At 40.0% G+C, this 70,992-nt stretch overlaps 6 protein-coding genes and 7 pseudogenes across 7 annotated transcripts; all 13 read right to left on the bottom strand.

The window, feature by feature from the left end:
* Positions 1-31,237: 31,237 nt before the first annotated feature.
* On the bottom strand, positions 31,238-33,209 carry LOC145820902 (dof zinc finger protein DOF3.6-like; annotated as a pseudogene).
* Positions 33,210-34,324: 1,115 nt separating this feature from the next.
* Positions 34,325-35,528, bottom strand: LOC145820903 (dof zinc finger protein DOF2.4-like; annotated as a pseudogene).
* A 1,370-nt stretch (positions 35,529-36,898) lies between these two features.
* On the bottom strand, positions 36,899-38,047 carry LOC145820875 (uncharacterized). Its single transcript, XM_082917519.1, has 2 exons — positions 37,984-38,047; positions 36,899-37,783 (listed from the first exon to the last, which is right to left on the bottom strand). The coding sequence occupies exons 1-2, from the start codon at positions 38,032-38,034 to the stop codon at positions 36,899-36,901; spliced, it is 936 nt and encodes a 311-aa protein (XP_082773645.1). The 5' UTR covers positions 38,035-38,047.
* A 1,286-nt stretch (positions 38,048-39,333) lies between these two features.
* On the bottom strand, positions 39,334-40,562 carry LOC145820901 (dof zinc finger protein DOF3.6-like). The gene is made up of 2 exons (XM_082917585.1): positions 40,512-40,562; positions 39,334-40,311 (listed from the first exon to the last, which is right to left on the bottom strand). Exons 1-2 carry the CDS (start codon positions 40,560-40,562, stop codon positions 39,334-39,336), a joined length of 1,029 nt encoding a protein of 342 aa, XP_082773711.1.
* A 1,286-nt stretch (positions 40,563-41,848) lies between these two features.
* LOC145820900 (uncharacterized) lies at positions 41,849-43,077 on the bottom strand (annotated as a pseudogene).
* Positions 43,078-44,381: 1,304 nt separating this feature from the next.
* On the bottom strand, positions 44,382-45,610 carry LOC145820899 (uncharacterized; annotated as a pseudogene).
* A 1,303-nt stretch (positions 45,611-46,913) lies between these two features.
* LOC114287847 (dof zinc finger protein DOF2.4-like) lies at positions 46,914-48,142 on the bottom strand. The gene is made up of 2 exons (XM_082917584.1): positions 48,092-48,142; positions 46,914-47,891 (listed from the first exon to the last, which is right to left on the bottom strand). The coding sequence occupies exons 1-2, from the start codon at positions 48,140-48,142 to the stop codon at positions 46,914-46,916; spliced, it is 1,029 nt and encodes a 342-aa protein (XP_082773710.1).
* Positions 48,143-49,428: 1,286 nt separating this feature from the next.
* On the bottom strand, positions 49,429-50,656 carry LOC114287857 (uncharacterized; annotated as a pseudogene).
* Positions 50,657-51,908: 1,252 nt separating this feature from the next.
* Positions 51,909-53,136, bottom strand: LOC145820898 (dof zinc finger protein DOF2.4-like). Its single transcript, XM_082917583.1, has 2 exons — positions 53,086-53,136; positions 51,909-52,886 (listed from the first exon to the last, which is right to left on the bottom strand). Exons 1-2 carry the CDS (start codon positions 53,134-53,136, stop codon positions 51,909-51,911), a joined length of 1,029 nt encoding a protein of 342 aa, XP_082773709.1.
* Positions 53,137-54,394: 1,258 nt separating this feature from the next.
* Positions 54,395-55,713, bottom strand: LOC114287846 (dof zinc finger protein DOF2.4-like). 2 transcript variants are annotated; one of them, XM_082917581.1, is made up of 2 exons: positions 55,572-55,713; positions 54,395-55,372 (listed from the first exon to the last, which is right to left on the bottom strand). In XM_082917581.1, the coding sequence occupies exons 1-2, from the start codon at positions 55,620-55,622 to the stop codon at positions 54,395-54,397; spliced, it is 1,029 nt and encodes a 342-aa protein (XP_082773707.1). In that variant the 5' UTR covers positions 55,623-55,713. The 2 variants fall into 2 exon arrangements, with proteins under 2 accessions (XP_082773707.1, XP_082773708.1); XM_082917582.1 differs by having other exon boundaries at positions 54,395-55,369.
* Positions 55,714-56,989: 1,276 nt separating this feature from the next.
* On the bottom strand, positions 56,990-58,175 carry LOC114316129 (uncharacterized; annotated as a pseudogene).
* Positions 58,176-59,526: 1,351 nt separating this feature from the next.
* On the bottom strand, positions 59,527-60,680 carry LOC145820897 (dof zinc finger protein DOF2.4-like). The gene is made up of 2 exons (XM_082917580.1): positions 60,624-60,680; positions 59,527-60,429 (listed from the first exon to the last, which is right to left on the bottom strand). The coding sequence occupies exons 1-2, from the start codon at positions 60,678-60,680 to the stop codon at positions 59,527-59,529; spliced, it is 960 nt and encodes a 319-aa protein (XP_082773706.1).
* A 1,131-nt stretch (positions 60,681-61,811) lies between these two features.
* On the bottom strand, positions 61,812-63,226 carry LOC114287845 (uncharacterized; annotated as a pseudogene).
* Between the last annotated feature and the right edge of the window lie 7,766 nt (positions 63,227-70,992).

Raw genomic sequence — 70,992 nt, 5'->3', positions numbered from 1 at the left:
AGGGCTGCGTAAAACATTTGTTTTTTGAAAGTTTTTAAGAAAGCGACAAATCGCTCGCGCCGAAGATAGTGTGGAACCAATCTGGAACAAGCCAGGGTCCTTCTCAGTACTCACACCGACAAGCATGATTTCATTCATTAAAAGGCTTAGCATGCTTCTCTTTCTCTCAAAATGATTAAAGTTTTGCAAAACCCAAGGAGTTCCTTCCTCTTCGTTTTTATCACCGCAGTGTTCAGAAAGGGTTTTTGAAAAACTTAGGTTAATGCAATGAGTTTGGCGCGCAGGAGAGTAGGCGAGATGTACTGTCAGCCCATTCAAATCCTCTGGCACAACTAACTCACACCGAAAGCAAGCATGAAAATGGGATAGCCACAGCTATTTCATTCAGATTTGTTGGTGTAACTGGCCCCTCGGCAGAAACAGACTCAAAAACAAAAACGGGTAATTACAAGACAAAACGGTGTTCGAGGCAACAACCCCGGAATCACCTGGTATTCTATACAAAGGGGACTGACTCGCTACAACAAGACGGACCCTTAAGCAAAAAGACTGACTCAAGACGAAGAGACAGACTCAGAACAAAAGACTGACTCGATACCCAAGCCAGAATTTACGAAGCTAGCATTCACAGATGCTCAAAAATGCGTGCCAGACGCCACATCCAAAATATACCAAATGCCGCCCGTAGGTGGTTCACTTTCTGATTACATACTTGCAGTATCTGTGTCCTCAAAATTCAATAACTGGGTGGTAACGGACTTGGCTGAGGTGGGCGGGAGGATAACTTCGTTGTCAATCAAATCTTGCACCTCACGACGGAGGCGGAAACAATTGTCGGTAGCATGGCCTGTCTGCTGGTGGTACGCGCAGTACTGAACAGCATCATGTGTAGCGGGGAGATTCTTCGGGAGAGGCCGAGACTCCAAGGGTTTAAGGTGTCCCCTCTCGGCAAGGATCTGAAGTGCCTTAGACAGAGGCATGTAGAGAGCATGAAAGACCTTGCGCCCTCGGGGCAGGTATTTTGAAGTCTGAGCGTTCTTACTAGACGGACAAGCAAAAGGGTCGGCAGGTACTGCCTTGGCTTTCTGATCTTTCCCAAGTACAGGGTTGGGAATAAGAGGAACTGTTCTGCCATGACGAGGCCTATCCCGATTTTCTGACTGACTTGAACTACCCTCAGGTGGAGTGGGGAAAGCATCCTCCACAGTTTTTGCCACAACTGCGGATATCTGTTGCTTGTTCATTCCTCCGGCTTTCAAAGCCTCGACTGCCCGCAGCAGTTGTTCAATGGGATCGGCATCTGCCTTCATTTTGTTTTTTCCTCTGGCCTCAGCCTGATTGAGGGTTTGGGTTGATGTTGATATGTCATTACCATAGCTGGAGGCCATCTCCGGTTGGCTAAGTTCAATCACAATTCGCCCCAACAATGGGGGCTCCTGGGGTACAAAACTCCCGGTATATGGTGCGGCTGGAGGTGAAGCTGACGTTCCGTAGGCGAGTTCCGCCATAGACCCCTAGAGATCACCTATCATCCCCATTAGTTCAAATGTAGTAGGCTCGCGAGCTTGGTATAGTTGGGGGGTCCAAACCGGGTGCGCAACAGGCGACCTGGGTGGATGTGACATATCAATGTTGGTCTCACTTTGCAGAGTGATCCCTTGATCTAATGCAGCTGTCATAACCACGATCTCTTCTGAATTCTGCGTCATCATAAGTCCTGCCTCAGCAAGGGGGAGCACTAGCTATTCTGTACCAGCTGTCCGAACTGAAAGAGACAACAAGCAGCATTTTAGCCCAAATGGATCAAACACGGGTGTAACGGAATAACTGTACTCTACTGCTGATCACTGTTCCCCAGAATCACTGTCCCCAAAATACTGAATCGAATACCCACAGATAACTGATTCTCATAACTGACACTAATGCCCTCAAGTCCGATACTCAAACTTGCAAACTGATATGTACGTTCCTGTAGAGATACATTCTAAAAGCACATAGCAGGTAAAGAGAGCCAAGACATCCCTATGTTGGGGTAGGGTTTCCCTGTCCTATTTTGTCAGGAGCTAGGGTTCTACTATGTACGCAGCAGTTTCCAAACAACCTAACATCGGGTAAGCAGCCTGTCCTAGCTTGGAATGGTCACTATGGATCTGAATATGCACTAGGTCGAATGGTCGAAAAGGGTGCCCTAGTAAAACCGGGGTTTATGTTCCCACACTGTCAGAGCCCATAACCGGTCAGCCTTATGGTCATGCCTAGACAAGACAAGCCTCCGGCAAACCGTTCAGGAATGGCAGATGGCAAACACGGTGTCCTAGGCGCACCAATGCACATGTAATGCAAAGAGACACATAAATGAGATCAAAACAGGATATCACGAGTTCGAGTCAAGCTCTCTAAATCCCCAACAGAGTCGCCAGAAACTATAGACGCGTCCGCATGGGGGGGCCCTCGCTACAGTTCGGACTCGATTTTGTTTGTCACGGTTCTTAATCTGAACCAAAGAGTCCAAATCCGACAAACCGTTTTGAGAAACAGATTTTTGAAAAGAAGTGCCAAACATGGACTGCTTTGCCAGATACAGAGTCGCCACCTAAATATTTTAAAATGGGGGAATTTAGGAAACCCTGACTCGGTGCCAAAGGCCACGTGTCTGTCATCACCAAAGTTGCCTCGGCTCGGGAACTTGGGTACGATTGGGGAAGGTCAGCTATGAGCACCCCCTCTCGCCCGATCAAAGATCGGCCTCTACTAACCGTGATATCTTGTTTTGAAAGCGTTTATGTGTTCTTATTCCATTTATTAGCCTAGAATTACTATGTTATGCGCACAACACACAAGTATAGACTAGATTGCCGAATTTGGAAGTAAGCATTGCATATCCGTTTATCTTGAAAAACACTTTGGAATTTGCTACTCGCAAGTAGGCTAAAATACGGATTTCAACGAGTTTTTCCAACTCAGACAATCCAACCTTCACCCACAGGCATCCAAACAGTTTATCACATAAGCATCTAGCCACATGGTAAGCATGTTGTCATGATAGCATTCATACGCATGCGATATGCTAAAGCATAAATGCTTACCGAGTACTCCAAGCCAAAACAATAAACTGGTTAGCCAACATGCGTGGTCCTAGTTCATGTCAAATTGACTAATGCAACACATACAGGATGCAATTAGAGTAGGCTCGGCTAACCTAAACATGGCATGTGAAATGTAATCAATTGATGCACGTATTCAATTTGGAATTGAAGTACAAATGCAGTTAGCATGATGTACCGAGCCCGGTGCATGCGAGACAAATGTATGGATGCACGTATGCATAGCATAAGGTATGCTAATTTAAACATGACCTATTACTACCATCAAAGCAGGTAAGTAAAAGGGAGAAAGAAGTGGGGGTTGGAAGGCATGCACACACTCACCCACACTTATTACGGATTCGCCCTCGCTTGGAGGGACCAAAAGAATAATACAATTCGAATAATGAATTAACTGTCCTAGCTAATTAATTATTACAAATTACCTAATTAGTTAACAAACTAACTAAGCTAGGAAAAACAGTAAACCGCCTCGGGAAGAGAGCTCAATGCAATGCATACTCGGTCCTGCTCGGAAGTGCACTGCCATGCGCAAGCTGCCTCTGTTTTCCCTGCTATACTCCTCTGAAGGCTGCCAAAGTCTCAGGGTTACTTCCCTGGACATTGGGAGACACCACCGGCTGAGTAGAATGGCCACCGGCAGTGGTATGTGATCACCGGCTGTTGGTGAAGCTATCGGCCCAGGAAGGATTGCCAGTCGGCACTGGACACTGCCGGTCGGTAGAAAGTTCCTGCAGAATCTGCAATTGACAGCAGCAGAAGGCAATGCACAGCATGGCAATGCAATTCAAGCCATATATGCACCAATCATGTCCCTTATCATGTTAGTGAGTCAAAGGGACATGCTCCTTGGTTCTCGGACCATCAATCGCGCATTTCCATGCATGATGGCCCAAGGGACCAAGTGTGCACATTTTGATGTTAAGTGCAATGCAAACCAACAAAACAAAGGGGCCCAATCCCTATCACTAAATCAAGGGACAAGGCATGCATGTTCAATGCAACCTAAGCACGTTAACTAACATGCAACATGGTGTAAAAGGGAGCATGCAAACATGCAATGCACATTAGGTACACAACCTAAGCAACAAGGCAAACAAGCATGACACAATTATGCAAACTACTTAGAGCATGCAAGATGTAATCTAATCGTGCAACATGCTAGTAATTTGGCCAAGGAAATGCATGCCAAATGCAAATGATTTCAAGCATTCGACACATGCCACTACAGCATGCAAACACGGGATAATGTAACAACACTTGAATGACATGCGAGGGATGGACTTACACTAATTGGACAGCTCTAAGTTAGGTCCAAGAACAGTGGCCAAAGCTTAAGAAGATGGGGCCAAACACACATACACACATGCACATGTTAAGGCCTAAACACTTGAGCATCAAAGGGCATCTTTTAAGCACACTTAAAAGGGAATAATCATGGACATGGGGCATGCATTAAGCTCTGAAAATCATGCAAGAACATGGCGTCAAACCAAGCAAACAAGATAGGCTAAATATACAACAAATGGCCCAAGCATTCAAGGCAAGCTAATGAAGTATTGAACTACACTTAGCAAGACCAAACATGGCATGAATTTAATGACCAAAAACAGAGTTTTAGCACATAAAACAAAGCCCAAAAGACCACTTAGATGGCATCTAAATGGCTTGAATTCAAAAGTATGCACAAATGCACTTTCAAGGAGCATACCACACAAGCTCATAAGTCATCAAAGAGGCATCCAAGGCAAGCATACAAGCATGCTAAGGGGACTGAAATGATGCTATAAACGGTGCCAAATCATTAAAACAAGGCAAGTAATGCATGCTACACACTCGCACACTTAAGGCCAACAAGCCGGAATGCAAAGGGGCTATACCAAACACATCATGGCCGACCAAAATGAATAAGGACAGACCATTAGCATGGCAAAATAAGCATAAAAGCTTCACAAAGCTAGACCTAAAACATGCTTGGACAATGGTTTACAACCTAAGGCATGTTAAGGCCTAAACATGGCATTACAAGGTAGATATGCTAAGCATGCATGGTGTACCAAAACCAACTAAAAACATAGGCATATTATGACATAATAAGCACAAAAATCAACTAAGGCATGGTCAACAAGAAGCTTAGCTAGGTGGTCCCTCAAGAGGCCAAAAATGGTCCTTTTCAAGGACAACAAGGAGAGGGGGTGACCCTCTCCTTCTTGGGACTTCAAAGCACCATCCTTACCACTTAAATCCCTCGAGATTTTAGTGGTGAGGAGGCCCAAACACCAAAGTCCCGGAGCTCACTCAAAATGGCACGAAATGGAGCCTCTCAAGGCTTAAGAGGGGTCAAACACCTCCAAACCACAAAACACTCTAAAAAACCTATTTAGAGGGCCTAAAAACAGAAATTTTTTATATTATAGACTAAGCTCAAAAATAGTTCGAAGATAGGCAAAAATAGTATGCAAAAATGGGGAATAAAGGAGTAAGATTGTTACCCTTGAAGACCCTCTTCACAAATGAAGCTCCAGTAGCTTCTTTGAGCTCAAAACAGCTCCAAAACTCTGAAAACAATCCCTTAGAACCTCAATAGCCAAGGGAAGGTGTAATGGTGGGTGTTTGTGTGCAACACTATGAACAAATACACCTAGAACACTCAAGGGAGGGAGAGATATAGAGATAGAATATGTATACGTTCTAACCCTAGAACCAGAGCTTCTAACAATGTCTTTCTCTCTAAAATGTCTAACCCTAAAACCAAGAGGGGAGGGCTCCTCTTATAGAGGAGCCAATCTTGTAAAGCTTACAAGGTAAGCTAACAAGAAGGCCATCCCTCCATACACGTGTATGGAGGGGAACAAAATGCCATACAGCTGTATTAAAATATCTACAAAAGTAGATGAACAGTAGTCGGCTGCTCAAAATTGCCATTTTGACAAAATGTACTGCCGACCGGCAACAAAGAATGCCGACCGACAATATACATTGCTGATGGAACAAAACACCAGCCGGTGGCCTCTGGCCATGGCCGGTGATGTGTGGGGATGCCTCACAAGGCATTCCCTGCCCCTCCAAGGCAAAGCACAAGTGTTTGGTGCAAAACCAGACACTAAACAGTCGAGTCGAGAGATCCTGAGGCAAAGCGCGCAAGCCGAGACCTCCGGGAACTCAAGACGAACACAAACATGGATGATCACCGAGTGTTCAAACGGTGACGTCCCAGTCTTGAGGACGGTCAAAAATGGGGTGTCTACAGCCGCATGGTATCAAAAAACTGCCGAATGTAGGGGAAAGACTCCCGAGCTCTCGGCCAGTATTGGCCCTCGAATACAAGCGAGTAAGGGATCATGAGAGGCACCTCCACCTCAAGCTCCGGGGCTAACGTCGGGAAATATACGAAAACCCATAGCTGTGGAAAATAGAGCAATAGCCATCAGAATATAGAATGCTGAGTGCATAATGTGAATACAGAATGCTGAGAGCAGAGTGCAAAGTACAGAATGTAAAGTGTGCCGTGTGTGCAGTGTACAGATAATGAAAAGCAGAAATGTAAATCAAGAGGGCAGAAAGTACCTCCCAGGCTCTCCAATAGCCGCCGACTGTGTTCCCCTGTCCGCGAGAGGTCGCGCTCATGTAGCAGTAAAGGGTAGCCAAGCCGGCGCCATCCTAGTCATATTGGCTAACTTGTGATAAGTCTACCAGAGCACTAAGCAGATAAAGTCCAACGGTGTTCCCCCTATCGGAGAACAGAGTGGTCCCGAAGAGGAACATCAGAAACCCTCGAGTGTACTACGCTATCTCCTCGGGAGTCTCGAGCTCCATCCTCCTGAAATATGTGCAAAAACCAGGTATATCGAACTCTACCTGAAGATCTGTCGACCGGTAGGTGAGCTCCCAATAGATAGATCCAGGCGGCCTCCCACTCGCCCATGTCCTCGTCATAAGGGATCACCCAGCCTCTCACGTTGAGGCCTGTCAGTACAGCAAAATCGAACGGGGTCATCGTCATGTCCCCGATAGCCGAGAAATGGAAGGAGTTGGTGGTGTCCCACTATCTCTCTACAAGGGCACCCATCAACGTCCTGCTAGCAGGATAGCGAGATATCCCTGTGCAGAAGGGTTCAAACCCTGCCTGGTCAACTATATCGCGAACAGCCTCTGGGAGCTCCATGTACCACTCCCTCGCAACGATGGAGCCATATCCTCATGTAACACAGGAAGATACCTGCATTCAGAATGAACACATGTATTCAGTTTAACAGGGAAATATGAGCTGCGTGCAAATCAAATCAATTACAATGTTGTAAGATGTATGTTCAACATGAAGTATATGAGCTGTGCTGTGTGTTCAACTCAAAAGTTTGGGTTACGTGTTCATATTTCAGAAATAATGGGTTGTGTGTTCGTCAAAGTTTGGACCGTGTGTTCATCATCAAGGTGGGTTGTGTGTTCATCTCAAAGTTTGAGCTGTGTGTTCAATGTCAAGTATTTGAACTGTGTGTTCAGATTTCAAAATCAGTGGGCTGTGTGTTCATCTCCAAGTTCGAGTTGTGTGTTCAACGTCAAGTATTTGAGCTGTGTGTTCAGACTTCAGAAATAGTGGGCAGCGTGTTCAACTCTCAACAAGTGTGTGTCGTGTGTTCACCTCAAAATTTGGGCTGCGTGTTCAGAAATTCAACAGTTTGGGCTGCGTGTTCAACTCTCAACAAGTGTGTTCTGTGTGTTCACCTCAAAATTTGTGCTGCGTGTTCAGAAATTCAACAAGCGTGTGCTGTGTGTTCACCTCAAAATTTGGGCTGCGTGTTCAGAAATTCAACAGTTTGGGCTGCATGTTCAACTTTCAACAAGTGTGTGCTGCGTGTTCACAATCAACATTGGGCCACGTGTTCAGAAATTCATAGTTTGGGCTGCGTGTTCAACTCTCAACAAGTGTGTGTTGCGTGTTCATAATCAAATATGGGCTATGGGTTCAGAAATTCAAGTGATTGAGCTGTGTGTTCAAGATGCAAACAGAATACTGGGTTACAGACTAAGTGTTCAGAACAAGCTGCATGCTAGAATGAGCAGACAAGCATAGCGAAAGCATGAAATGCGCGGAAAATGCGAGATACATGGTAGAAAATGTAAAGGTAAAGTACATACCTCTCATGCCAGATGAGAGAGGTAGGACTCTGGCTCCCGCAATAATAGATCTACAAGCGCTCGCTCATCGAAGTCAGTGAAGTGGTAGAAAACGACCCGAGGAAGGATCTGCGCCGGAGGGTCATACCTCTCGGGAATAAATGGACGAATCCTCGGAGGGAAAGACATAATGTCTGGCTCACCTCCGGCACCTGGAGGACCTCCGCCATGAGGGAGCTGACCTGCCATTTCGAGAAATCTGCAAAAAGGAGCAAAAAACGAGCAAAATGAGCTAAAATCGAAAAAAGTCAACAAAGGTCAACTCTCGGGAAATGAAAAAGTCAACAAAAGTCAACTCCTAAAAAAATCTTCCAAATGTTGATACAAACTTACCCCAAGTGGTGAAAATGGGGAAAGAAGCACCGAAATCAAAATTTAATCCGTCCAAAGTGAAGAAAACTAAAAGATTTCGCGAAACAACTTTGCGTGAGACATCGGAAAACGCGTTTAAAGAGCAGATCTGAGAGAGAAAGTGGTCTAGGAAGGAGGAGAAGATGATTTCGGACCTGAAGTTGTTAGGAAAAGTGTTTTGGTCAAACACATTTAAAGATCCGAAGGTGAAAAGACCAAACTGTCCCCTGTTTTGCCAAAGTGGTCGGCCGACCACCTTTTATGGTAGGCCGACCACCACCTTGCACTTGCCCTAGTTGGCATCTTTATTACCTGGTCGGTGGCCCTCCCCTTTGTTCTCCAATGCTTCTTTGAGCTCCCTGCAAAATTTGGTAGTGATCGGAGTCCCCGGCACCCGAGAAAGTACAAAGAAAGTGCACTTTTCGTCGCGAAATCCCTCTGCGAGAACTTCAACTCCAACTTTCGATGTGTGTTTCATTGTTACTCATCAAGAGCAAGATGTATCCTTTTTGAGTACATTGTGACCCTTCCGGGAGGTAAACCGGAGGCCGCGATTGAGTCACCCTCGTCGAAACTTGCATTTCTTTGATCGTTGTTTTGTGTCAAATATGCATTTGAGGTCGCACTTATCTCGCATTGTTAAGCATGCCACTCGCATTGTTATGAACATTGCTTGCATTGTTATGCACGTCACTTGCATTCTCATGCACACCACTTTCATTGGTATTGTCATGCCTCCACGCTTAACTTGCATTGTCACGTGCGTTTCTCTTGCATTGCGATACACTTTTCCATCGACACCATGTTTGTCTGCGTTCGATATAGCATTGGACATATGTTGCTAACTATGTTGTTCTTGTTAAGTTTGTCACGCCCCACTTTTTATTACTCAAAGTATTACCAATTTCATTTACTTAATTCCATTTCAGAGATAACATGCGGAAATAAACTCGTATATTCAACTTGTAGAAGTGAATAACATTGCTCTCATTCGTATGCAAGTAAATACAACATGAGTACACCAAATAAATTGCCCTTGGGCTTACATCATTAAAAGTCAAGAAGAACGGTATAACCCTTTTTACATAAATGGCATTCCGCCAACACAAAAGAGGCCCCGTGGCCAACAAATAAGAAGATCCAACCTTGTATAACATCCTGGCTAACACCTGAAAAAGATTCAACAACGTGGGATGAACATATAGTCCAGTAGGGATCTCAACATGATCTCCAACAATAACAACTTACAGATAGCTATGATCATGAATGTTCATTCTCATACTAGAATAGTAATGTGGCAGTTTATACAAAATATACATAAGTACGAACTTTTCTCGAAAACAGCCATTTCATTCGACGCTATAAGCGGTTCACCTTTTTTTCCTTTTTATTACCCATTTTTCCAAACTTTCATGACTATAACAGTTTTAGAAAAAAAACAATTTCACCAAGCCCATTACTCTTCCCCCATTTTCCGTACTTACAACAAAATGACCTTTTTTGAAAACATGTTCACAAATACCCCATTTTCCTTCACACTTTCCAAAATCTCAAAATGGCATTTTGGTTTGTTCCCAATACATTCATATCAATACATGCATGCCTTAAATAAAAGGGAAATAACAAATCATCAACATGTATATAATCCACAAATGAGGCAGCTCGGCCTTTCAAAACTGTAACCATCGCAACCCATAACATACTTAGATACACTGACGATAACAATTAAAACTCTGCTCTACCGACTATATGCACAGTAAGCTAAGGATACGCCAAGCGATAAGCAAAATAATAACTCACTTTAAACAATTCATACCTCATAATAGATACACATTTTAGTACTGTATCAATCTCAGATAAAAACACATCCATACTTCACAAATGATACACATTTTAGTGCTGTATCAATATCAAACAAAAACACTTCTATACTTCACAAATGATACACATTTTAGTGCTGTATCAATATCAAACAAAAACACTTCTAATATCAATAAGCACACATATAGTGGTGCTAATGGAGTCCATCCCCTATCTCCTCCCAAACAAAATCCGGTTTAGAGGTCCATCCCCTATCTTCCCCTAAACCGTGGAGTACATCCCCTATCTCCTCCCACACAAAACAATGTATATAAGCGATTATCATGTACAAATTCCTCAATACAACAAAGCATAAATAACAAGTGTAATACATACACATAAACTATTCAATAATATTTACCCAACACAAGTGTAACGCATACATCACAATTCAACACAACAATGTCATCCTCCACCGATGACCAAGGACAAAACCTCTAGATGCATGTATTCAGTACACCTAATAAAAGAGACTCAACTCTCAAGCAATCCTTAAACCCAACAACGACACTAGTACGATAGGTAAGGATAAAACCCCCAAATGTGTGTAATCAACACTCATGATACAATAGTTCAATTCTCAAAATTTATTTTCTGAGACTCACATAGAATTAACATTTCATTTACCATTTTCAAGATCAACTTTCATAATTTTTCAAGTCAACATGTTCCATCACTTATTCCAAAAACACTTTTCCCTTTTCACAAAACCAATTACATTCTCTTCATTTTACAAAATCAATTCCATGGATAATAAGCCATAACCCAACTTGATTCAATACGTTCATTTCAAAATAACTTCAATACCATAATTAATCCTTTAACTGTTAACACCTTCTACACAACTCATATTAACAATAGAAATTTACCAACATTGTTCAACCATAAACCCTTTTTATTTTACCAAATCAAAATATAATTTAGGGCTTTCTCTTCTTTCAATAATAACATGCTAATTTTATTCTCTAATTAGTCCAAACCACAGTCAATGATAACAAAACCATTCTCAAACAACCAACCCTAGGTTCCCCTCATGATTTTAAAACAAAATCCAACACAGATATGATTTTCATGCAATACAAAATTACCACATGTCTATCTATAGACGGAGTATTGAAAAAGAACAAAGAAATCCCTACCTCAAATGGAGAAGATGAAGGCCAAAAACCAAAGTGCTCCAAATCGCCAAACTTTCAGATTAAAATGAAGATCAAGGGAAGCTCCACACTCAATACAAAGGAACTAGGGTAGAAGATCACTAGAACTAGATGTATTTATAGAGAGAAGATGTAGTCTAGAGAGAGAAACTCTCATGTTATTCATTCATTGAACTTCATTAAATTGATTAATGTATCTCATACATTCATGATACATAATGCATCTTCTATATTAATGAATTCATTAGATAGATTAATGTATCTTACATATTCATAATAGAAACATAATGCATCTCTAAGATTCATTCATAATAAATCCATCACATTCAATGTATTAGCATTAGTCCTCTATACATTGTATAAATAGGTATCAATGATTAGTCACCATCTAATTGATGTACATGTATCTTACTAATGAGATGAATCTAGTATAATCATGCAAAATCTTTGAAAAGTTGTCATATATTGCAATTAAACAATGAAGGTAAAATCGGGATCGCTATAAAGTTTCTCTCTTTTACAAGCACGATATTGTATGTACGGTTCATTTGAGGCTGGTGCGACCAGACGAACCACACAGGTATTGTATCTTCTCCGTGTGAGACGTGTCAAGAATTGAATAATTCTCCGCATTTTTAAACTGCATGAAATGGAGTTTTGCTTTGCATTCTTGCTTAAAACTGTTGCATCTATTGTAAATATGTGCTTCATTACAGCTTACTGCTTTGCATGATCATGAGTTACGTTCAGCTTGGTGCTTATCGTTTTGCATTTTGCCCCCTGCCTGCGGGCACATCTTTGTTTATCTTGCCTGTTTGTCTAAGTCTTCGGCCTTGTAAAAAATGGGTCGTCTCTGGGCTTTGACATTCACTCCCGTCACATATGACTTTCGAGTTCTGTCAAAGAGGGGCAACTGTAGACACCCCATTTTGACCGACCATAAGACTCAGACGTCACCGATTGAGCGCTCGGTGATGACGCATATTGTGCTCGTTCTGAGGTTTCAGAGTCTCGGCTATGAGCCTTGCCTCTGGACTTCGGGGCTCTTTTGTGTTTTGCCTCGGTTTGCGAACCAGGTCTTGTTTTCTCTATTTTCTCTTCCCGATGGGAGGGAGAGGTCTCGTAGACCATCTCTCTGTGGCCGTAGGCTACGTTTCATGGTCGTAGGCCACTTCTCCCATTTGGAGACTAGTTTCCGATTTTCGAAGCCGTCGGTCGCGCACCTCAGTTCGGGACCGCTTAACTACCTCCGTTTGCTTCAGTTTTTGGCACACTCCTTGTTTCCTCTCCCTATAGGGACACTGTGGCCCGGGAGACCACTTTCGTGGTTGCACGCCACTTCCGATGCTTAACAGCCTGTTTTTGGGGGCCCGGACCGTGCATTTTGGCCCCCGAACCTTCGTTTTGCATCCGTCTTGTTCCATTTTTGGCAGGGACCCTATTTTCATTGCTAGGAAGGTGGTGGTATGGTGGGAGACCACCTTTTCTTCTTGGAGACCACTTTTCTCTTCGCCGCCCGATTTTCTTGGCAGGTAGGTGGTCTCTCTCACTTTCGGGCCATAATTTCTGGTCTCCCATACCACCATTGTGTTGTATTCATCTGGGAGGCCACCAATATGGGTAGGCCGACTAGTATTTCTTCTTGACCCTTTTGAACCTTGCTAAAAAGCTGGTTTTCCTCTCTATTGGGCCACAATTTCTGGTCTCCCACTATACAGCTATATTGTACTCATCTGAGAGGCCACCTTTCTGGTATGGCCGACCAACATTTCACCTTGACCTTTTTGAACCCTAGTCGGCCGACCAAGGCAAGTGGTCGGCTGTCCACTTGAACTGGTCGGCCTACCTTCTGCTTTTTCGCCTTCCTAAGTTGCATACAGCTGTGCCAGCTATGTAGCATTTGACCCACTCTCCGAGATTTCACCCTCTTGTTTGTCTTCTTATGGAGGTTTTGGCCCTTTTGCTTAGCTTCTAAGAGAAGCTTGACCCTTTTGTCAAACTTCTTGAGGAAGCTTGACCCTTTTGGTCTAGTTTCCTCAAGAAGCTTGACCCTTTTGCTTAGCTTCTTTTAGAAGCTTGACCTTTTAGCTTAAGGCTTCTCCATGAAGCCTTTGCCCTCTTCTTCTATAAAACAAACCCTCCTCTCCATTTGCAAGGGTTAGAAAGTTTTGGCTGAGATATATACACCTCTCCTTCCGTAGCTTTCTTCTTCAGGCTCCAAACCCTATTATTCTTGGCCATTTACACTACACCTCCAAGCACAACACCTCCGCCATCCATTCAAGCACCTTGGAACTAATTTTTAGAGGTTGAAGGCTCACTTTCTTGGTCCAGAACTTGCTGCATTGTTGTGCTACAAGGGTAAGCCTCTATTTTTCCTTTTTTTTGCATTATTTTGCTTCACATATTAGCCCTATTTGCAAGCATTTCTGGGTTTCGACATAAACTGAAAAAAGTTTTCTTTTGAGCTTATAAACATGTTTTCTTAAGGTTATTTTTCTGTTGGGGGTCATCTACCCCCCTTCATGCTTCATTTCCTCATGTTTTGAGCTATGCATTTGAGCATTTGCATTGGCCTTGGTTTGGCCTTTTAGCCACTGAAATCCAGTGGATTTTCAGTGGCCTAGATATGTCTTTGAGCTTCAAAATCAGAGAGGGGTGACCCGCTCACCCCTTGTTCTCTTTACTAGCTTTGTTGGCCTTCCAAAGGAGCTCCATTTTTCATGCTTTCAAGTCTTGTTTCAGGCCATTATTTGTGAGTTTTAAGGTCTGCATGAACTCTGTCCGGGGCCCCTTTGGCCATATTTTGTGTCTATCATGCACGTGTAGAGTAATCCTATTCAAGGCCTTTCAAAGGGGCTTTCATTTGCATGCTTCCGAGCCATATTCCAGGGCCTTTTGGGTGGGCTTTAGGACCCTTATAACCTCTGTCCAGAGGTGATTTTGCCATTTAGTGTGTCCATCATATATGTGTAGAACAACCCCTTGCATGGCCTTCCAAAGGAGCCTATCATTCTTGCATGCATTGACTGAGTTTTAGTGGTTATTTGGGCATATTTCGGCATAGCATACTTCTATTTTTGGCTGGTTTGCTGAGCTCTCATATGCTTCATATAGTTGTAGTACAACTCATGGTTCACTAGCTTTCTTTGCATGCTTTGTTGACCCTTGATTTTAGCACCTTTTGGCCATACCTTAAACTGATATTGTGCATATTTTGGACTTCCCTAGCTCTATTTTTGGGTTTCATGGTTGAATGATGCTTGTTTTGCATGCTTGTAGTTCAATGCACTTGCCTAGCTTTGAGTTTTGAGGTCCATTGCATGCATATACTGAGGTGTTTTCATGCTTTAGGGTCATTTTGCATCATATTTTAGAGCTTGTTTGAATTCCATATTGCCATGTTTTGTACTCTTCAAATGTGTTTGAGAGTCGGGCTTGAATGCCTTGTTTTCGGACCATTGAATGAGCTCCATTTTCTTGCATGTTGAGCCATCATTTTAGGCCATTTTCCCACTATTTTAGACCTGCCTAGGGTCTGTTTAGGGTTGGTTTTTCCACTGGTGCATTGCTTTGTGTACCTCTAGTGTAACGCACTTCACTAGTTTCGGTATTCGGACCATCTAGCTTGCATTGTGTGACATATTTGCATGATTCGAGACCATTGTTTATCATGTTTTAGAGCTGTACCATATGTCATTCTATGCCATACTCCATCCCCTGCCATGCTTAGTTAGAGTTGCATGTTGTGCCTTAGGATCTGTCCTTTGCATCCGTGCATGTTTGCATGTGTTTCGGTCATCTCATTTCCATCATATGGCCTCTAATTTGAGTGAGGCTGAGGTCCACTCATTTTAGTTTAAGTCCATGTTGCAATGTGTTGTGCATGTTATGTTGTTAGCATTGTGTATGCCATGTCATTCCTCGCATTGTGTATGCTAGGTTATTAGTCGCATTGAGTATGTCATAGTTCACGAGCATTGTGCATGCCATGTAGTGTTGGCGTTGAGTATGCTAGTTGCATGATTACTGATCATCCTTTGCATGCTTGCATTACTTAGTCGCATTGCATGTAGGATCGCATGCTAGTCACATTTGTACATACCATGCATTGCTTGTTCTATTGTGTTTGGAGTAGGGTTTAGTCCAAGCATAGGAAACGAGGGACGTTTCGTACTCCAAGTGACGAAATGTGCCTCGATTCTCAGTCCCCGACACTCCAGATTACCCATGATGGAGTTTAAGCCTTAAGCATGTATATGTGCATTAATGTCATATTAAGACGTGCAATTCGACTCCTCGGCCATCATGCATCAAGATACGTGATTAGTGACACAAGGATCGAGGACCACACTCCCTAGAGCTTGTGCAAGGACGGGAGGGAGTGGTCGCACACACACATGTTGAAAACCCCTTGCTTTCTCTCATTCTTTCCTTTGTTGCAGAAAAACCAGAATCCAGGGGCAAAAATTGGTCGGCCGACCAGGTTTTCTGGCAGGCCGACCACCTTTTTTGGTTTCCACCACAAAGGGTGGTCGGCAGGTGTTTCGCAAGCCAATATCTGGTCGACAACCTTCCCATGGTGGAGTTTCAGCCTCTTGGAGCTTTGTGCAAGTTTCTGAAATCAGTTGCAAACAAAGGCAAGGCGAGGCATCGCGATGGAATTTACCGACAAGACAATTCGAGCATACATGCATCCATCGTCATCCAAAACAGAGTTGAGGCAGTCACATTCATTTAATTTATTTGCTTACTTAGCTAATTTGTTAATTAGTTAGTGGTTGTGTAATAATTGGCTGTAATTCGTTATTTATTTGGATTGTATTATTTATTCGGACACTCCGAGCGAGGGCACAATTGTAATAAGTGTACGTGAGTGCGATGTATGTCTTCCAACCCCACTTCTTTCTCCCTTTTATTTACCAGCTTATGATGGTTAGATTAGGGCATGTTTCAATTAGTATACTTATGCTCGCATGTTTGCATTCATTCATCTGTATTGCATGCACCGGACTCGGCGCATCATGCTAGCTGCATTGTATTTCAATTCTGAGTTAAATACTTGTTAGTTTTAGCATTTCACATGCCACCTCTAGAATAGCTGAGCCTATCTTAGTTGCATTCATGTATGTGTTGCATTAGGAATTTCTGTATAGTTAGGTTCACGCATGATTTCTAATTGGCTTCTTTCTTTGGCTCGGAGTACTCGGTAAGTATTTATGCTTTAGCATCCTTGCATGGGTGTGAGTGACTGCCATGATAGCATGCTTACCATGAGGCTATTTGCTTATGTGATATAACTGCCTGAATGCCTATGGGTGAAGGTTGGGTTATTTGGATTGGAACAATTCATCGATTGTGAGTTTTAAGTCCACTTGAGAATGACAAATCACCCTGTTTTCTAAGCCCACCCAAGGGTGGCAAAATCTACATTTTAAGCCTACTTGCAAGCAGCAAACCATTTTCAAAACAAACATGAGATGTTTTGTTCCAATTCAGGCGACCCAGTCTATACTTGTATGCTGCGTGCATCACATAGTAAATCTAGGCTAATAACCGGAATAAGAGCACATATGTTTTCAAAACTCGATATCATGGTTAGTAGAGGCCGATCTTTGATCAGGCGAGCGGGGGTGCTCACGAAGTGACCTTTCCCAATCGTACCTGTCACGCCCTCAAAATTAACCCATTATATAACATTGACATGCATTATTTAAAGAAGACAATTTATGAATTCATTCATCAGAGTAATACTAAATAAAGCATTACATGTAATATCGAATAAAACGCCCTACAGGCTTACATCTTTCCAAGCCAACACTTGGATACAAAAATATGAGTTCTAACTCAATACAAGGAAAGCCCTGGGCTTGAATGTTTACATGTAATAATAATTAAAGACAATTAACTAAAGGTAGTCTTCTCCAATCCAGAAGCCAAACCCTCCCAAACTAAGTCCTTGGAGGTAGTTTATCACCTGAACCTGAAAATGATGTTCCCATAAAGGGTGAGCCACAGCCCAGTAGAAATATGCTAAACCACATATAAGCAATGAATAAAGCAATAGCATTCAACAGATGGTTAACCAAAATAATCAATTACTACATTTTACAGACTCATGACATTATTGCCAAAGATACGTTTTACTTTCCAGTTTTATCAACATGGCTCAGAACCTGGCCAAACTTATAACAGTGAAATCACATATATTATATTCACATCCTTCCAATATTAACAACAAATGAGACTCAAGCTCAAATCAAACACTTCATACTTCCAGATTGATACACATTTTAGTGCTGTATCAATAAAACACTTCTATATAAATAAGCACACATAAAAGTGATGCTAATGGAGTCCATCCCCTATCTCCTCCCAAACAAAATCCGGTTTAGAGGTCCATCCCCTATCTTCCCCTAAACCGTGGAGTACATCCCCTATCTCCTCCCACACACAAAACAATGTATGCAAATGCAATGCTCAATCAATACACGTATTTTCTGTATCAATGCCATAGTCAAAATTAATGACTTAACCAATGTGATTAGTTTCAGTTATTCTTAATCCACATGCAATGTCTACAACAATCACGACTATCCTCCACCGATAGCCCAAAACAGTTATTTCTAAACTGAAAATAACTATGTCAACAATTCAATAGACAAATGACACCAATTATCCAATTACGCCATTTAATCAATGAATTCCATGAATTTAACCCTCTTTTCCCAATTCCATGAATTACTTATACAAATTAATTCAATAATACAACTAGGGTTTTTCCCAAAATTTACCAAAGTATCCCCAACATGTTAAAATACCAAAACTTAGAACAAAACCTATAAAATGGAGTAGGAAATCCCTACCTCAAAGAAAACAACCCAAAAGGTGAAGAAAGAGATGAGTGCCCAAAAACCAAAGTGCTCCAAATCGCCAAATGCTCAGATTAAATGGTAGCCCTTGCCTCACTCTATCTTTTTAATGAAGGATCTAGGGTAGACACACACCCTAAGTGGATCAAATCTAAGAAAGAAGGTGAGTAGGGAGCGAGAGAAGTCGGACCTAGGGTTTGGAATCAAAAGAAAATGAAAAAGACTGATCAAATCCCGCTGCTGTGTATATAAACTGGACAGGCTCGCTCGAGCGAAGACTTGGTCGCTCGAGCGACCAGACACAGAGAAACTACGCTCGAGCCAAGGAAGCCTTGCTCGAGCCAACAACCCAAAAGCTCGCTCGAGCGAAAGAAAGCTCGATCGAGCGAAGAACTCAAACCCTCAGGTCAGAACCCAGACACACGCTCGAGCGAAGGAACTATAGCTCGAGCGAAGGATGAACTAACTCGCTCGAGCGGAGAAAAGCTCGCTCGAGCCAAGAATGCACAGCTACAGGTCCAAATCAAACACTACCTCTCGCTCGAGCGAACAACTCCTCGCTCGAGCGAAGAACCAAAAACCTGGACAGCAACACTTGGTTTCTAAACCCAACCAACCTGACAAACCTGCCTAACACATCCTATAATTCCAAAAGAGAAAACAAGGAACAACAACAACAACCATTATACAATGACAGAATCTACGGAACCTAAGTCCGGATACAATAATCAAATGGAAAAAGACCGGGGTCACTATAACCTCCCCCCCTTCAAAGAATTTCGTCCCCGAAATTAAGCATAAGTTTTTTTTTATAACAGATTTTTTTTTACAATTCATTAATAAACATCTTGACCCAAAACTGGTCATTTCATCTCTTTATCAAGAGGCATCTCATACCAAATATATAACACAAAATATATTTCAATTTGTATCATTATTATGCATTATTCCTTTCAATGCTAACAATCCCATATCATATTTAATTACATGATATACATAACACACTAAGCAATGTAATCAACATATGCAATACTATACTAAACTTCTATAATGAAGCAAGTTTCAAGATATACCCCTTTTCCAAAACATACTCAACGTTTTACAACCTAAGACATATGCAAAGCTCTTAAGTTCAACAATATTACAAAATCTAAATATAAGATTACAACTGAATAAACATGTCCGGGTATTTTTCGCGGACTTCCAATTCACGCTCCCAAGTGGCTTCCTCCACTCCATGATGTTTCCACAAAACTTTTACCAAAGGGATGGTCTTGCCTCGCAAAACTTGATCCCGCCTATCCAATACCCGAACCGGTCTCTCCTCATATGAGACATCCACATCAACCACTAAATCGGTCCAATCCAACACATGTGATGGATCCGGCTCATACTTCCGAAGCATACTCACATGAAACACGTCATGTACTCCAGACAACTGCGGCGGCAAAGCTAAACGATAAGCAACCTCGCCAATCCTCTCAAGGATCTCAAATGGACCAATGAATCGAGGGGACAACTTCCCACTCTTCCCAAACCTCATCAAACCCCGTCTAGGTGATATCTGCAGAAAGACATGATCACCCACCTCAAACACCAAAGGTCTCCTCCTACGGTCGGCATATGATTTTTGACGACTCTGTGCTGTAACAAGCCTCTTACGGATAAGCTCAACTTTCTCCGTAGTTTCCCTCACCAACTCTGGACCCAACAGAGGTGCATCACCCACCTCGGCCCAACACACAAGAGATCTACACGGTCGGCCATACAAGGCCTCAAATGGTGCCATACCGATACTAGACTGGAAACTGTTGTTGTAGGCAAACTCCACCAACGGCAAGTGCCTCTCCCACGACCCACTAAAGTCTAGAACACAACCCCGAAGCATATCCTCAAGTATCTGAATAGTACGTTCGGACTGTCCGTCAGTCTGAGGATGATAAGCCGTGCTAAAGGTCAACTTAGTGCCTAAGGCACTCTGCAAACTCTGCCACAACCTGGCAGTAAAACGAGGATCTCTATCTGAGACGATCGTCACTGGGACCCCGTGCAATCTCACTATGTCCCGAATATACAAGTCGGCAAGATGATCTACCGAATCTCTCACGCGCATAGAAATAAAGTGCGCCGACTTAGTCAACCGGTCTACAACCACCCAAATAGCATCACTACCCCGCTGAGTCCTCGGAAGACCTACAACGAAGTCCATAGTGACATGCTCCCACTTCCACTCGGCAATAGGCAAGGGTTGCAACAAACCCGCTGGCCTCTGATGTTCGGCCTTCACTTGCTGACAAGTAAGACACTTAGATACGAAAGCTGCCACATCTCTCTTCATACCTCGCCACCAGAACTGACGACCCAAATCCCGATACATCTTAGTGCCTCCCGGATGCACCGCAAGGCGTGAATGATGAAACTCTCGGAGTACCTCCTCTCGGCAAGACTCCGGCACAAACGGACGGTCTCGGTATCTCACACTCAGGTCGGAATACACCGTCAAACCTTTCTCAACCTTTCCACTGGAAATCTTCTCACGGAGAGATTCTACCTCAAGGTCACCTCTCTGAGCCTCTAACACTCGAGTCACAAGGGTAGGCTGTGCAACAACAGAAAACAAGGCCGCAGCCTCAACGGATTCGCCCATAAGTAAATCAAACTCTCCAAGTGCACCCAACATCTCCCACTCTCGGATGGCTATGCTAGCTATGTCACCAACAGGTTTTCTGCTAAGGGCATCGGCCACCACATTGGCCTTTCCCGGATGATAATGCAACTCAAAGTCATAATCCTCTATGAACTCCATCCACCTCCTCTGCCTCAAGTTTAAGTCTTTCTGTGTAAATAAATACTTCAAACTCTTATGATCCGAGAACACCTCGAATTTCTCACCATAAAGATAATGCCTCCAAATCTTCAAGGCAAATATCACAGCTGCTAACTCTAGATCATGTGTAGGGTAATTCTGCTCGTGAATTTTCAACTGACGAGAGCCATAGGCAACTACTTTCCCTTCTTGCATTAATACACAACCCAGACCCTCTCGTGAGGCGTCACAATAGACCGTATAACCCAACCCTCTCTGGAATAATCAATACTGGAGCGGTAGTCAGTCTAACTTTCAACTCCTGAAACGACTTTTCACAAGTCTCACTCCATACAAATTTGACTCCCTTCCGAGTCAGTTTAGTCAACGGTGATGCTAACCTGGAGAAATCTTTCACAAACCGACGGTAATACCCAGCTAACCCCAGAAAACTGCGGATCTCAAATACACTCTTAGGCTGTGCCCAATCCTGCACTGCCTCTACCTTGGATGTATCAACAGACACTCCTTCACCGGATACCACATGGCCTAAGAATTTGACTTCTTTCAGCCAGAACTCACACTTCCCAAACTTGGCATACAGCCTATGGGTTCTAAGTAACTCAAGCACCACCCTCAAATGTGCCTCGTGCTCCTCCTCAGAAGGCGAATAGATAAGGATGTCGTCCACAAAAACGACTACAAACCGATCCAAGAATTCTCGGAAGATCCGGTTCATCAAATCCATAAAAACTGCCGGTGCATTGGTGAGCCCGAATGGCATCACCAAAAACTCATAATGGCCATACCGCGTACGGAATGCCGTCTTCGGAATATCCTCTTCCTTGACCCTCAACTGGTGGTAACCCGATCTCAAGTCTATCTTAGAGAAACAACGGGAACCCTTCAACTGGTCAAACAAATCATCGATACGAGGCATAGGGTACTTATTCTTAACCGTAGCCCGATTCAATTTCCGATAATCTATACAAAGTCTCAAAGCACCACCTTTCTTTTTAACAAAGAGGGTCGGTGCTCCCCACGGTGAAACACTAGGACGTATAAAGCCCTTATCTAGCAACTCCTGAAGTTGGATCTTCAACTCAACTAACTCGGCTGGGGCAAAACGATAAGGTGCCATGGAAATCGGCGCCGTGCCGGGCACTAGGTCAATAGAGAACTCAATCTCCCGATACGGTGGCAAACCAACAAGATCCTCGGGAAAGACATCCGAGTACTCACAAACCACCCTTGGCAACACAATCTGAGTCTCATTATCCTCACTAATCAAAAGGTTAGCTAGTAGCCCACTAAGCTCACTCCTTCCTCGCCGAACATACCCCGGTGGCAACACATCACCAACCCGGTCCCCCAGAAAATGAAAATACTCTCCGCTCACGGTACAACAAGTGACCCTCTGGCGGTAGCAATCAATAACTGCCCGGTATGACGATAACCAGTCCATACCCAAAATAACATCGAAACCCCTCATAGGCATAACTACAAAGGAAAATGGGATTCTATGATAATCAACCTCTATATCACAACCCCTAACACCTTGTTTCAAAATCAATTCACCCCCAAGAGGTGACACTACACAAATAGGAGATGCTAGCTGTGCTAACTCCAACTCCAAAACAGATGCAAATGCAGCAGACACAAAGGAATGAGATGCACCCGTATCAATCAAAACATTAGCAACCGAGTTGCAAAACAAGAAGGTACCTCTCACAACTGATGGTGCTGGCACAAGATCCTGCGCGGTAACAGCATACACGCGCCCAGACGACCTCTGATCAACCTGCTCAACCCTAGGAGCATAAGATTGCTGCACCGACTGAGACGATGAAGCCCCCTGATTGGCCTTTGAGGCCTGACCCGACTGAGCTGGCTGCTGACCCTGAATCGGCCTCAAACCAGATGCACCAGATGTGCCACCCAACTGCGGGCAATACCTCTTCATATGCCCTGGCTGACCACACTGATAACACGAGAGTGGCTGACCTCTACCCTGACTCTGGCTCTGAGATCGAGCCGAAGAAGATGCTGCTCTCTGAACTCCTCCCCTCTGAGGACAAACTGGAGACTTGTGGCCCAGCTGGCCACACTTGAAACAGGTAATGTCTCCCTGGCTGCCTTTCCCCGAACTAACACTCGGTACAGGAAAAGTCGATCGAGAAAAGCTACCCTGAGACTGCTGGGGATTAAAACCCTTCTGTCTCCTACCATCATTCTGACCATCCTGACTCCTCTTGGAGCCCTTCTGCCCTTCCTCCTCCTCCTGCATCATGATTTCCATGTGGGCTGCAGCATCAACCATACGCCCATACTCCCGAATCATAGTTCCCCCAACTCTCAGCTTGAGGCCACGCCTCAACTTCTTCTCAAACTCAATACAACGGCGTTCCTCAGACGCCACCAACTCAGGTGCAAACCTGGACAAACTAGTAAATGCAGCCTCAAATTCGGCCACTGAAGAACTCGCCTGCTTAAGCTGACAAAACTGGTCTCGCAGCTTCTCCCTGACTACTGGAGATAAGAACTTCTCCTGGAAAGCATTCACAAAAGCCTCCCATGTACCTCCTATACGCCCCTTAGTAAACTTCCACCACTGACCTGCATCCCCCTTCAACTGGAAAGATGCCAAGGTCACTTTCAATCCCTCGTCTTCGATGCCAAGCATCTCAAACGTCTTCGTTGTCTGTTCGAGCCATTCATCTGCCTTAAGTGGCTCTTTAGGATCACCCACAAATTCATCCGGATTGGACCGGAAGAACTCCCTCTTCAGAAAGGAAGGTCCTGCATCCGCAATACCAGCCTGAGCTTGATTCTCAGCTCTAAGAATGCCTACTGACTCTCTGAATGCCCCTGCTATCTCTCGGGCTAGAGCGCCCATAGCCTGCTGGCCTACTGGCTCGGCCACATTGGCCTAGCCAATTCCCTCCTGAACTGCCAGAATCTCTTCTGGCACAGGCACCTCCTGCCTACCCGGCCTACCACGCCTACCGCGTCCTCTTCCTCGTCCTGACATCCTAATAAAGGAAACAAAGACATTAGCACATTAATAAATGTGCCGAAGCTAAACACTCGCGTCCTAATGCAATGGACAACAATAATTCATTCCACGTAAGCACATAATCACGTAAGCACCTATGAATTTCATTCCCGGATAATGATAGTCCCAAAGGGTTACTATAGTTCCGGTTGGAAGCAGCAGTGATCAAGTGCCTTTCCAACAAGACTACTAGAAACTCAAGGGTCCAATCAACATCCTAGAAACTACATTCCATACCCACATAATCACATAAACATGTTATCACATAAGCATATAACATTACACTAAGTCTCTATCAAACGAGACGAACCCAATGTGATACTAATCACTTCCCACGTACCCAAAGTATTCAAACCCGGTACGCTCTGATACCAAGTTGTCACGCCCTCAAAATTAACCCATTATATAACATTGACATGCATTATTTAAAGAAGACAATTTATGAATTCATTCATCAGAGTAATACTAAATAAAGCATTACATGTAATATCGAATAAAACGCCCTACAGGCTTACATCTTTCCAAGCCAACACTTGGATACAAAAATATGAGTTCTAACTCAATACAAGGAAAGCCCTGGGCTTGAATGTTTACATGTAATAATAATTAAAGACAATTAACTAAAGGTAGTCTTCTCCAATCCAGAAGCCAAACCCTCCCAAACTAAGTCCTTGGAGGTAGTTTATCACCTGAACCTGAAAATGATGTTCCCATAAAGGGTGAGCCACAGCCTAGTAGAAATATGCTAAACCACATATAAGCAATGAATAAAGCAATAGCATTCAACAGATGGTTAACCAAAATAATCAATTACTACATTTTACAGACTCATGACATTATTGCCAAAGATACGTTTTACTTTCCAGTTTTATCAACATGGCTCAGAACCTGGCCAAACTTATAACAGTGAAATCACATATATTATATTCACATCCTTCCAATATTAACAACAAATGAGACTCAAGCTCAAATCAAACACTTCATACTTCCAGATTGATACACATTTTAGTGCTGTATCAATAAAACACTTCTATATAAATAAGCACACATAAAAGTGATGCTAATGGAGTCCATCCCCTATCTCCTCCCAAACAAAATCCGGTTTAGAGGTCCATCCCCTATCTTCCCCTAAACCGTGGAGTACATCCCCTATCTCCTCCCACACACAAAACAATGTATGCAAATGCAATGCTCAATCAATACACGTATTTTCTGTATCAATGCCATAGTCAAAATTAATGACTTAACCAATGTGATTAGTTTCAGTTATTCTTAATCCACATGCAATGTCTACAACAATCACGACTATCCTCCACCGATAGCCCAAAACAGTTATTTCTAAACTGAAAATAACTATGTCAACAATTCAATAGACAAATGACACCAATTATCCAATTACGCCATTTAATCAATGAATTCCATGAATTTAACCCTCTTTTCCCAATTCCATGAATTACTTATACAAATTAATTCAATAATACAACTAGGGTTTTTCCCAAAATTTACCAAAGTATCCCCAACATGTTAAAATACCAAAACTTAGAACAAAACCTATAAAATGGAGTAGGAAATCCCTACCTCAAAGAAAACAACCCAAAAGGTGAAGAAAGAGATGAGTGCCCAAAAACCAAAGTGCTCCAAATCGCCAAATGCTCAGATTAAATGGTAGCCCTTGCCTCACTCTATCTTTTTAATGAAGGATCTAGGGTAGACACACACCCTAAGTGGATCAAATCTAAGAAAGAAGGTGAGTAGGGAGCGAGAGAAGTCGGACCTAGGGTTTGGAATCAAAAGAAAATGAAAAAGACTGATCAAATCCCGCTGCTGTGTATATAAACTGGACAGGCTCGCTCGAGCGAAGACTTGGTCGCTCGAGCGACCAGACACAGAGAAACTACGCTCGAGCCAAGGAAGCCTTGCTCGAGCCAACAACCCAAAAGCTCGCTCGAGCGAAAGAAAGCTCGATCGAGCGAAGAACTCAAACCCTCAGGTCAGAACCCAGACACACGCTCGAGCGAAGGAACTATAGCTCGAGCGAAGGATGAACTAACTCGCTCGAGCGAAGAAAAGCTCGCTCGAGCCAAGAATGCACAGCTACAGGTCCAAATCAAACACTACCTCTCGCTCGAGCGAACAACTCCTCGCTCGAGCGAAGAACCAAAAACCTGGACAGCAACACTTGGTTTCTAAACCCAACCAACCTGACAAACCTGCCTAACACATCCTATAATTCCAAAAGAGAAAACAAGGAACAACAACAACAACCATTATACAATGACAGAATCTACGGAACCTAAGTCCGGATACAATAATCAAATGGAAAAAGACCGGGGTCACTATAGTACCCAAGTTCTCGAGCCGAGGCAACTTTGGTGAAGATGGACACGCGGCCTTAGGCACGTGTCAGGGTTTCCTAAATTCCCCAAAATAAAATATTTAGGTGGCGACTCTGTATCTGGCAAAGCAGTCCATGTTTGGCACTTCTTTCAAAAAAATCTATTTTCAAAAACGATTTGCCAGATTTGGACTCTTTGATGATTCATCGGTCTTGCATTGCACTCTACGAGATTAGATACAGGACCATGACATTGAGTCCTGAACTGTGGTGAGCCCAAATGAACAAAACGGGGGGATCCCTCCCGGGACGTTCGGGGACGTCTACAATTTGCACACTTCTTGAGCATGTTCCAGGCTATTTTTGGTGGGTTTTAGGACCTGCATGAACTCTGTCCAGAGTTGTTTTTGCCATATTAGGTGTCCCTCTTACATGTGTAGAGTAACCCTCTTCATGGCCTTTCAAATGAGCCTTTACTTGCATGCTTCCTAGCCTCATTTCAGGTCATTTTCAGTGAGTTTTAGGGCCTTCATAACCTCTGTCCAGAGGTGGTTTTACCATTTTGTATGTCCATCTTGCATGTGTAGAACAACCCCTTGCATGGCCTTTCAAAGGGACATATCATTCTTGCATGCATTGACCATGTTTCCATGAGTTTTTGGGCTTTATTTGGCATGTCATACCTCTGAATTTTGTTGGTTTGGTGGCCTCTTGATTGCCTTATATACTTGTAGTGTAAACCAACTTCATTAGCTTGTATTGCATGCCATTTTAGCCCATGATTCTAGCACTTTTTGGCTATGCTTTGAACAAATTTTGTGCATGTTTTGGACTACCTTAGCTCTGTTTTTATGCCTCATGGTTAAATAATGCTTGCTATGCGTGGTTGTAGTTCAATACCCTTGCCTAGCTTTGAGTTTTGGAGCCTATTGCATGCTTATGTTGACGTGTTTCCATGTTTTGGAGCCATTTTGCATCATATTTCAGAGCTTACATGTATGCCATATTCCCATGTTTTCCACTCTTTAAATGCGTTTGAGAGTCGTGCTTGTTTGCCTCATTTTTGGACCATTGCATGAGCTTCATTCCTATGCATGTTGAGCCATCATTTTAGGACATTTTCCCACTATCTTGGACCTGCCTAGGGTCTGTTTGGGGCTGGTTTTTCCATTTGTGCATTGCTTTGTGTACCTCTAGTGTAATCCGCTTCACTAGTTTCGGTATTCGGGCCATCTACCGTGCATTATGTGAGTTGTTTGCATGATTCGGGACCATTGTGCATAATGTTTCAGAGCTGGAAAATGTGTGTTTGTATGCCATATTTCATCCCTTGCCATGCTTTGATAGAGTTGCATTTGGTGCCTTAGGTTCGGTCCCTTGCATCGGTACGCATTTGCATGTGTTTTGTTGCCTAATTCCATCATGTATGGCCACTGATTTGAGTGTGGCTGAGGTCCACTCATTTTAGTTTAAGTCCATCTTGCATTGTGTATGCCATGTTACAATGTGTTGTGCATGTTATGTTGTTGTTGGCACTGTGTATGCCATGCCATTCCTTGCATTGCGTATGCTAGGTTGTTAGTTGCATTGTGCATGCCATATAGTCCATGTGCATTGAGTATGCCATTTTTGGTTTGTAGCATTGTGTATGCTAGTTCCATGCTTGCATTTCATCCATTGCATGTTTGCATCACTTAGTTGCATCGCATTTGCATTCGCATGCTAGAGTTGCATTTGTGCATGCATTGTTTGTTGCATATTGTTTGGGATAGGAGGTAGCCCAAACACGGGAAACGAGGGACGTTTCATACTCAAAGTGATGAAATGTGCATCGATTCTCGGTCGCCGACACTCTTGATTGCCCATGATGGAGTTTAGGCCTTCTTGTGTTTATGTGCATTCATTTTATATTGAGTCATGCAATCCGACTCCTCGGCCATCATGCATCGAGATGCGTGATTAGTGGCACGGAATCGAGGACTACACTCCCTAGATCCTATGCAATGACGGAGAGAGTGGTCTTGCACACATATGTTGAAAATACCTTGCTTTCTCTCCCTCTTGCCTTTGTTGCAGAAAAACCAAAATCTAGGGGCAGAAAGTGGTCGGCCGACCAGCTTTTCTGGCAGGCCGACCACCTCTTTTGGTCTCCACCACAAGGGGTGGTCGGCAGGTGGTCTCTATAGCCAAGGGCTGGTCGGCAGCCTTCCCACAGTCTTCCAGGGTGGAGTTTCAGCCTCTTGGAGCTTTGTGCAAGTTTCTGGAGTTCAATTGCAAACTAAGGCGAGTCGAGGCATCGCGAAGGATTTCCCGACAAAGCGACTCGAGCATGCATGCATCCTTCATCAACCAAAACAGAGCTGAGGCGGTCCATTCACATTTTGCATGCTAGTTTATTTTCTTCCTTAGTTAATTTGTCAATTAGCTAGAATTTTGTAATAATTAGCTGTGAGTTATTTGGTTGTGTAATATTTATTCAGACCCTCCGAGAGAGGGCATAATTGTAAGAAGTGTGCGTATGTGTGATGTATGTCTTCTAACCCTACGTCTTTCTCCCTTTTATTTACCAGCTTATGATGGTTAGGTTAGGGCATGTTTCAATTAGCATACTTATGTTTTCATGTTTGCATCATTCATCTGTATTGCATGCACTGGGCTCGGCACATCATGCTAACTGCATTGTATTTCAATTCCAAGTTGAATACAAGTTATCTGTAGCATCTCATATGCCATCTTAGAATAGCCGAGCCTATGTTAGTTGCATTCCTGCATGTGTTGCATTAGGCATCTCAGTACAGTTAGGATTCATGCATGATTTCTAATTAGCTTCTTCCTTTGGCTCGGAGTACTCGGTAAGTGTTTATGCTTTAGCATCCTTGCATGCGTGTGAGTGACTGCCATGATAGCATGGTTACCATGAGGCTATGTGCTTATATGATATAACTGCCCAAATGCCTGTGGGTGAAGGTTGGGTTATTTGGATTGAAACAATTCATCAATTGCGAATTTTAAGCCCACTTGAGAGTGGCAAATCACCCTGTTTCTTAAGCCCGCCTGAGGGTGGCAAAACCTACGTTTTAGCCTACTTACGAGTAGTAAAGCATTTTCAAAATGAACATGAGATGTTTTGTTCCAATTCAGGCGACCCAGTCTATACTTGTATGTTGTGCGCATCACATAGTAAATCTAGGCTAATAACCGGGATAAGAGCACATATTGTTTTCAAAACTCGAAATCATGGTTAGTTGAGGCCGATCTTTGATCGGGCGAGCAGGGGTGCTCACGACGTGGCCTTCCCCAATCGTACCCAAGTTCCCGAGCTAAGGCAACTTTGGTGATGACGGACACGTGGCCTTAGGCACGAGTTAGGGTTTCATAAATTTTCCAAAATAAAACATTTAGGTGGTGACTCTGTATCTGGCAAAGCAGTCCATGTTTGGCAGTTCTTTCTAAAAAAAAATCTATTTTCCAAAACAATTTGCCAGACTTGGACTCTTTGATGATTCATCGGTCTTGCATTGCACTCTGCGAGATTAGATACAGGACTGTGACATTTGAGTCCGAACTGTAGTGAGCCCAAATGAACAAAACGGGAGATTTCCCCCCGGGAGGTTTTGGGACGTCTACACCGCCGGCCCAGCCCGAGCTCAGGGCAGAACTTTCACCCCTCTCTATATGAGCCTGACTAGCGCACTAAAAGAAGAGGAGACAAAAAAAAGGGAAGGAATATAATCTTTTTTCTTCTCTTTTTTGATGCTTTATTGGCAAAGAAGCCTTGGATTGAAAAACATATATTGAAGAAAAACCCCTAACCTGTTGCCAGTTGGATGGATCAAGATAAGCTGGGATGGAGGAAAAAACCATGGTTCTTGATATATCTTTCTCTCCTTTGTAAAGGTTGATGGGGTTCTTGAAATTATAGTGGAGAATCACATCAACACACACACAAGAGGGTTGGCAATATCACTGAATACATGATATTAGATTATTTATATTGTTAGGTTCTTAATGATTAAGAATCAATAATAAATATCCACATAAATGGCGATACAAAAATAATAGCCAAAAAAAGAAAAAAGAAAAAAAAGATTGCATTTAACATTTTTCATTATAACTTACCTATTGTTTTCTTTGTGATCTTAATGCACACATTTGTAACTTGCAAAAGAGAAATCAAGAGAACAATCATGAAAGATGGCCCAGATTTAAGTCTATTTTATGGTAAAATAGTAAAGAGAAAGAGACAATGTTCAAGATTTGAATTGTTATTCAGAATAATAGTGCTTTCAAAAATAAAAAAATAAAAAACTCAAAATACTTATAGAAATACCTACACCTCTGTAAGTATTTTCAATGCTGATATTTATTTTCAATAATTGGATAATTTTCATGGTATTTTAGGATTTTTTTCCCTATTTATTTTGAAATTTCCAATTTGAATGTCAGCATTTACTATGAATATAGCTTTTGCAGATTTATTCATTAAAATCCTATTTAGGTAATGTTATATAAACGAAGTTTATATATCTCAAAGTAAAAAGTCTATCCCCATAGGTCACAATTATAAAAATGTCATTCTCATATAATTTTATATAAATTTTTCATATAAAAATATGGGTAAATTAGCCAAAAAAAGAAAAAAGAAAAAAAAAAGATTGCACATAACATTTTTCATTTGCCGGATATCTGATGCAATTCATGAGGGTTCAAAGATAGAATCTAACGTTATGCAAACCCTAGGAATTGAAGATCAAATGTGAATTTTTGTCAGCACAGAATTCCATTGAAAACATTCAGCCCAATGATATTGATCATTTTTGAAAATTAGGACTTCAACAAAGAGAAAAAAGAAAAAAAAAAAAAAAAAAAAAAAACTCCAATATAGAAACTACTACAACTCATACATTCGTCTATGTAAACATGCTCAGACGCAAACAAAATAAAATAAAATTAAACCCAAAAAAAAAATATTTAAAGCATGAAATACTATCTAGGGTTTTCAGACAAACTTTTTGAGACAAAGTCCTTAGTCCATCATCAAAATCCTCCATCTTGGCCAACTCAATTCAAAACTCCCAAGCTATGACTAAGTATGAAACTTTCATTTCACTTTTCTGAGAAAACTAAGCTTCACTTTGGGGATCACAAGATAGATAGAGAACTTAATCATAGGGGATTCCTAGTGGAAGATGAGCTAAACCCAGTATGGTCAGTCCAAGCAGAACTAGAACCACTCCAATACTGGTCATTTCTTGGAATTCCCAAAAACTGCCTTGACAATTTCAACTCTTGAACCTGATTCTCTTCCATTTTCACGGAACCGAGTTGATGAGTAGTAAACCCTAAACCCGGCGGCTTTGGCCGGACTTGACTACCTTCACCACCATAGCCAGAGGGCTCTACACCACCTTGAAATGGGTACAAAACACTCAGAAAATCCAAGCCCGCCATCGGGGAAATCTGAGCTGGTTGTTGCAACCACCAGTGCTCGATTCCACTGCCACCGTCACCACCGCCACCGAGACCAAGTGAACTACTTCCAAGGTGGAAATTCATGTTCATGTAACTTGTAACCACCAAAGGAGCTGAAATTCCACGGTAATTCAACCCGATTTCGCCGTAGTGATGATGATGATGATCAGTGAGACGACTCAGTGTAGCTGCCATGAATCGGAGTGGTGGAATTTGTAGTGTGAGACCCAATAAACTGGCTGTTCCAACACTAGTAGAAGATGAGATTGCACTTGTTGACCCACTGCTAGTTTGCCCATCACGACTGCCACCGCTGACCGGAGATTTCGAGCTGTTACTTCCTTTGCTTCTCTTGTTTCTCCGGCAAACACCGCCCACAGGAACGCTTCTCAGAGCACCGCCTCTCGTCCAGTACCTCTGTCAAATCTTGCAAAATTGCTGATGCTGAGTGAGGCTGTAGTTGTTGAAGTAGCAAAACCTTGTGTTTGTTGATTCACATCTCGGGCATTTCGGGGTAGCTTCTGGCATGGGTATGTTGGCCATTCAGGCCCGGTCAGCCACCGAACCAGGCCTGACTGAGCCCGAACCATCACCCTAGTGTGGTGGTGGTGGCAGCGGAAGTGGTGGAAGATGAGGGTTTCCATTTCCACTGCTAGTTCTAATTTGAGGATTTTGTTCCTACTGTGAAACAAAAACAAAACAAAAAACGAAAACAAAAAAGCAAGAATGAAAGTTATATTCAAGAAAAGATATGGTGAAAAATGAAGAAGAGGAGACAAAGAAAAGGGGGAGGAATATAAATTTTTTTCTTCTCTTTTTTGATGCTTTTTTGGCAAAGAAGCCATGGATTGAAAAACATATATTGAAGAAAAAACCCTAACCTGTTGCCAGTTGGATGGATCAAGATAAGCTGGGATGGAGGAAAAAACCATGGTTCTTGATATATCTTTCTCTCTTTTGTAAAGGTTGATGGGGTTCTTGAAATTATAGTGGAGAATCACATCAACACACACACAAGAGGGTTGGCAATATCACTGAATACATGATATTAGATTATTTATATTGTCATTTTCTTAATGATTAAGAATCAATAATAAATATCCACATAAATGGCGACACAAAAATAATAGCCAAAAAAAGAAAAAAGAAAAAAAAGATTGCATTTAACATTTTTCATTATAACTTACCTAATGTTTTCTTTGTGATCTTAATGCACACATTTGTGACTTGCAAAAGAGAAATCAAGAGGACAATCATGAAAGATTGCCCGGATTTAAGTCTATTTTATGGTAAAATAGTAAAGAGAAAGAGACAATGTTCAAGATTTGAATTGTTATTCGATGCTGATATTTATTTTCAATAATTGGATAATTTTCATGGTATTTTAAGTTTTTTTTTTCCCTTTTTATTTTGAAATTTCCAATTTGAATGTCAGCATTTACTATGAATATTGCTTTTGCAGATATATTCATTAAAATCCTATTCAGGAAATGTTATATTAACAAAGTTTATATATCTTAAAGTGAAAAGTCTATCCTTATGGGTCACAATTATAAAAATGTCATTCTCATATAATTTTATGTAAATTTTTCATATAAAAATATGGGTAAATTAGCCAAAAAAGAAAAAAAGAAAAAAAAAAGATTGCATATAACATTTTTCATTTGCCGGATATCTGATGCAATTCATGAGGGTTCAAAGATAGAATCTAACTTTATGAGAAACCTAGGAATTGAAGATCAAATGTGAATTTTTGTCAGCACCGAATTCCATAGAAAACATTCAGCCCAATGATATTGATCACTTTTGAAAATTAGGACTTCAACAAAAAAAAAAAAAAAAAAAACTCCAATATAAAAACTACTACAACTCACACATTCATCTATGCAAACATGCTCAGACGCGAGCAAAATAAAATAAAATTAAACCAAAAAAAAAATATTGAAAGCATGAAATACTATCTAGGGTTTTCAGACAAACTTTTTGAGACAAAGTCCTTAATCCGTCATCAAAATCCTCCATCTTGGCCAACTAAATTCAAAACTCCAAAGCTATGACTAACTATGAAACTTTCATTTCACTTTTCCGAGAAAACTAAGCTTCACTTTGGGGATCACAAGATAGATAGAGAACTTAATCATAGGGGAATCCTAGTGGAAAATGAGCTAAACCCAGAAAGGTCAGTCCAAGTAGAACTAGAACCACTCCAATACTGGTCATTTCATGGAATTCCCAAAAACTGCGCTGACAAATTCAATGCTTGAACCTGATTGTCTTTCATTTTCACTGAACCGAGTTGATGAGTAGTGAACCCTAAACCCGGCGGCTTTGGCCGGACCTGACTACCCTCACCACCAAAGCCCGAGGGCTCTACACCACCTTGAAATGGGTACAAAACACCTGGAAAATCCAAGCCCACCATCGGGAAAATCTGAGTTCGTTGTTGCAACCGCCAGTGCTCGATTCCACTGCCACCGCCACCGAGACCAAGTGAACTACTTCCACTGAGCTGAAATTCCACTGTAATTCAACCCGATTTCGCCGTAGTGATGATGATGATGATCAGTGAGTTGCCTCAATGGGGTTGCCATGAATCGGAGTGGTGTAATTTGTGTTGTGAGACCTAATAAACTGGTTGTTCCAACACTAGTAGAAGATGAGATTGCACTTGTTGAACCACTGCTACTTTGCCCATCACCACCGCCACCGCTGACCGAAGATTTCGAGCTATTACTTCCTCTGCTTCTCTTGTTTCTCCGGCAACCACCACCCACAGGAACGCTTCTTAGAGCACCGCCTCTCATCCAGTACCTCCGGCAAGTCTTGCAAAAGTGCCGAGGCTGAGTGAGGCTGTAGTTGTTGAAGTAGCAAAACGTTGTGTTTGTTGATTCACATCTCGGGCATTTCAGGGCAGCTTCTGGCATGGGTTTGTTGGCCATTCAGGCCCGGTCAGCCACCGAACCAAGCCTGACTAATCCCGAACCATCACCCTGGTGTGGTGGTGGTGGCAGCAGAGGTGGTGGAAGATGAGGGTTTCCATTTCCACTGCAAGTTCCAATTTGAGGATTTTGTTGCTGCTGTGAAACAAAAACAAAACAAAAAACGAAAACAAAAAAGCAAGAATGAAAGCTATATTCAAGAAACGATATGCTGAAAAATAAAGAAGAGGAGACAAAGAAAAGGGGGAGGAATATAATTTTTTTTCTTCTCTTTTTTGATGCTTTATTGGCAAAGAAGCCATGGATTGAAAAACATATATTGAAGAAAAAACCCTAACCTGTTGCCAGTTGGATGGATCAAGATAAGCTGGGATGGAGGAAAAAACCATGGTTCTTGATATATCTTTCTCACTTTTGTAAAGGTTGATGGGGTTCTTGAAATTATAGTGGAGAATCACATCAACACACACACAAGAGGGTTGGCAATATCACCGAATACATGATATTAGATTACTTGTATTGTTATTTTGTTAATGATTAAGAATCAATAATAAATATCCACATAAATGGTGATACAAAAATAATAGCCAAAAAAAAGAAAAAAGAAAAAAAAGATTGCATTTAATATTTTTCATTATAACTTACCTATTGTTTTCTTTGTGATCTTAATGCACACATTTGTAACTTGTAAAAGAGAAATCAAGGGGACAATCATGAAAGATGGCCCAGATTTAAGTCTATTTTATGGTAAAATAGTACAGAGAAATAGACAATGTTCAAGATTTGAATTATTATTCAGAATAATAGTGCTTTAAAAAATAAAAAAATAAAAAACTCAAAATACTTATAGAATTACCTACACCTCTGTAAGTATTTTCAATGCGGATATTTATTTTCAATAATTGGATAATTTTCATGGTATTTTAAGATTTTTTTTTCCTTTTTTATTTTGAAATTTCCAATTTGAATGTCAGCATTTACTATGAATATTGCTTTTGCAGATTTATTCATTTAAATCCTATTCAGGAAATGTTTTATTAACAAAGTTTATATATCTTAAAGTGAAAAGTCTATCCCTATGGGTCACAATTATAAAAATGTCATTCTCATATAATTTTATATAAATTTTTCATCTAAAAATATGGGTAAATTAGCCAAAAAAGGAAAAAAGAAAAAAAAAGATTGCATATAACATTTTTCATTTGTCGGATATCTGATGCAATTCATGAGGGTTCAAAGATAGAATCTAACTTTATGAGAAACCGAGGAATTGAAGATCAAATGTGAATTTTTGTCAGCACCGAATTCCATAGAAAACATTCAGCCCAATGATATTGATCACTTTTGAAAATTAGGACTTCTACAAAAAACAAAAAAAAAAAAAAAAAAAAAAAAAAAAAAAACTCCAATATAAAAACTACTACAACTCACACATTCATCTATGCAAACATGCTCAGACGCGAACAAAATAAAATAAAATTAAACCAAAGAAAAATATTGAAAGCATGAAATACTATCTAGGGTTTTCAGACAAAGTTTTTGAGACAAAGTCCTTAATCCATCATAAAAATCCTCCATCTTGGCCAACTAAATTCAAAACTCCCAAGCTATGACTAAGTATGAAACTTTCATTTCACTTTTCTGAGAAAACTAAGCTTCACTTTGGGGATCAAAAGATAGATAGAGAACTTAATCATAGGGGAATCCTAGTGGAAAATGAGCTAAACCCAGAAAGGTCAGTCCAAGTAGAACTAGAACCACTCCAATACTGGTCATTTCCTGGAATTCCCAAAAACTGCCCGGACAAATTCAACGCTTGAACCTGATTCTCTTTCATTTTCACTGAACCGAGTTGATGAGTAGTGAAACCTAAACCCGGCGGCTTTACCCTCACCACCAAAGCCCGAGGGCTCTACACCACCTTGAAATGGGTACAAAACACCTGGAAAATCCAAGCCCACCATCGGGGAAACCTGAGTTGGTTGTTGCAACCGCCAGTGCTCGATTCCACTGCCACCGCCACCGAGACAAAGTGAACTACTTCCAAGGTGGAAATTCATGTTCATGTCACTTGTAACCACCAAAGGAGCTGAAATTCCACTGTGATTCAACCCGATTTCGCCGTAGTGATGATGATGATGATCAGTGAGTTGACTCAGTGGTGTTGCCATGAATCGGAGTGGTGTAATTTGTGGTGTGAGAACTAATAAACTGGTTGTTCCAACACTAGTAGAAGATGAGATTGCACTTGTTGAACCACTGCTAGTTTGCCCATCAACACCGCCACCGCTGACCGGAGATTTCGAGCTATTACTTCCTCTGCTTCTCTTGTTTCTCCAGCAACCACCACCCACAGGAACGCTTCTTAGAGCACCGCCTCTCATCCAGTACCTCCGGCAAGTCTTGCAAAAGTGTCGAGGCTGAGTGAGGCAATAGTTGTTGATGTAGTAAAACTTTGTGTCTGTTGATTCACATCTCGGGCATTTCAGGGCAGCTTCTGGCATAGGTTTGTTGGCCATTCGGGCCCGGTCAGCCACCGAACCAAGCCTGACTGATCCCGAACCATCACCCTGGTGTGGTGGTGGTGGCAGCGGAGGTGGTGGAAGATGAGGGTTTCCATTTCCACTGCTAGTTCCAATTTGAGGATTTTGTTGCTGCTGTGAAACAAAAACAAAACAAAAAACGAAAACAAAAAAACAAGAATGAAAGGTATATTCAAGAAAAGATATGGTGAAAAATAAAGAAGAGGAGACAAAGAAAAGGGGGAGGAATATAATTTTTTTTCTTCTCTTTTTTGATGCTTTATTGGCAAAGAAGCCATGGATTGAAAAACATATATTGAAGAAAAAACCGTAACCTGTTGCCAGTTGGATGGATCAAGATAAGCTGGGATGGAGGAAAAAACCATGGTTCTTGATATATCTTTCTCCCTTTTGTAAAGGTTGATGGGGTTCTTGAAATTATAGTGGAGAATCACATCAACACACACACAAGAGGGTTGGCAATATCACTGAATACATGATATTAGCTTACTTGTATTGTTATTTTGTTAATTATTAAGAATCAATAATAAATATCCACATAAATGGTGATACAAAAATAATAGCCAAAAAAAGAAAAAAGAAAAAAAAAGATTGCATTTAATATTTTTCATTATAACTTACCTATTGTTTTCTTTGTGATCTTAATGCACACATTTGTAACTTGCAAATGAGAAATCAAGGGGACAATCATGAAAGATGGCCCGGATTTAAGTCTATTTTATGGTAAAATAGTACAGAGAAATAGACAATGTTCAAGATTTGAATTATTATTCAGAATAATAGTGCTTTCAAAAATAAAAAAATAAAAAACTCAAAATACTTATAGAATTACCTACACCTCTGTAAGTATTTTCAATGCTGATATTTATTTTCAATAATTGGATAATTTTCATGGTATTTTAAGATTTTTTTTCCCTTTTTATTTTGAAATTTCCAATTTGAATGTCAGCATTTACTATGAATAATGCTTTTGCAGTTTTATTCATTAAAATCCTATTCAGGAAATGTTATATTAACAAAGTTTATATATCTTAAAGTGAAAAGTCTATCCCTATGGGTCATAATTATAAAAATGTCATTCTCATATAATTTTATGTAAATTTTTCATATAAAAATATGGGTAAATTAGCCAAAAAAGGAAAAAAGAAAAAAAAAAAAAAGATTGCATATAACATTTTTCATTTGCCGGATATCTGATGCAATTCATGAGGGTTCAAACATAGAATCTAACTTTATGAGAAACCTAGGAATTGAAGATCAAATGTGAATTTTTGTCAGCACCGAATTCCATAGAAAACATTTAGCCCAATGATATAGATCACTTTTGAAAATTAGGACTTCAACAAAAAAAAAAAAAAAATAAGAAAGAAAAAACTCCAATATAAAAACTACTACAACTCACACATTCATCTATGCAAACATGCTCAGACGCGAACAAAATAAAATAAAATTAAACCAAAGAAAAATATTGAAAGCATGAAATACTATCTAGGGTTTTCAGACAAAGTTTTTGAGACAAAGTCCTTAATCCATCATCAAAATCCTCCATCTTGGCCAACTAAATTCAAAACTCCCAAGCTCTGACTAAGTATGAAACTTTCATTTCACTTTTCTGAGAAAACTAAGCTTCACTTTGGGGATCAAAAGATAGATAGAGAACTTAATCATAGGGGAATCCTAGTGGAAAATGAGCTAAACCCAGAAAGGTCAGTCCAAGTAGAACTAGAACCACTCCAATACTGGTCATTTCCTGGAATTCCCAAAAACTGCCTGGACAAATTCAACGCTTGAACCTGATTCTCTTTCATTTTCACTGAACCGAGTTGATGAGTAGTGAAACCTAAACCCGGCGGCTTTGGCCGGACCTGACTACCCTCACCACCGAAGCCCGAGGGCTCTACACCACCTTGAAATGGGTACAAAACACCTGGAAAATCCAAGCCCACCATCGGGGAAATCTGAGTTGGTTGTTGCAACCGCCAGTGCTCGATTCCACTGCCACCGCCACCGAGACCAAGTGAACTACTTCCAAGGTGGAAATTCATGTTCATGTCACTTGTAACCACCAAAGGAGCTGAAATTCCACTGTGATTCAACCCGATTTCGCCGTAGTGATGATGATGATGATCAGTGAGTTGACTCAGTGGCGTTGCCATGAATCGGAGTGGTGTAATTTGTGGTGTGAGACCTAATAAACTGGTTGTTCCAAGACTAGTAGAAGATGAGATTGCACTTGTTGAACCACTGCTAGTTTGCCCATCACCACCGCCACCGCTGACCGGAGATTTCGAGCTATTACTTCCTCTGCTTCTCTTGTTTCTCCGGCAACCACCACCCACAGGAACGCTTCTTAGAGCACCGCCTCTCATCCAGTACCTCCGGCAAGTTTTGCAAAAGTGCCGAGGCTGAGTGAGGTGGTAGTTGTTGAAGTAGCAAAACTTTGTGTTTGTTGATTCACATCTTGGGCATTTCAGGGCAGCTTCTGGCATGGGTTTGTTGGCCATTCGGGCCCGGTCAGCCACCGAACCAAGCCTGACTGATCCCGAACCATCACCCTGGTGTGGTGGTGGTGGCAGCGGAGGTGGTGGAAGATGAGGGTTTCCATTTCCACTGCTAGTTCCAATTTGAGGATTTTGTTGCTGCTATGAAACAAAAACAAAACAAAAAACGAAAACAAAAAAGCAAGAATGAAAGCTATATTCAAGAAAAGATATGGTGAAAAATAAAGAAACGGAGACAAAGAAAAGGGGGAGGAATATAATTTTTTTTCTTCTCTTTTTTGATGCTTTATTGGCAAAGAAGCCACGGATTGAAAAACATATATTGAAGAAAAAACCCTAACCTGTTGACAGTTGGATGGATCAAGATAAGCTGGGATGGAGGAAAAATCCATGGTTCTTGATATATCTTTCTCACTTTTGTAAAGGTTGATGGGGTTCTTGAAATTATAGTGGAGAATCACATCAACACACACACAAGAGGGTTGGCAATATCACTGAATACATGATATTAGATTACTTATATTGTTATTTTGTTAATGATTAAGAATCAATAATAAATATCCACATAAATGGTGATACAAAAATAATAGCCAAAAAAAGAAAAAAGTAAAAAAAGATTGCATTTAATATTTTTCATTATAACTTACCTATTGTTTTCTTTGTGATCTTAATGCACACATTTGTAACTTGCAAAAGAGAAATCAAGGGGACAATCATGAAAGATGGCCCGGATTTAAGTCAATTTTATGGTAAAATAGTACAGAGAAATAGACAATGTTCAAGATTTGAATTATTATTCAGAATAATAGTGCTTTCAAAAATAAAAAAAATAAAAAACTCAAAATACTTATGGAATTACCTACACCTTTGTAAGTATTTTCAATGCTGATATTTATTTTCAATAATTGGATAATTTTCATGGTATTTTAAGATTTTTTTTCCCTTTTTATTTTGAAATTTCCAATTTGAATGTCAGCATTTACTATGAATATTGCTTTTGCCGATTTATTCATTAAAATCCTATACAGGAAATGTTATATTAACAAAGTTTATATATCTTAAAGTGAAAAGTCTATCCCTATGGGTCACAATTATAAAAATGTCATTCTCATAAAATTTTATAGAAATTTTTCATATAAAAATATGGGTAAATCAGCCAAAAAAGGAAAATAGAAAAAAAAAAGATTGCATATAACATTTTTCATTTGCCGGATATCTGATGCAATTCATGAGGGTTCAAAGATAGAATCTAACTTTTTGAGAAACCTAGGAATTGAAGATCAAATGGGAATTTTTGTCAGCACCGAATTCCATAGAAAACATTTAGCCCAATGATATTGATCACTTTTGAAAATTAGGACTTCAACAAAAAAAAAAAAAAAAAAAAACTCCAATATAAAAACTACTTCAACTCACACATTCATCTATGCAAACATGCTCAGATGCGAACAAAATAAAATAAAATTAAACCAAAAAAAAATATTGAAAGCATGAAATACTATCTAGGGTTTTCAGACAAACTTTTTGAGACAAAGTCCTTAATCCATCATCAAAATCCTCTATCTTGGCCAACTAAATTCAAAACTCCCAAGCTATGACTAAGTATGAAACTTTCATTTCACTTTTCCGAGAAAACTAAGCTTCACTTTGGGGATCACAAGATAGATAGAGAACTTAATCATAGGGGAATCCTAGTGGAAAATGAGCTAAACCCAGAAAGGTCAGTCCAAGTAGAACTAGAACCACTCCAATACTGGTCATTTCCTGGAATTCCCAAAAACTGCCCTGACAAATTCAACGCTTGAACCTGATTGTCTTACATTTTCACTGAACCGAGTTGATGAGTAGTGAACCCTAAACCCGGCGGCTTTGGCCGGACCTAACTACCCTCACCACCAAAGCCCGAGGGCTCTACACCACCTTGAAATGGGTACAAAACACCTGGAAAATCCAAGCCCACCATCGGGGAAATCTGAGTTGGTTGTTGCAACCGACAGTGCACGATTCCACTGCCACCGCCACCGAGACCAAGTGAACTACTTCCAAGGTGGAAATTCATGTTCATGTCACTTGTAACCACCAAAGGAGCTGAAATTCCACTGTAATTCAACCCGATTTCGCCGTAGTGATGATGATGATGATCAGTGAGTTGACTCAGTGGTGTTGCCATCAATCGGAGTGGTGTAATTTGTGGTGTGAGACCTAATAAACTGGTTGTTCCAACACTAGTAGAAGACGAGATTGTACTTGTTGAACCACTGCTAGTTTGCCCATCACCACCGCCACCGCTGACCGGAGATTTCGAGCTATTACTTCCTCTACTTCTCTTGTTTCTCAGGTAACCACCACGCACAGGAACGTTTCTTAGAGCACCGCCTCATATCCAGTACCTCCGGCAAATCTTGCAAAAGTGCAAAGGCTGAGTGAAGCTGTAGTTGTTGAAGTAGCAAAACTTTGTGTTTGTTGATTCACATCTCGGGCATTTCAGGGCAGCTTCTGGCATGGGTTTGTTGGCCATTCGGGCCCGGTCAGCCACCGAACCAAGCCTGACTGATCCCGAACCACCACCCTGGTGTGGTGGTGGTGGCAGCAGAGGTGCTGGAAGATGAGGGTTTCCATTTCCACTGCTAGTTCCAATTTGAGGATTTTGTTGCTGCTGTGAAACAAAAACAAAAGAAAAAACGAAAACAAAAAAGCAAGAATGAAATCTATATTCAAGAAAAGATATGGGGAAAAATAAAGAAGAGGAGACAAAGAAAAGGGGGAGGAATATAATTTTTTTTCTTCTCTTTTTTGATGCTTTATTGGCAAAGAAGCCATGGATTGAAAAACATATATTGAAGAAAAAACCCTAACTTGTTGCCAGTTGGATGGATCAAGATAAGCTGGGATGGAGGAAAAAACCATGGTTCTTGATATATCTTTCTCACTTTTGTAAAGGTTGATGGGGTTCTTGAAATTATAACGGAGAATCACATCAACACACACACAAGAGGGTTGGCAATATCACTGAATACATGATATTAGATTACTTATATTGTTATTTTGTTAATGATTAAGAATCAATAGTAAATATCCACATAAATGGTGATACAAAAATAATAGCCAAAAAAAGAAAAAAGAAAAAAAAGATTGCATTTAATATTTTTCATTATAACTTACCTATTGTTTTCTTTGTGATCTTAATGCACACATTTGTAACTTGCAAAAGAGAAATCAAGGGGACAATCATGAAAGATGGCCCGGATTTAAGTCAATTCTATGGTAAAATAGTACAAAGAAATAGACAATGTTCAAGATTTGAATTATTATTCAGAATAATAGTGCTTTCAAAAATAAAAAAATAAAAAATTCAAAATACTTATAGAATTACCTACACCTCTGTAACTATTTTCAATGCTGATATTAATTTTCAATAATTGGATAATATTCATGGTATTTTAAGATTTTTTTTTCCCTTTTTATTTTGAAATTTCCAATTTGAATGTCAGCATTTACTATGAATATTGCTTTTGCAGATTTATTCATTAAAATCCTATTCAGGAAATGTTATATTAACAAAGTTTATATATCTTAAAGTGAAAAGTCTATCCCTATGGGTCACAATTATAAAAATGTCATTTTCATATAATTTTATATAAATTTTTCATATAAAAATATGGGTAAATTAGCCAAAAAAGGAAAACAGAAAAAAAAAAGATTGCATATAACATTTTTCATTTGCCGGATATCTGATACAATTCTTGAGGGTTCAAAGATAGAATCTAACTTTATGAGAAACCTAGGAATTGAAGATCAAATGTGAATTTTTGTCAGCACCGAATTCCATAGAAAACATTCAGCCGAATGATATTGATCACTTTTGAAAATTAGGACTTCAACAAAAAAAAAAAAAAAAAAAAAAAAAAAAGAAGAAAAAACTCCAATATAAAAACTACTACAACTCAGACATTCATCTATGCAAACAAGCTCAGACGCGAACAAAATAAAATAAAATTAAACCAAAAAAAAAATATCGAAAGCATGAAATACTATCTAGGGTTTTCAGACAAAGTTTTTGAGACAAAGTCCTTAATCCATCATCAAAATCCTCCATCTTGGCCAACTAAATTCAAAACTCCCAAGCTATGACTAAGTATGAAACTTTCATTTCACTTTTCCGAGAAAACTAAGCTTCACCTTGGGGATCACAAGATAGATAGAGAACTTAATCATAGGGGAATCCTAGTGGAAAATGAGCTAAACCCAGAAAGGTCAGTCCAAGTAGAACTAGAACCACTCCAGTACAGGTCATTTCCTGGAATTCCCAAAAACTGCCCTGACAAATTCAACGCTTGAACCTGATTGTCTTACATTTTCACTGAACCGAGTTGATGAGTAGTGAACCCTAAACCCGGCGGCTTTGGCCGGACCTAACTACCCTCACCACCAAAGCCCGAGGGCTCTACACCACCTTGAAATGGGTACAAAACACCTGGAAAATCCAAGCCCACCATCGGGGAAATCTGAGTTGGTTGTTGCAACCGACAGTGCACGATTCCACTGCCACCGCCACCGAGACCAAGTGAACTACTTCCAAGGTGGAAATTCATGTTCATGTCACTTGTAACCACCAAAGGAGCTGAAATTCCACTGTAATTCAACCCGATTTCGCCGTAGTGATGATGATGATGATCAGTGAGTTGACTCAGTGGTGTTGCCATCAATCGGAGTGGTGTAATTTGTGGTGTGAGACCTAATAAACTGGTTGTTCCAACACTAGTAGAAGACGAGATTGTACTTGTTGAACCACTGCTAGTTTGCCCATCACCACCGCCACCGCTGACCGGAGATTTCGAGCTATTACTTCCTCTACTTCTCTTGTTTCTCAGGTAACCACCACGCACAGGAACGTTTCTTAGAGCACCGCCTCATATCCAGTACCTCCGGCAAATCTTGCAAAAGTGCAAAGGCTGAGTGAAGCTGTAGTTGTTGAAGTAGCAAAACTTTGTGTTTGTTGATTCACATCTCGGGCATTTCAGGGCAGCTTCTGGCATGGGTTTGTTGGCCATTCGGGCCCGGTCAGCCACCGAACCAAGCCTGACTGATCCCGAACCACCACCCTGGTGTGGTGGTGGTGGCAGCAGAGGTGCTGGAAGATGAGGGTTTCCATTTCCACTGCTAGTTCCAATTTGAGGATTTTGTTGCTGCTGTGAAACAAAAACAAAAGAAAAAACGAAAACAAAAAAGCAAGAATGAAATCTATATTCAAGAAAAGATATGGGGAAAAATAAAGAAGAGGAGACAAAGAAAAGGGGGAGGAATATAATTTTTTTTCTTCTCTTTTTTGATGCTTTATTGGCAAAGAAGCCATGGATTGAAAAACATATATTGAAGAAAAAACCCTAACTTGTTGCCAGTTGGATGGATCAAGATAAGCTGGGATGGAGGAAAAAACCATGGTTCTTGATATATCTTTCTCACTTTTGTAAAGGTTGATGGGGTTCTTGAAATTATAACGGAGAATCACATCAACACACACACAAGAGGGTTGGCAATATCACTGAATACATGATATTAGATTACTTATATTGTTATTTTGTTAATGATTAAGAATCAATAGTAAATATCCACATAAATGGTGATACAAAAATAATAGCCAAAAAAAGAAAAAAGAAAAAAAAGATTGCATTTAATATTTTTCATTATAACTTACCTATTGTTTTCTTTGTGATCTTAATGCACACATTTGTAACTTGCAAAAGAGAAATCAAGGGGACAATCATGAAAGATGGCCCGGATTTAAGTCAATTCTATGGTAAAATAGTACAAAGAAATAGACAATGTTCAAGATTTGAATTATTATTCAGAATAATAGTGCTTTCAAAAATAAAAAAATAAAAAATTCAAAATACTTATAGAATTACCTACACCTCTGTAACTATTTTCAATGCTGATATTAATTTTCAATAATTGGATAATATTCATGGTATTTTAAGATTTTTTTTTCCCTTTTTATTTTGAAATTTCCAATTTGAATGTCAGCATTTACTATGAATATTGCTTTTGCAGATTTATTCATTAAAATCCTATTCAGGAAATGTTATATTAACAAAGTTTATATATCTTAAAGTGAAAAGTCTATCCCTATGGGTCACAATTATAAAAATGTCATTTTCATATAATTTTATATAAATTTTTCATATAAAAATATGGGTAAATTAGCCAAAAAAGGAAAACAGAAAAAAAAAAGATTGCATATAACATTTTTCATTTGCCGGATATCTGATACAATTCTTGAGGGTTCAAAGATAGAATCTAACTTTATGAGAAACCTAGGAATTGAAGATCAAATGTGAATTTTTGTCAGCACCGAATTCCATAGAAAACATTCAGCCGAATGATATTGATCACTTTTGAAAATTAGGACTTCAACAAAAAAAAAAAAAAAAAAAAAAAAAAAGAAGAAAAAACTCCAATATAAAAACTACTACAACTCAGACATTCATCTATGCAAACAAGCTCAGACGCGAACAAAATAAAATAAAATTAAACCAAAAAAAAAATATCGAAAGCATGAAATACTATCTAGGGTTTTCAGACAAAGTTTTTGAGACAAAGTCCTTAATCCATCATCAAAATCCTCCATCTTGGCCAACTAAATTCAAAACTCCCAAGCTATGACTAAGTATGAAACTTTCATTTCACTTTTCCGAGAAAACTAAGCTTCACCTTGGGGATCACAAGATAGATAGAGAACTTAATCATAGGGGAATCCTAGTGGAAAATGAGCTAAACCCAGAAAGGTCAGTCCAAGTAGAACTAGAACCACTCCAGTACAGGTCATTTCCTGGAATTCCCAAAAACTGCCCTGACAAATTCAACGCTTGAACCTGATTGTCTTTCATTTTCACTGAACCGAGTTGATGAGTAGTGAACCCTAAACCCGGCGGCTTTGGCCGGACCTGACTACCCTCACCAACAAAGCCCGAGGGCTCTACACAACCTTGAAATGGGTACAAAACACCTGGAAAATCCAAGCCCACCATCGGGGAAATCTGAGTTGGTTGTTGCAACCGCCAGTGCTCGATTCCACTGCCACCGCCACCGAGACCAAGTGAACTACTTCCAAGGTGGAAATTCATGTTCATGTCACTTGTAACCACCAAAGGAGCTGAAATTCCACTGTGATTCAACCCGATTTCGCCGTAGTGATGATGATGATGATTAGTGAGTTGACTCAGTGGTGTTGCCATGAATCGGAGTGGTGTAATTTGTGGTGTGAGACCTAATGAACTGGTTGTTCCAACACTAGTAGAAGATGAGATTGCACTTGTTGAACCACTGCTAGTTTGCCCATCACCACCGCCACCGCTGCGCGGAGATTTCGAGCTATTACTTCCTCTGCTTCTCTTGTTTCTCCGGCAACCACCACCCACGGGAAAGCTTCTTAGAGCACCGCCTCTCATCCAGTACCTCCGGCAAGTCTTGCAAAAGTGCCGAGGCTGAGTGAGGCTGTAGTTGTTGAAGTAACAAAACTTTGTGTTTGTTGATTCACATATCGGGCATTTCAGGGCAGCTTCTGGCATGGGTTTGTTGGCCATTCGGGCCCGGTCAGCCACCGAACCAAGCTTGACTGATCCCGAACCATCACCCTGGTGTGGTGGTGGTGGCAGCGGAGGTGGTGGAAGATGAGGGTTTCCATTTCCACTGCTAGTTCCAATTTGAGGATTTTGTTGCTGCTGTGAAACAAAAACGAAACAAAAAACGAAAACAAAAAAGCAACAATGAAAGCTATATTCAAGAAAAGATATGGTGAAAAATAAAGAAGAGGAGACAAAGAAAAGGGGGAGGAATATAATTTTTTTTCTTCTCTTTTTTGATGCTTTATTGGCAAAGAAGCCATGGATTGAAAAACATATATTGAAGAAAAAACCCTAACCTGTTGCCAGTTGGATGGATCAAGATAAGCTGGGATGGAGGAAAAAATCATGGTTCTTGATATATCTTTCTCTCTTTTGTAAAGGTTGATGGGGTTCTTGAAATTATAGTGGAGAATCACATCAACACACACACAAGAGGGTTGGCAATATCACTGAATACATGATATTAGATTACTTATATTGTTATTTTGTTAATGATTAAGAATCAATAATAAATATCCACATAAATGGTGATACAAAAATAATAGCCAAAAAAAGAAAAAAGAAAGAAAAGATTGCATTTAATATTTTTCATTATAACTTACCTATTGTTTTCTTTGTGATCTTAATGCACACAATTGTAACTTGCAAAAGAGAAATCAAGGGTACAATCAGGAAAGATGGCCCGGATTTAAGTCTATTTTATGGTAATATAGTACAGAGAAATAGACAATGTTCAAGATTTGAATTATTATTCAGAATAATAGTGCTTTCAAAAATAAAAAAATAAAAAACTCAAAATACTTATAGAATTACCTACACCTCTGTAAGTTTTTTCAATGCTGATATTTATTTTCAATAATTGGATAATTTTCATGGTATTTTAAGATTTTTTTTTCCCTTTTTATTTTGAAATTTCCAATTTGAATGTCAGCATTTACTATGAATATTGCTTTTGCAGATTTATTCATTAAAATCCTATTCAGAAAATGTTATATTAACAAAGTTTATATGTCCTAAAGTGAAAAGTCTATCGATATGGGTCACAATTATAAAAATGTCATTCTCATATAATTTTATATAAATTTTTCATATAAAAATATGGGTAAATTAGCCAAAAAAAGAAAAAAGAAAAAAAAAAAGATTGCATATAACATTTTTCATTTGCCGGATATCTGATGCAATTCATGAGGGTTCAAAGATAGAATCTAACTTTATGAGAAACCTAGGAATTGAAGATCAAATGTGAATTTTTGTCAGCACGAAATTCCATAGAAAACATTCAGCCCAATGATATTGATCACTTTTGAAAATTAGGACTACAAAAAAAAAAAAAAAAAAAAAACTCCAATATAAAAACTACTACAACTCACACATTAATCTGTGCAAACATGTTCACACACGAACAAAATAAAATAAAATTAAACCAAAAAAAAAATATTGAAAGCATGAAATACTATCTAGGGTTTTCAGACAAACTTTTTGAGACAAAGTCCTTAATCCGTCATCAAAATCCTCCATCTTGGCCAACTAAATTCAAAACTCCCAAGCTATGACTAAGTATGAAACTTTCATTTCACTTTTCCGAGAAAACTAAGCTTCACTTTGGGGATCACAAGATAGATAGAAAACTTAATCATAGGGGAATCCTAGTGGAAAATGAGCTAAACCCAGAAAGGTCAGTCCAAGTAGAACTAGAACCACTCCAATACTGGTCATTTCCTGGAATTCCCAAAAACTGCCCTGACAAATTCAACGCTTGAACCTGATTGTCTTTCATTTTCACTGAACCGAGTTGATGAGTAGCGAACCCTAAACCCGACGGCTTTGGTCGGACCTGACTACCCTCACCACCAAAGCCGAGGGCTCTACACCACCTTGAAATGGGTACAAAACACCTGGAAAATCCAAGCCCACCATCGGGGAAATCTGAGTTGGTTGTTGCAACCGCCTGTGCTCGATTCCACTGCCACCGCCACCGAGACCAAGTGAACTACTTCCAAGGTGGAAATTCATGTTCGTGTCACTTGTAACCACCAAAGGAGCTGAAATTCCACTGTAATTCAACCCGATTTCGCCGTAGTGATGATGATGATGATCAGTGAGTTGACTCAGTGGTGCTGCCACGAATCGGAGTGGTGTAATTTGTGGTGTGAGACCTAATAAACTGGTTGTTCCAACACTAGTAGAAGATGAGATTCCACTTGTTGAACCACTGCTAGTTTGCCCATCACCACCGCCACCGCTGACCGGAGATTTCGAGCTATTACTTCCTCTGCTTCTCTTGTTTCTCCGGCAACCACCACCCACGGCAACGCTTCTTAGAGCACCGCCTCTCTTCCAGTACCTCCGGCAAGTCTTGTAAAAGTGCCGAGGCTGAGTGAGGCTGTAGTTGTTGAAGTAGCAAAACTTTGTGTTTGTTGATTCACATCTCGGGCATTTCAAGGCAGCTTCTGGCATGGGTTTGTTGGCCATTCGGGCCCGGTCAGCCCCCGAATCAGGCCTGACTGATCCCGAACCATCACCCTGGTGTGGTGGTGGTGGCAGCGGAGGTCGTGGAAGATAAGGGTTTCCATTTCCACTGCTAGTTCCAATTTGAGGACTTTGTTGCTGCTGTGAAGCAAAAACAAAACAAAAAACGAAAACAAAAAAGCAAGAATGAAAGCTATATTCAAGAAAAGATATGGTGAAAAATAAAGAAGAGGAGACAAAGAAAATGGGGAGGAATATAATTTTTTTACTTCTCTTTTTTGATGCTTTATTGGCAAAGAAGCCATGGATTGAAAAACATATATTGAAGAAAAAACCCTAACCTGTTGCCAGTTGGATGGATCAAGATAAGCTGGGATGGAGGACAAAACCATGGTTCTTGATATATCTTTCTCTCTTTTGTAAAGGTTGATGGGGTTCTTGAAATTATAGTGGAGAATCACATCAACACACACACAAGAGGGTTGGCAATATCACTGAATACATGATATTAGATTACTTATATTGTTATTTTGTTAATGATTAAGAATCAATAATAAATATCCACATAAATGGTGATACAAAAATAATAGCCAAAAAAAGAAAAAAGAAAAAAAAGATTGCATTTAATATTTTTCATTATAACTTACCTATTGTTTTCTTTGTGATCTTAATGCACACATTTGTAACTTGCAAAAGAGAAATCAAGGGGACAATCATGAAAGATGGCCCGGATTTAAGTCTATTTTATGGTAAAATAATACAGAAATGTTCAAGATTTGAATTATTATTCAGAATAATAATGCTTTCAAAAATAAAAAAATAAAAAACTCAAAATACTTATAGAATTACCTACACCTCAGTAACTATTTTCAATGGTGATATTTATTTTCAATAATTGGATAATTTTCATGGTATTTTAAGATTTTTTTTTTCCCTTTTTATTTTGAAATTTCCAATTTGAATGTCAGCATTTACTATGAATATTGCTTTTGCAGATTTCTTCATTAAAATCCTATTCAGGAAATGTTATATTAACAAAGTTTATATATCTTAAAGTGAAAAGTCTATCCCTATGGGTCACAATTATAAAAATGTCATTCTCATATAATTTTATATAAATTTTTCATATAAAAATATGGGTAAATTAGCCAAAAAAGGAAAAAAGAAAAAAAAAAGATTGCATATAACATTTTTCATTTGCCGGATATCTGATGCAATTCATGAGGGTTCAAAGATAGAATCTAACTTTATGAGAAACCTAGGAATTGAAGAGCAAATGTGAATTTTTGTCAGCACCAAATTCCATAGAAAACATTCAGCCCAGTGATATTGATCACTTTTGAAAATTAGGACTCCAATATAAAGACTACTACAACTCACACATTCATCTATGCAAACATGTTCAGACGCGAACAAAATAAAATAAAATTAAACCAAAAAAAAAAATATTGAAAGCATGAAATACTATCTAGGGTTTTCAGACAAACTTTTTGAGACAAAGTCCTTAATCCGTCATCAAAATCCTCCATCTTGTCCAACTAAATTCAAAACTCCCAAGCTATGACTAAGTATGAAACTTTCATTTCACTTTTCCGAGAAAACTAAGCTTCAGTTTGGCGATCACAAGATAGATAGAGAACTTAATCATAGGGGAATCCTAGTGGAAAATGAGCTAAACCCAGAAAGGTCAGTCCAAGTAGAACTAGAACCACACCAGTACTGGTCATTTCCTGGAATTCCCAAAAACTGCCCTGACAAATTCAACGCTTGAACCTGATTGTCTTTCATTTTCACTGAACCGAGTTGATGAGTAGTGAACCCTAAACCCGGCGGCTTAGGCCGGACCTGACTACCCTCACCACCAAAGCCCGAGGGCTCTACACCACCTTGAAATGGGTACAAAACACCTGGAAAATCCAAGCCCACCATCGGGGAAATCTGAGTTCGTTGTTGCAACCGCCAGTGCTCGATTCCACTGCCACCGCCACCGAGACCAAGTGAACTACTTCCAAGGTGGAAATTCATGTTCATGTCACTTGTAACCACCAAAGGAGCTGAAATTCCACTGTAATTCAACCCGATTTCGCCGTAGTGATGATGATGATGATTAGTGAGTTGACTCAGTGGTGTTGCCATGAATCGGAGTGGTGTAATTTGTGGTGTGAGACCTAATAAACTGGTTGTTCCAACACTAGTAGAAGAGGAGATTGCACTTGTTGAACCACTGCTAGTTTGCCCTTCGCCACCGCCACCGCTGACCGGAGATTTCGAGCCATTACTTCCCCTGCTTCTCTTGTTTCTCCGGCAACCACCACCCACGGGAACGCTTCTTAGAGCACCGCCTCCCATCCAATACCTCTGGCAAGTCTTGCAAAAGTGCCGAGGCTGAGTGAGGCTGTAGTTGTTGAAGTAGCAAAACTTTGTGTTTGTTGATTCACATCTCGGGCATTTCAGGGCAGCTTCTGGCATGGGTTTGTTGGGCATTCGGGCCCGGTCAGCCACCGAACCAAGCCTGACTGATCCCGAAACATCACCCTGGTGTGGTGGTGGTGGCAGCGGAGGTGGTGGAAGATGAGGGTTTCCATTTCCACTGCTAGTTCCAATTTGAGGATTTTGTTGCTGCTGTGAAACAAAAACAAAACAAAAAACAAAAACAAAAAAGCAAGAATGAAAGCTATATTAAAGAAAGATATGGGGAAAAATAAAGAAGAGGAGACAAAGAAAAGGGGGAGGAATATAATTTTTTTTCTTCTCTTTTTTGATGCTTTGTTGGCAAAGAAGCCATGGATTGAAAAACATATATTGAAGAAAAAACCCTAACCTGTTGCCAGTTGGATGGATCAAGATAAGTTGGGATGGAGGAAAAAACCATGGTTCTTGATATATCTTTCTCTCTTTTGTAAAGGTTGATGGGGTTCTTGAAATTATAGTGGAGAATCACATCAACACACACACAAGAGGGTTGGCAATATCACTGAATACATGATATTAGATTACTTATATTGTTATTTTTTTAATGATTTAGAATCAATAATTAATATCCACATAAAAGGTGATACAAAAATAACAGCCAAAAAAAGAAAAAAGAAAAAAAAGATTGCATTTAATATTTTTCATTATAACTTACCTATTGTTTTCTTTGTGATCTTAATGCACACATTTGTAACTTGCAAAAGAGAAATCAAGGGGACAATCATGAAAGATGGCCCGGATTTAAGTCTATTTTATGGTAAAATAGTACAGAGAAATAGACAATGTTCAAGATTTGAATTATTATTCAGAATAATAGTGCTTTCAAAAATAAAAAAATAAAAAACTCAAAATACTTATAGAATTACCTACACCTCAGTAACTATTTTCAATGGTGATATTTATTTTCAATAATTGGATAATTTTCATGGTATTTTAAGATTTTTTTTCCCTTTTTATTTTGAAATTTCCAATTTGAATGTCAGCATTTACTATGAATATTGCTTTTGCAGATTTATTCATTAAAATCCTATTCAGGAAATGTTATATTAACAAAGTTTATATATCTTAAAGTGAAAAGTCTATCCCTATGGGTCACAATTATAAAAATGTCATTCTCATATAATTTTATATAAATTTTTCATATAAAAATATGGGTAAATTAGCCAAAAAAGGAAAAAAGAAAAAAAAAAGATTGCATATAACATTTTTCGTTTGCCGGATATCTGATGCAATTCATGAGGGTTCAAAGATAGAATCTAACTTTATGAGAAACCTAGGAATTGAAGAGCAATGTGAATTTTTGTCAGCACCAAATTCCATAGAAAACATTCAGCCCAGTGATATTGATCACTTTTGAAAATTAGGACTCCAATATAAAAACTACTACAACTCACACATTCATCTATGCAAACATGTTCAGACGCGAACAAAATAAAATAAAATTAAACCAAAAAAAAAAATAGTGAAAGCATGAAATACTATCTAGGGTTTTCAGACAAACTTTTTGAGACAAAGTCCTTAATCCGTCATCAAAATCCTCCATCTTGTCCAACTAAATTCAAAACTCCCAAGCTATGACTAAGTATGAAACTTTCATTTCACTTTTCCGAGAAAACTAAGCTTCAGTTTGGCGATCACAAGATAGATAGAGAACTTAATCATAGGGGAATCCTAGTGGAAAATGAGCTAAACCCAGAAAGGTCAGTCCAAGTAGAACTAGAACCACACCAGTACTGGTCATTTCCTGGAATTCCCAAAAACTGCCCTGACAAATTCAACGCTTGAACCTGATTGTCTTTCATTTTCACTGAACCGAGTTGATGAGTAGTGAACCCTAAACCCGACGGCTTAGGCCGGACCTGACTACCCTCACCACCAAAGCCCGAGGGCTCTACACCACCTTGAAATGGGTACAAAACACCTGGAAAATCCAAGCCCACCATCGGGGAAATCTGAGTTCGTTGTTGCAACCGCCAGTGCTCGATTCCACTGCCACCGCCACCGAGACCAAGTGAACTACTTCCAAGGTGGAAATTCATGTTCATGTCACTTGTAACCACCAAAGGAGCTGAAATTCCACTGTAATTCAACCCGATTTCGCCGTAGTGATGATGATGATGATCAGTGAGTTGACTCAGTGGTGTTGCCATGAATCGGAGTGGTGTAATTTGTGGTGTGAGACCTAATAAACTGGTTGTTCCAACACTAGTAGAAGAGGAGATTGCACTTGTTGAACCACTGCTAGTTTGCCCATCGCCACCGCCACCGCTGACCGGAGATTTCGAGCCATTACTTCCCCTGCTTCTCTTGTTTCTCCGGCAACCACCACCCACGGGAACGCTTCTTAGAGCACCGCCTCCCATCCAATACCTCTGGCAAGTCTTGCAAAAGTGCCGAGGCTGAGTGAGGCTGTAGTTGTTGAAGTAGCAAAACTTTGTGTTTGTTGATTCACATCTCGGGCATTTCAGGGCAGCTTCTGGCATGGGTTTGTTGGGCATTCGGGCCCGGTCAGCCACCGAACCAAGCCTGACTGATCCCGAAACATCACCCTGGTGTGGTGGTGGTGGCAGCGGAGGTGGTGGAAGATGAGGGTTTCCATTTCCACTGCTAGTTCCAATTTGAGGATTTTGTTGCTGCTGTGAAACAAAAACAAAACAAAAAACAAAAACAAAAAAGCAAGAATGAAAGCTATATTAAAGAAAGACATGGGGAAAAATAAAGAAGAGGAGACAAAGAAAAGGGGGAGGAATATAATTTTTTTTCTTCTCTTTTTTGATGCTTTGTTGGCAAAGAAGCCATGGATTGAAAAACATATATTGAAGAAAAAACCCTAACCTGTTGCCAGTTGGATGGATCAAGATAAGCTGGGATGGAGGAAAAAACCATGGTTCTTGATATATCTTTCTCTCTTTTGTAAAGGTTGATGGGGTTCTTGAAATTATAGTGGAGAATCACATCAACACACACACAAGAGGGTTGGCAATATCACTGAATACATGATATTAGATTACTTATATTGTTATTTTTTTAATGATTAAGAATCAATAATTAATATCCACATAAATGGTGATACAAAAATAATAGCCAAAAAAAGAAAAAAGAAAAAAAAGATTGCATTTAATATTTTTCATTATAACTTACCTATTGTTTTCTTTGTGATCTTAATGCACACATTTGTAACTTGCAAAAGAGAAATCAAGGGGACAATCATGAAAGATGGCCCGGATTTAAGTCTATTTTATGGTAAAATAGTACAGAGAAATAGACAATGTTCAAGATTTGAATTATTATTCAGAATAATAGTGCTTTCAAAAATAAAAAAATAAAAAACTCAAAATACTTATAGAATTACCTACACCTCTGTAAGTATTTTCAATGCTGATATTTATTTTCAATAATTGGATAATTTTCATGGTATTTTAAGATTTTTTTTCCCTTTTTATTTTGAAATTTCCAATTTGAATGTCAGCATTTACTATGAATATTGCTTTTGCAGATTTATTCATTAAAATCCTATTCAGGAAATGTTATATTAACAAAGTTTATATATCTTAAAGTGAAAAGTCTATCCCTATGGGTCACAATTATAAAAATGTCATTCTCATATAATTTTATTTAAATTTTTCATATAAAAATTATGGGTAAATTAGCCAAAAAAGGAAAAAAGAAAAAAAAAACGATTGCATATAACATTTTTCATTTGCCGGATATCTGATGCAATTCATGAGGGTTCAAAGATAGAATCTAACTTTATGAGAAACCTAGGAATTGAAGATCAAATGTGAATTTTTGTCAGCACCGAATTCCATAGAAAACATTCAGCCCAATGATATTGATCACTTTTGAAAATTAGGACTTCAACAAAAAAAAAAAAAAAAAAAAAAAACTCCAATATAAAAACTACTACAACTCACACATTCATCTATGCAAACATGCTCAGACGCGAACAAAATAAAATAAAATTAAACCAAAAAAAAAAATATTGAAAGCATGAAATACTATCTAGGGTTTCTAGACAAACTTTTTGAGACAAAGTCCTTAATCCATCATCAAAATCCTCCATCTTGGCCAACTAAATTCAAAACTCCCAAGCTATGACTAAGTATGAAACTTTCATTTCACTTTTCTGAGAAAACTAAGCTTCACTTTGGGGATCACAAGATAGATAGAGAACTTAATCATAGGGGAATCCTAGTGGAAAATGAGCTAAACCCAGAAAGGTCAGTCCAAGTAGAACTAGAACCACTCCAATACTAGTCATTTCCTGGAATTCCCAAAACCTGCCCTGGCAAATTCAACGCTTGAACCTGATTGTCTTTCATTTTCACTGAACCGAGTTGATGAGTAGTGAACCCTAAACCCGGCGGCTTTGGCCGGACCTGACTACCCTCACCGCCAAAGCCCGAGGGCTCTACACCACCTTGAAATGGGTACAAAAACACCCGGAAATTCCAAGCCCACCATCGGGGAAATCTGAGTTGGTTGTTGCAACCGCCAGTGCTCGATTCCACTGCCACTGCCACTGCCACCGCCACCGCCACCCAGACCAAGTGAACTACTTCCAAGGTGGAAATTCATGTTCATGTCACTTGTAACCACCAAAGGAGCTGAAATTCCACTGTAATTCAACCCGATTTCGCCGTACTGATGACGATGATGATCAGTGAGTTGACTAAATGGTGTTGCCATGAATCGGAGTGGTGTAATTTGTGGTGTGAGACCTAATAAACTGGTTGTTCCAACACTAGTAGAAGATGAGATTGAACTTGTTGAACCACTGCTAGTTTGCCCATCACCACCGCCACCGCTGACCGGAGATTTCGAGCTATTACTTCCTCTGCTTCTCTTGTTTCTCCGGCAACCACCACCCACAGGAACGCTTCTTAGAGCACCGCCTCTCGTCTAGTACCTCCGGCAAGTCTTGCAAAATTGCCGAGGCTGAGTGAGGCTGTAGTTGTTGAAGTAGCAAAACTTTGTGTTTGTTGATTCACATCTCGGGCATTTCAGGGCAGCTTCTGGCATGGGTTTGTTGGCCATTCGGGCCCGGTCAGCCACCGAACCAAGCCTGACTGATCCCGAACCATCACCCAGGTGTGGTGGCGGTGGCAGCGGAGGTGGTGGAAGATGAGGGTTTCCATTTCCACTGCTAGTTCCAATTTGAGGATTTTGTTGCTGTTGTGAAACAAAAACAAAACAAAAAACAAAAACAAAAAAGCAAGAATGAAAGCTATATTCAAGAAAAGATATGGTGAAAAATAAAGAAGAGGAGACAAAGAAAAGGGGGAGGAATATAATTTTTTTTCTTCTCTTTTTTGATGCTTTATTGGCAAAGAAGCCATGGATTGAAAAACATATATTGAAGAAAAAACCCTAACCTGTTGCCAGTTGGATGGATCTAGATAAGCTGGGATGGAGGAAAAAACCATGGTTCTTGATATATCTTTCTCTCTTTTGTAAAGTTTGATGGGGTTCTTGAAATTATAGTGGAGAATCACATCAACACACACACAAGAGGGTTGGCAATATCACTGAATACACGATATTAGATTACTTATATTGTTATTTTGTTAATGATTAAGAATCAATAATAAATATCCACATAAATGGTGATGCAAAAATAATAGCCAAAAAAAGAAAAAAGAAAAAAAAAATTGCATTTAATATTTTTCATTATAACTTACCTATTGTTTTCTTTGTGATCTTAATGCACACATTTGTAACTTGCAAAAGAGAAATCAAGGGGACAATCATGAAAGATGGCCCGGATTTAAGTCTATTTTATGGTAAAATAGTACAGAGAAATAGACAATGTTCAAGATTTGAATTATTATTCAGAATAATAGTGCTTTCAAAAATAAAAAAATAAAAAACTCAAAATACTTATAGAATTACCTACACCTCTGTAAGTATTTTCAATGCTGATATTTATTTTCAATAATTGGATAATTTTCATGGTATTTTAAGATTTTTTTTCCCTTTTTATTTTGAAATTTCCAATTTGAATGTCAGCATTTACTATGAATATTGCTTTTGCAGATTTATTCATTAAAATCCTATTCAGGAAATGTTATATTAACAAAGTTTATATATCTTAAAGTGAAAAGTCTATCCCTATGGGTCACAATTATAAAAATGCCATTCTCATATAATTTTATATAAATTTTTCACATAAAAATATGGGTAAATTAGCCAAAAAAGGAAAAAAGAAAAAAAAAAGATTGCATATAGGATTTTCATTTGCCGGATATCTGATGCAATTCATGAGGGTTCAAAGATAGAATCTAACTTTATGAGAAACCTAGAAATTGAAGATCAAATGTGAATTTTTGTCAGCACCGAATTCCATAGAAAACATTCAGCCCAATGATATTGATCACTTTCGAAAATTAGGACTTCAACAAAAAAAAAAGAAAAGAAAAAACTCCAATATAAAAACTACTACAACTCACACATTCATCTATGCAAACATGCTCAGACGCGAACAAAATAAAATAAATTAAACCAAAAAAAAAAAAATTATTGAAAGCATGAAATACTATCTAGGGTTTTCAGACAAACTTTTTGAGACAAAGTCCTTAATCCATCATCAAAATCCTCCATCTTGGCCAACTAAATTCAAAACTCCCAAGCTATGACTAAGTATGAAACTTTCATTTCACTTTTCTGAGAAAACTAAGCTTCACTTTGGGGATCACAAGATAGATAGAGAACTTAATCATAGGGGAATCCTAGTGGAAAATGAGCTAAACCCAGAAAGGTCAGTCTAAGTAGAACTAGTACCACTCCAATACTAGTCATTTCCTGGAATTCCCAAAAACTGCCCTGACAAATTCAACGCTTGAACCTGATTGTCTTTCATTTTCACTGAACCGAGTTGATGAGTAGTGAACCCTAAACCCGGCGGCTTTGGCCGGACCTGACTACCCTCACCACCAAAGCCCGAGGGCTCTACACCATATTGAAATGGGTACAAAACACCTGGAAAATCCAAGCCCACCATCGGGGAAATCTGAGTTGGTTGTTGCAACCGCCAATGCTCGATTCCACTGCGACTGCCACCGAGACCAAGTGAACTACTTCCAAGGTGGAAATTCATGTTCATGTAACTTGTAACCACCAAAGTAGCTGAAATTCCACTGTAATTCAACCCGATTTCGCCGTAGTGATGATGATGATGATCAGTGAGTTGACTCAGTGGTGTTGCCATGAATCGGAGTGGTGTAATTTGTGGTGTGAGACCTAATAAACTGGCTGTTCCAACACTACTAGAAGATGAGATTGCACTTGTTGAACCACTGCTAGTTTGGCCATCCCCACCGCCACCGCTGACCGGAGATTTCGAGCTTTTACTTCCTCTGCTTCTCTTGTTTCTCCGGCAACCACCACCCACAGGAACGCTTCTTAGAGCACCGCCTTTCATCCAGTACCTCCGGCAAGTCTTGCAAAAGTGCCGAGGCTGAGTGAGGCTGTAGTTGTTGAAGTAGCAAAACTTTGTGTTTGTTGATTCACATCTCGGGCATTTCAGGGTAGCTTCTGGCGTGGGTTTGTTTGCCATTCGGGCCCGGTCAGCCACTGAACCAAGCCTGACTGATCCCGAACCATCACCCTGGTGTGGTGGTGGTGGCAGCAGAAGTGGTGGAAGAAGAGGGTTTCCATTTCCACTGCAAGTTCCAATTTGAGGATTTTGGTGCTGCTGTGAAACAAAAACAAAACGAAAAATGAAAACAAAAAAGCAAGAATGAAATGTATATTCAAGAAAAGATATGGTGAAAAATAAAGAAGAGGAGACAAAGAAAAAGGGAAGGAATATAATTTTTTTTCTTCTCTTTTTTGATGCTTTATTGGCAAAGAAGCCATGGATTGAAAAACATATATTGAGGAAAAAACCCTAATCCGTTGCCAGTTGGATGGATGAAGATAAGCTGGGATGGAGGAAAAAACCATGGTTCTTGATATATCTTTCTCACTTTTGTAAAGGTTGATGGGGTTCTTGAAATTATAGTGGAGAATCACATCAACACACTCACAAGAGGGTTGGCAATATCACTGAATACATGATATTTGATTATTTATATTGTTATTTTCTTAATGATTAAGAATCAATAAAAAATATCCACATAAATGGTGATACAAAAATAATAGCCAAAAAAAGAAAAAAGAAAAAAAAAAAAGATTGCATTTAACATTTTTCATTATAACTTACCTATTGTTTTCCTTATGATCTTAATGCACACATTTGTAACTTGCAAATGAGAAATCAAGAGGACAATCATGAAAGATGGACCGGATTTCAGTCTATTTTATGGTAAAATAGTAAAGAGAAAGAGACAATGTTTAAGATTTGAATTATTATTCAGAATAATAGTGCTTTCAAAAATAAAAAAATAAAAAACTCAAAATACTTAGAGAAATACCCACACCTCTGTAAGTATTTTCAATGCAGATATTTATTTTCAATAATTGGATAATTTTCATGGTATTTTTGGATTTTTTTTTCCTTTTTCTTTTGAAATTTCCAATTTGAATGTCAGCATTTACTGTGAATATTGCTTTTGCAGATTTATTCTTTAAAATCCTACTTAGGTAATGTTATATAAACAAAGTTTATATATCTCAAAGTAAAAAGTCTATCCCCATAGGTCACAATTATAAAAATGTCATTCTCATATAATTTTATATAAATTTTTCATATAAAAATATGGGTAAATTAGCCAAAAAAAAACAATAAACAAAAAAAAAAAAGATTGCATATAGCCTTTTTCATTTGTCGGATATCTGATGCAATTCATGAGGGTTCAAAGGTAGAATCTAACTTTATGCAAACCCTAGGAATTGAAGATCTACTGTGAATTTTTGTCAACACAGAATTCCATAGAAACCATTCAGCCCAATGATATTGATCACTTTTGAAAATTAGGACTTCAATAAAAAGAAAAAAAAAAAGAAAAAAAAAAAAAAACTCCAATATAAAAACTACTACAACTCACACATTCATCCATGCAAACATGCTCAGACGCGAACAAAATAAAATAAAATTAAACCAAAAGAAAAAAATATTGAAAGCATGAAATACTATCTAGGGTTTTCAGACAAACCTTTTGAGACAAAGTCCTTAATCCATCATCAAAATCCTCCATCTTGGCCAACTAAATTCAAAACTCCCAAGCTATGACTAAGTATGAAACTTTCATTTCACTTTTCCGAGAAAACTAAGCTTCACTTTGGGGATCACAAGATAGACAGAGAACTTAATCATAGGGGATTCCTAGTGGAAAATGAGCTAAACCCAGAAAGGTCAGTCCAAGCAGAACTAGAACCACAACAATACTTGTCATTTCCTGGAATTCCCAAAAACTGCTCTGACAAATTCAACTCTTGAACCTGATTGTCTTTCGTTTTCACTGAACCGAGTTGATGAGTAGTGAACCCTAAACCCGGCGGCTTTGGCCGGACCTAACTACCCTCACCACCAAAGCCCGAGGGCTCTACACCACCTTGAAATGGGTACAAAACACCTGGAAAATCCAAGCCCCCCATCGGGGAAATCTGAGTTGGTTGTTGCAACCGCCAGTGCTCGATTCCACTACCACCGCCGCCACCGCCACCGAGACCAAGTGAACTACTTCCAAGGTGGAAATTCATGTTCATGTCACTTGTAACCACCAAAGGAGCTGGAATTCCACTGTATTTCAACCCGATTTCGCCGTAGTGATTATGATAATGATCAGTGAGTTGACTCAGTGGAACTGCCATGAACCAGAGTGGTGGAATTTGTGGTGTGAGACCTAATAAACTGGCTATTCCAACACTAGTAGAAGATGAGACTGCACTTCATGAACCACTGCTAGTTTGCCCATCACCACTGCCACCACTGACCGGAGATTTCGAGCTGTTACTTCCATTACTTCTCTTGTTTCTCCGTCAACCACTGCCCACAGGAACGCTTCTCAGAGCACCACCTCTTGTCCAATACCTCCGGCAAGTCTTGCAAAAGTGTCGAGGCTGAGTGAGGCTGTAGTTGTTGAAGTAGCAAAACTTTGTGTTTGTTGATTCACATGTCGGGCTTTTCAAGGCAGCTTCTGGCATGGGTATGTTCGCCATTCGGGCCCGTTCAGCCACCGAACCAGGCCTGACTGAGCCTGAACCATCACCCTGGTGTGGTGGTGGTGGCAACGGAAGTGGTGGAAGATGAGGGTTTCCATTCCCACTGCCAGTTCCAATTTGAGGATTTTGTTGCTGCTGTGAAACAAAAACAAAACAAAACACGAAAACAAAAAAGCAAGAATGAAATGTATATTCAAGAAAAGATATGGTGAAAAATAAAGAAGAGGAGACAAAGAAAAGGGGGAGGAATATAATTTTTTTTCTTCTCTTTTTGGGTGCTTTATTGGCAAAGAAGCCATGGATTGAAAAACATATATTGAAGAAAAAACCCTAACCCGTTGCCAGTTGGATAGATCAAGATAAGCTGGGTTGGAAGAAAAAACCATGGTTCTTGATATATCTTTCTCTCTTTTGTAAAGGTTGATGGGGTTCTTGAAATTATAGTGGAGAATCACGTCAACACACACACAAGAGGGTTGGCAATATCACTGAATACATGATATTAGATTGTTTATATTGTTATTTTCTTAATGATTAAGAATCAATAACAAATATCCACATAAATGATGATACAAAAATTATTGCCAAAAAAAGGAAAAAGAAAAAAAAGATTGCATATAACATTTTTCATTATTACTTACCTATTGTTTTCTTTGTGATATTAATGCACACATTTGTAACTTGCAAAAGAGAAATCAAGAGGACAATCATGAAAGATGGCCCGGATTTAAGTCTATTTTATGGTAAAATAGTAAAGAGAAAGAGACAATGTTCAAGATCTGAATTATTATTCAGAATAATAGTGCTTTCAAAAAAAAAAACTCAAAATACTTGTAGAAATACCTACACCTCTGTAAGTGTTTTCAATGCTGATATTTATTTTCAATAATTGGATAATTTTCATGGTATTTTATGATTTTCTTTCCCTATTTATTTTGAAATTTCCAATTTGAATGTCAGCATTTACTATGAATATTGCTTTTGCAGATTTATTCATTAAAATCCTATTTAGGTAATGTTATATAATCGAAGTTTATATATCTCAAAGTAGAAAGTCTATCCCCATAGGTCACAATTATAAAAATGTCATTCTCATATAATTTTATATAAATTTTTCATATAAAAATATGGGTAAATTACACTGATCATTCTTAAATTTTAGAGAAAATATAGCAAGTCTAACAATTTTGGCATAATTACCCCTACTCTCTTTTAATAAGGCTAAAAGATCTAAAACCAATGCAGATTGTGAATATATAAGGATATATAAGCTAAAATATACACTTCAGAGTAAAAGAGGTAATAATATCATTTTTCTATCTATATTGCACGGGAAAGAAATAAACCTTCTCGTATAATCCTGTTGATCAAGTCTACGCTCCTCCGTACGTCGTCGCTTTACTCCCTGAAAACACAAACGTGAGCTAGCCGGCGGGTGTGTGTCGGATACCTTTCCGATGCCTAAGTCAGGAAAATAGACAAAGAGACAAAAGCTCTGTCTATTCGGGAATCAAAGTTGTGTTACCTCTCCATTGATGATGTTTGTGAGCTTTTATAGGTTCCGTGTGGCACAATCCAAGTAGGACTCTTACTCCTCCCTGTTGAGTCCTCTTAGGATTCATATTCCTGAAAGATAATTCTTATCTTTCAACACCCCCCTCACTGCTTAAACCAAGTGAGATGGTTTTACCATGGCCGGATTCCAATATGACCGAGGTAAGCAAGGCTATGTTATGCTGAAGAATGGACCGAACTATCCTTAGTTCGGCTCCTCCTTTTACTGCTCTTACTCTGGTTTTTCCTGTACAAACCGTGCTACGCATAGTATTTGCTTAGTCCGTGTTTAACCATTAGCTAGGTTTGACCGAACTATCTGTACCATGCCATGACCGGTCCAACTTTGGCGACCGAGCTATATGTACAATCTCTGACCGATATAACGACATTCTCCTTGGACCGGCCTAACTTTAGGGCTTTCTGGGACCGGATCAATTACCAAGGTTCTGGGACCGGACTAACATAAAAGCCCTTTTACACAGCCTTTCGTATTGTGGCCCATCATCGGCCCATTACCCAGCTCGGCCCAATTTAACTATATAAATTACCCTCTCAATTGCCCCTTAATTCCATCTACAAAGCATGATAGGGATTACCTGTCTATCAGCCAAGTTGAAGTTTTTAAGCCTTTATGGCCGAGCTAAAACCCTTTAGCCTTTCCAGCCGAGCTAAAACTCCTAAGTTTTTCCAGTCGAGCTAAATTCACATCGGACTCTGCTTGTCTGGTCGAAACGTCCCTTCAGCTCTTTGTAACTGAACCGCTTCCCATTCCATATACACGTGGCATGCTCCCATTGGCTGAAGGCAGCTGTCGACGCCGTTTTCGTATTTCGCGAGATTTGAACAGTCCCGCCTTTTTTGTCCTTTTACACAAAACAAACCTCTCACTTTGAATCTACCACTGCATTTTTCCCTTCCTTCACTCTCTCCCTGTGACTATTTCTTCAACTCCAGATCTTGCTGAGTTCGTGTTTTTGGTGCTTTGATCTTCGATTTTTCTGCTACCATCTGGTAAGTAACTCAATCTTCTAACTCTTTTTGGTTGATTTCGCACCTTCTTTGCAATACATTACATGTTTTTTCGAAACACATACTGTCTGCTTCCATGCTTAGCTTCATGTTTTCTGTAAAAACTTAGTAATAGAACCACTTGAATTCAAAAAAGAACATGAGAAACACTATTTTGATCCAAAATAACCACGCAACCGAAGTAAGAAGTTGTTTGCCTTGGTTGTAAGCCTAGTCATAGCTGACAACCGAACTGAAACACCATACTTGTAGCTTTCATAAGTTAAACCTCTGTTAGGATTCAACTTGCCAAGCCATCGAACCGCGCTAAGTCTGCGCAATGCCGTACTAGAGAGCCTCAATGCTGACCGAGCTAAAACTTGGGGCTAGACCAACTTCCTTAGTTTACAAACCGGACTAAGAAAGTTGCCCTGAGTGCTCGACCGAGCTTAATTCCTCCGCCACAACCGAGCTAACGAATCGGATTAGGGTTGTGTAATACACTTGAAGGCCTCAATCCCGACCGGGCTACATTCTGGGGCTAAACCAGCCTTCCTAGTTCAAACCGAACTAAGAGCGCTGCCCCTAGAGGCTCGACCAGGCTAACAAGAGGCTTTGCACAAGGCCAAGATAACAAGCCCTTTATTTAGACCGGACTACCAAGCATCCTGCTGAAACCGCGATAGGACTTGTAACATCTCACAAAGCCGAAGTAGGACTTATTTTATCTTGCTTTTAATTTGTAGCATGGTCCAACGATCTGTGCTTAACACCTTTGTTTTCCACTTTGCAGACTTAGGTTGCCCAGGCACTCCTTTGAGCGCTCAACCGAGCTCCTCAGCCCACTTCCGCAACCGAGCTAACACAGTATAACTTATTTATAACTTAAGAAAAAATGGGTAAATATAGGTTTTTAGTAGAAACACCTGGTGGCATGGCTGAATTCCGAAGGGAGTATAACATCCCTGACGATGTCCACCTTACCCTAGCCGAACAAGATATCACTCCTTGGGGAAACCCCAGCTTTGTTCCCTTCACCCTCCTTTCCATTGTAGAAACCGGCCTACGATTCCCTGTACAACCCTTACTTTGTGAATTCCTTAGGCAAACTGGGATATGCCCTACCCAGCTTTCCACCAACTCATACCGTATAATAAATGGAATAGCCGAGCTAAACCGCCGAGCTGGCATTAACCTCGGTTTAGCCGAAATCTTCCACCAATACTCCATAGGGTCAAAAGAAGATGGCTGGGTCTATTACTTAAGAATACGCCGCCGCCGAGGGAAAATAATAAAGGATACACCGGACAAAGACTTGAATGATGACGATTTTTTCTGGGTATCTGGGAACTTTGAAGATCGCCAAGCCCAGATCCCAGGCCGCAATATAAACTGGAAGAAAGGAACCCCCGGTATAATTACTTCGGTCTCTTTGCATGCTTCTCTTTTGTTTCGGTTTCCTATCCCAGAACCGAACTAACAGTTGTCTTTCTCTACGCAGATTTAGCCCATCTTAAGTCACTGTACAGTTATCTGAATTTGAACACGCTTCGCGCCGCACTACGATATGAAGAGAGAAGTTGGGCCAAGCTTCTGAATTTTGAACCGACATACAGATACACCAGTCGACGCAAAGCCAGAGTAACAGATTTTTTGCTAGAGGACGCCCCTGAACCGGACCCCACTTTACCTCAGATCAATCTTGTCCCTTTGACTGCCGAACAAGAGATGGCCAAAAGGAATACAGTAAGGGCCCTTCTCCCCGAAACAAACAGAGCCGAGGTACCACCACCAAACCAAACCCAGGAAACCGTGGTGGCCCTTCCATCTCAACAACCCTCTTCATCACGTCCAAGCAAGCGCGCCCAGACTAGCCAAACCGAGCAATGCCTTGTTGATGAGGATGAAACCATTCTTCCGCCTAGCCCTCCACCAAGACCTCAACCGGGGCGCTCTGACCGAGCTAGCTCCTCCAAGTGGAAACCCGAACTCACTTTTCAAAATCAAGATATCCAAGACACAGACTTAGTGGTTGCGGAAAAATATCACATGATGGCATTCAACCTTGCCAAGAGTGTGTGCCTCCCAGCCGATATGGAGCACCACAAGAATTTAACCGAGCTAAAGGCCATCCGTTCGGCCACGAAGTCCATGGTTCTTGTAAGTAATATCTTCTATTTAATCTTTCTAATTTGCACAACTCTGATTTCAGTTTGTTCATAAGTCTTTCCATTCTTTTGCAGGCCATGCAGAAGAGTCACATTGCTCATAAGCATGCACTTGAATTATGCAAGACTACAAGGCAAGTCATGGCCGAAGTAAATGAAAAGACTGCCGAGCTGGAGCAAGCCAAGAAGAAGATAGTCGAGCTACAGTCCGAGAATGGCCGTCTGACTGGACTAGTTACCTCGGCCGAAGCAGATAAGCGAAAGGCTGCGGCCTTGATAAAAGACAAGTAGTTGCGAGAGCTGGCCAAACTTGAAGGCAAGAAGAACGCCGAAATAGAGGAGCTAAAAAAGAAGGCAGATGACGCCGAGCTCAAGGGTTTCAAGGAAGGCGAAGCCGCTTACATTCAGCAGTGTAAAGCGACAAAAGATCTCTTCTTCAAGTGCGGTTGGCGCGGGGCCGTGGTGCAGCTCGGTTATGGACCTGAGGCCGAGGTTTTCAATCCTCCTCAGTACTTCATACCGAGCTCACTAGCGGAGTACACTGCTAACCTCCAGAAACAATTCCTTGAGGGTTCAGCTGATGATAAAGAAAACGAGCCAACTGATACCCCGGTTGTCAATGATCTAGCTAATCAATCAACTCGGGCGGAACCCATGGTGGAAGATCTGACCATTGAGCAATCAAATGAAGTCGTTCTTCCAACCGAGACTATACTTGCGACCGAAACCGAGCTCCCGTCTGAAACCAGGCTACGGGTTGATGTTGATGCTGGTTTAGATGCTGAAATAGATGATTTGTTTAATTGATGCTGTATTTTCTTTGCTATATTTTGGTCAAAAGTTTGTAACCAGGCTCAAGTAGGATCCTCCTATATTTGCATGACTTCTGTTTTTGAACTTGTTTTTCTTTTGAATGAATCTCATTTCTCTCTGTACTTTGCGAACTTTGAATGAAGAATCTGTCAACTTTTAGTTCAGTCTTCTGCCATGCTTGCATTTATTTTGTACTCAGACTAATACTTTCTTGCCGAGATAACAATCTCGGTCTTACTCTTGCAAACTAACTGGGTATACCTGCCAACCACTCTTTAGCCGATTTCCTTACTTCGACTGAAGAGTAATAAGAGTTGGTTAAATGCAGCCAACCATTCTTCAGCTGATATCCTTACTTCGGCTAAAGAATACAAAGAGTTGGTTTAATGCAGCCAACCATTCTTCAGCCTATACCCTTACTTCGGCTGAAGAATACAAGGAGTTGGTTTAATGCAGCCAACCATTCTTCAGCCTATACCCTTACTTCGGCTGAAAAGTAACAAGAGTTGGTTTAATGCAGCCAACCATTCTTCAGCCTATACCCTTACTTCGGCTGTAGAGTAAAAAGAGTCGGTTTAATGCAGCCAACCATTCTTCAGCCGATATCCTTACTTCGGCTGAAGAGTACAAAGAGTTGGTTTAATGCAGCCAACCATTCTTCAGCCTATACCCTTACTTCGGCTGAAGAGTAATAGGAGTTGGTTTAATCCAGCCAACCTCTAAGTTGGTTTTTCCAGCCAACTTAGAATAAAATGTTTGGTTATTCCGACTAAACGTCCTGCAGCCTGGATCTTTATCCTGGGCTTAGGAAGGGTGTTGGTTTAATCCAGCCAACCTCTAAGTTGGTTTTTCCAGCCAACTTAGAATAAAATGTTTGGTTATTCCGACCAAACGTCCTGCAGCCTGGATCCTTATCTTGGGCTTAGGAAGGGTGTTGGTTTAATCCAGCCAACCTTTAAGTTGGTTTTTCCAGCTAACCTAGAATAAAATGTTTGGTTATTCCGACCAAACGTCCTGCAGCCTGGATCCTTATCCTGGGCTTAAGAAGGGTGTTGGTTTAATCCAGCCAACCTCTAAGTTGGTTTTTCCAGCCAACCTAGAATAAAATGTTTGGTTATTCTGACCAAACGTCCTGCAGCCTGGATCCTTATCTTGGGCTTAGGAAGGGTGTTGGTTTAATCCAGCCAACCTCTAAGTTGGTTTTTCCAGCCAACTTAGAATAAAATGTGTACAATGTTCCTAACTCATTAAAACTATCTTTTACGAAAAACAACTATGCTGAAAAGAATCGATTTGTTTTATTGAGAAAAGAAAAAATTACACATACTTAAAAGAAAAAAGGCTAAAAATAAAATAACTTGAGATTGGCAGTATTCCATGGCCTAGGAATTGCTTTGCCGTCCTCATCCTCTAAGTGGTATGCCCCTTTGCCTGCTAATCCAACCACTTTGTAAGGACCTTCCCAATTTGGCCCTAACTTGCCATCTCCTGGTACCAATGTGTTTCCCATCACTTTGCGCAATACCTAATCGCTGATTTTGAATTGCCTTGGATGCACCGTTTTGTTATACTTTCTGGACAATTCTTGTTGGTAAGAGGCTATGTGAACTAATGCTCTGTCTCTTCTTTCTTCTGCGAGGTCGAGCTCCAATGCTATGGCTTCGCCATTTAAGTCTGGATCAAAGTTTTCGCTTCGAATTATGGGGAGGCCAACTTCCAGTGGGATTACTGCCTCCATGCCATAAGCTAGGGAGAATGGTGTTTCTCCTGTCGATCGCCGAGGTGTGGTGTGGTGTGGTAAGCCCATAAAACATGAGGGAGTTCATCCGCCCACTTGCCTTTTGCTTTCTCTAACCTTTTCTTTAATCCATCCAAGACGACTTTATTTGATGCCTCTGCTTGACCATTCGCTTAGGGATATGTCGGTGTAGAATTGTAGAACTCTATCTTGTACTCTTCACAAAAGCCTTTAAAGATTCTTCCGTCGAACTGAGTGTCGTTGTCTGATGTTAGAGCTTTTGGTTTGCCAAACCGAGTAATGATGTTCTGCCAGACAAATTTCTTCACATCCTTTTCCTTGATAGATGCCAATGCTTCTGCCTCCACCCACTTTGTGAAGTAGTCAGTTGCTGCAAGAAAGAACTTTCTATTGCCTGGTGCTGTTGGAAGTGGTCCTACTTTGTCCAACCCCCACATTGCGAAAGGCCACGGGCTTGTTAATGGTAGGCGTTCTCTGGCAGGTTGGTGTATTTGGTGTGCAAACTTTTGACATTTTTCGTACTTTTTGACATACTTTTCTGAATCTACTTGCATGTATGGCCACCAATATCCTTACGAGATTGCTCTGTATGCTAATGATCTTCCTCATTGATGGCTTCCGCACACACCCTCATGAATTTCGAACAAGAATGCCTCCACTTTGCTGGGATGAACACACTTTAGGTAGGGTCCTGAGAACGATTTCTTATACAATGCCATAGACGGGGAGAGCCAAAATCGCTGCGACTTTGCTCTTATTCTGTTGGCCTCTTTCTTTTCTTCCGGTAAGGTGCCATCTTTCAGAAACAGTATGATGGGATCCATCCAAGAAGGGCCTAGCTCGGTGC

Source organism: Camellia sinensis, chromosome 3 (assembly GCF_055761805.1).
Source record: "Camellia sinensis isolate YWXY chromosome 3, ASM5576180v1, whole genome shotgun sequence".
Taxonomy (NCBI): Eukaryota; Viridiplantae; Streptophyta; class Magnoliopsida; order Ericales; family Theaceae; genus Camellia; species Camellia sinensis.
Note: the sequence above shows the minus strand (reverse complement) of the source record. Positions and strands in the feature narration are given on the sequence as shown.

What these genes read in the sequence shown, in the direction of transcription:
- LOC145820897 (XM_082917580.1), bottom strand. Translation starts at nt 60,680, where the DNA reads ATGGTTTTTTCCTCCATCCCAGCTTATCTTCATCCATCCAACTGGCAA. An exon ending in CCAACTGGCAACGGATTAGG is followed by an intron (nt 60,430 to 60,623) that starts GTTTTTTCCTCA and finishes TTTGTTTCACAG; the next exon opens with CAGCACCAAAATCCTCAAAT.
- LOC114287846 (XM_082917581.1), bottom strand. Translation starts at nt 55,622, where the DNA reads ATGGTTTTTTCCTCCATCCCAGCTTATCTTGATCCATCCAACTGGCAA. An exon ending in ATCCATCCAACTGGCAACAG is followed by an intron (nt 55,373 to 55,571) that starts GTTAGGGTTTTT and finishes TTTGTTTCACAG; the next exon opens with CAGCAACAAAATCCTCAAAT.
- LOC114287847 (XM_082917584.1), bottom strand. Translation starts at nt 48,142, where the DNA reads ATGATTTTTTCCTCCATCCCAGCTTATCTTGATCCATCCAACTGGCAA. An exon ending in ATCCATCCAACTGGCAACAG is followed by an intron (nt 47,892 to 48,091) that starts GTTAGGGTTTTT and finishes TTTGTTTCACAG; the next exon opens with CAGCAACAAAATCCTCAAAT.
- LOC145820898 (XM_082917583.1), bottom strand. Translation starts at nt 53,136, where the DNA reads ATGGTTTTTTCCTCCATCCCAACTTATCTTGATCCATCCAACTGGCAA. An exon ending in ATCCATCCAACTGGCAACAG is followed by an intron (nt 52,887 to 53,085) that starts GTTAGGGTTTTT and finishes TTTGTTTCACAG; the next exon opens with CAGCAACAAAATCCTCAAAT.
- LOC145820875 (XM_082917519.1), bottom strand. Translation starts at nt 38,034, where the DNA reads ATGGTTTTTTCCTCCATCCCAGCTTATCTTGATCCATCCAACTGGCAA. An exon ending in ATCCATCCAACTGGCAACAG is followed by an intron (nt 37,784 to 37,983) that starts GTTACGGTTTTT and finishes TTTGTTTCACAG; the next exon opens with CAGCAACAAAATCCTCAAAT.
- LOC145820901 (XM_082917585.1), bottom strand. Translation starts at nt 40,562, where the DNA reads ATGGATTTTTCCTCCATCCCAGCTTATCTTGATCCATCCAACTGTCAA. An exon ending in ATCCATCCAACTGTCAACAG is followed by an intron (nt 40,312 to 40,511) that starts GTTAGGGTTTTT and finishes TTTGTTTCATAG; the next exon opens with CAGCAACAAAATCCTCAAAT.